Source organism: Dipodomys merriami, unplaced genomic scaffold, assembly GCF_024711535.1.
Source record: "Dipodomys merriami isolate MVZ:Mamm:240054 unplaced genomic scaffold, mDipMer1.0.p SCAF_93, whole genome shotgun sequence".
NCBI classification, from domain to species: Eukaryota; Metazoa; Chordata; class Mammalia; order Rodentia; family Heteromyidae; genus Dipodomys; species Dipodomys merriami.
This window is the reverse complement of record NW_027206546.1, coordinates 2105409-2177497: the sequence shown is the minus strand read 5'-3', so window position 1 is coordinate 2177497 and position 72089 is coordinate 2105409. Positions and strand designations below refer to the sequence as shown.

The 72089-nt window shown below is 39.1% G+C and overlaps 1 protein-coding gene and 2 pseudogenes across 1 annotated transcript; 2 read left to right on the top strand and 1 right to left on the bottom strand.

Moving 5' to 3' along the window:
• Nucleotides 1-21503: 21503 nt before the first annotated feature.
• Nucleotides 21504-23090, top strand: LOC138821695 (golgin subfamily A member 2-like). The gene is made up of 2 exons (XM_070014124.1): nt 21504-22214; nt 22536-23090. The coding sequence occupies exons 1-2, from the start codon at nt 21504-21506 to the stop codon at nt 23088-23090; spliced, it is 1266 nt and encodes a 421-aa protein (XP_069870225.1).
• A 5428-nt stretch (nt 23091-28518) lies between these two features.
• On the bottom strand, nt 28519-59122 carry LOC138821694 (CCA tRNA nucleotidyltransferase 1, mitochondrial-like; annotated as a pseudogene).
• A 1343-nt stretch (nt 59123-60465) lies between these two features.
• On the top strand, nt 60466-61700 carry LOC138821693 (CCA tRNA nucleotidyltransferase 1, mitochondrial pseudogene; annotated as a pseudogene).
• The last annotated feature ends 10389 nt before the right edge of the window (nt 61701-72089 follow it).

Genomic DNA, 72089 nt, shown 5'->3' with positions numbered 1-72089 from the left:
CAGATACAATCTAGTTCAACAGATACATCTATTCACCATCAAACAACTATATGTTAATGGGCTTCGAACCACAGAGAAGAATTTGGAAAAACAGAAATTATTAGGGTTAGGGAGAAATGTGGGTAAAAAATAGGAATAGATTGGTGTGGGGAGGCACAGGGAGAGTTAACTATGCCCTAATCCCAATGCAGGAGATAGGTTGGGTAGGATGCAAGTAGAGAGAGAGAGAAAAAGAAGAAAGGGAAAGTGAAATTAAAAGAGACCAGAAAAAAATAGAAATCTAAAAATTAATATTATTATGGAGATTAAAACACCATCTATTTAGAGAGGGATGTGAGTATATTAAGAGAAGTGAAGGGCCATAGAGCAGAAATGAAAAACTTAAAAAAATGCTTAAAATATTATATAGGTATAAAGAGGTAGTACTGCTATTAAGGAGTTTAATTCCTAGAGGTTTTGAATTGAGTAATAAATTTGTGGATTAAGTGTGTACACAATGGGGGATAGGGTCTACTAGTTAAATACGGGTTTATCTGAGGATATGCAGGACAATAGTTAAGTCACTTAAAGAAGATCTAAAGAGAGGAATAGGTGAAAAGGATAAGAAAGGGAGAAAAAAGATCAGAAGTTCAGTAGAGCTAGACAGAAAACAAAAAGATAGTTAAGAAAGAAAGACAAAGAAAAGGAAGACAAGAAAAGAAAGGAATACGCACATTCACGTATTCCTAAAATAAAAATTATAAGAGGAAAAAAAGTTACTGGAAAACAATTATTTTTTCAAAAAAGTCAAAAATTAAAGATTAATAAAATTTTTAGAAAAGGAAAAAAAAATTTATATATATAAGGTACCAAAAAAAATGAAAAAATAAAAAGAAGAAGAAGAAGAAAAAAAAAGTTCTTTGATTTTTTGGGGGTAGGGGTGGGAAGAATCCTGTATCTCCCTTTTGTCTGTAACCAGCCTCTTGTTGGTGTCTGTGGTCAGCTTGAGGTCCTGTGACTTGACTGGTTTCTTAAGTCAGTTTGTTCGAACAGGCAGAAAAATGCTCTGTTTACCCAAGATTATGAGATCCCCCTCCCAGATTAGTTTAATGGGAGGCAGATCTGCTTTGAGAATCACAAAAGAGGGGGATGCAGTGGTGTGGCTAGGTTCTGGGTAGAGTTGACGACTTTCACCTATAAATAGCTTTTCCCTGGGGCTATCTTGTGAAAAAAAAAAAAAAAAACTCACGGAGCCCAGCCTGGAGCCATTCTCAGGGTTTCTGTTTTTCAATTGATTGTTGAGGCTGCTAGAGGGAGGGGCAGCCTCTGGCTCTGGTTACCTAGTGAGGAAAGCCACTCCAATGGCTGGCACCTGAGCTGGGTGATTTTTCCCTGGATGGAGCTGAGTCTGGCAGGACACTTCGCCGTTAAGTTCTTGTGACCTGCTAAATGACTCCTTTTATTCCAAGGCCTGAGTTGGAGCTGGCAACTCCTCCGAGCTTTGTCGGTATCCAAGATGGAGATCACCGGTGCTGGGGGGGGAGGAGTGGCCTTCCCTCCTCTGCTCCCTGAGAAGGAGTGAGGCCATCGGGCTTCTACTCTTGCTGAGTCTTGGATCCTGGGTCGTCTCTGGTCTGCAAACTGCAGGATGAAGATGTCCTCTCCTTGTCGGCTCTTGTTGGTGTTGAGTAGAATCTGCTTGCCCGCTGCATCTAGCTCCTTCGTCACGGACTCTCTGTGTGGGTGCTCAGGTATGGCCCCAGCTGCAGTCTCCACCAGGACCCTGCTGCCACTGCCGTGGTGGCGGCTGGCTAGCGCTCAGATGTGTCTTCTTGCCTTGGCTTTCCCTCTCTTATCTAACTCTCTGTCCTGTGATGGCACACTCGGTGTGATTCTCTGGCTTAGGACTGTTCACTGGAACTCTAAAACTGCTTTCTATTCGAGAGCTTGTTCAGATTCCAGCTTCTCCTCCGCCATCTTCCCGGAGAGCCCTAGTTTTCTTTCTTTATCAATGCTATAAGGTTCCTTAATTTTTATGTATGATCTTCTTTCTCTTCTTCCCTCATCTTTTCTTTTTACTAACCTTGACTTATTTCATATTTTCAATATTTAAAAATGTGTTGCCTCTTTCCATCTTTCCCAGTGAGATGTTATTTAGTTCAACTTAATGTAGGTTTTAAATTCTCATGCAATGAAAATTGATTTCCTCTGCTCCAAAGTATACCTCAGTAGTTCAAAAGTCCTTCTTTGATCTGGCTGACCCACTACAAAGACCTTACAGGTATGTTTTTTAACTTTTTACATCTCCTGATATGTTGAAATACAATATTCAATATTTCCCTTAAAACTCAACCCATTACTCCTTGACTTCAGAAAATAACTCTGCAGAAGGTCAGTAATGCTTTCTGTCTTAAAGCACTTCGTGCTTAATTTTCAGATATTATTTTAAATCATCTACACTTCACATGACACTGTAGAACAAAAGTAACATACAGCACTATTTTTCTCTCAATTGCTATGAAGGTGTACATTGTTACATCTGTTGTTATTGAACTACCCATTCATTTTGAGCTCCTCTAGTTTGCTAATATTTTCACAATTCTTCTTGGGACTCATTTCCTCACAGGTCTCTGTCATTCTGTTTCCTTTAGTTTGATTAACATCTATCCTTTCCTCCTCCCTTCATTTCTTCCTTCCTTCCTCTTTTCCTTCTCTCTTTTCCCTCTCTTTTTTCTTTATTCCTTCCTTCCCTCTTTTCTTATTCTTTCTTTTTCCTTTTCTTCCTTCATCCCTCCCACCCTCCTTCCCTTTTCCTTCCTTCCTTCCTTCCTACCAATAACGATTTTCCTATTGACTTTTGTAGTTTTCTAATTATTTTGACAGTTATCATCTTATTTTAGTACTAAAAGAAAGTATTAAAAGAAAGTTGTGAGGAAATTTGATATCTGTTGTTGGAGGCTAGATGTGACGAGGAACATTCAAGAGACTCACTTCTCTACCAAGATCTAGGCATAGTGGTGAGCACCTATCATCCAGCTATACCAGGTAGCCTAAACTACATAAATTGTGATCCAAGCAGATGTCTAGACAAGAATCAAGTCCCTCTGTTAAAAAGAGCCAGCACATGGGGCTGGGAAGTTGGCTTAGTGGTAGAGTGCTTGCACCACATAAGTAAAAAGAAAAAACCCAGAAATGGCATTGTGGCTCAAGTGGTAGAGCACTAGCCTTGAGCTGAAGAGCTGAGGGACAGCGCCCAGGCCCAGAGTTCAGGCCCCACGAAAGACCCCCCCCCAAAAAAATAGCCAGCACAGAAAAGGGCTGGAGTCATGGCTTAGCTCTACAGCTATTGCCTAGCATGTGCGAGGCCCTGAGTTCAAATATTAAGATTCCCCTAAGCCCCTCACCCAATAAAATGTTCTTAAGAAATCTCTCTATTAATAAAGCATGAATGTAAGTCCAGGCTGGTTAAGTGGTTTGACTAAAACTTGTTTAAGTAGTAAGTGTCAAAACTAAGACTTGAAATGAAAGTCCATAACGTAATGGAACTGTTATTTTTTTTCAGTCAGCATTTAATTTATTCAACAATTCTTCTCATGAGCCAAGAAATACTTTAAACATTGGAAGTCTATAAAGGAAACCAAACAGATGAGGTCAATGCTGTCATGAAATTTAAATACGAGCTAGGGCGTAAAGACAATCAAAAATGCTTTCAAGTGGAAAACAATTCTACAGAACATTATGATACAATATGACTTGCAGAGAGGAGAGTCATGTTTGGATAAGAGCCTTTGAACTGTGCTGCCATTAATGGAAAAAAAAAGGCCAACTAGAGAAAAATCTGTAAGATTGAAGATGACTTGCTTTCTTACGGGTAAATATTCTTTAAACTACTAGAGTATTTTTCCTTCTCTTTTTCCTAATATGTATAGTGTAATGTGAAGGGAGTGGTTAGAAATTGAGCGGGTATGGGCAAAAGTATGTAACATGCATCTTTGTGATTTTTTTTGTCAGTTGTGGGGCTTGAACTCTGGGCCTAAGTGCTGTCTCTGCACCCTTCAGCTCAAGGCAAGCACTCTACCGCTTGAGCCACGGCGCCACTTCTTGCTTTCTAGTGGTTTATTGGAGAGAAGAGTCACACAGACTTTCTTGCCCGGGCTGCTTTGAACTGTGATCCTCAGATCGAAGCTTCCTGTGCAGCTAGGATTACAGGCATGAGCCACCGGCTCCTGGCTGTAAAATGGATCATAAGGCAAGGCTGAGATTGGATTTCTGACAAAGCTTTGCTATATTTTAGTGCTACCTAAGCAGGGAGAAGCTCCACAACTAAACTAGTCATCTTTGTGTCATGACATCAAAATGCTGGAGACATTTAATTTTATATAGAGGGCAAGTCTATTTAGCTCACACATTTGGAGTTTTAGGTACTATTGCCTCTGCACCAGATCAGTTCTGGAAGGTATTTCATGGCACAAGGTGGAGAAAATGACAGAGGTGGCTGTAGGAGTATGGGTAGTGAAGGTCTACAAAGACTATTCCAAGGACACACCCTCAGTGACCTAGGACCTCCCATGAGGTCCCATTTCTCAGAGGTTCCACCCACTCATTGGTGTCCTTAATCCTTGGGGAAAACTTAAACCACTCCCAAACAATAGTGCCGGATTTTTCCAAAAGTGGCTCATTTCATATGGATATAGATATTGATATAGGTATACATCTATATATACCTATATCTATATCTATATCATATAGATATAGATATATGTATATAGTCAGTGCGGGGCTTAAACTCTAGGCCTGGGCCCTGTCCCTGAGCTCTTCAGCTCAAGGTGAATGCTCTACCAGTTGACCCACAGTACCACTTCCGGTTTTCTGGTGGTTTATTGGAGATAAGTATCTCATGGACTTTCCTTCCCACGCTGGCTTTGACGGTAATCCTCAGCTCACCCTCATAAATAGCTAGGATTACAGGTGTGAGCCATTCAAACTCAGCTCCATTTATAGTATAAAGGTAATCAGTCCGAGCCCGGTGCAGTCAATTCATGCCTTAATCCCAACTACTCAGGAGGCTGATATTTGAAGATCATGGTTCAAAGCTAGCTGGGCAGCAAAATCCTGGTGAGACTCTTATTTTCCAACTCAAAAAACTGGAAGTGGCTCTGTGACTCAAGTGGTAGAGTACTCTCCTTGAACAAGAAAGCCTCAGGGACAGTACCCAGGCCCAGATTTCAAGGCTGATAGCTGACAAAATAATAATAATAATAATATAAATTTGGCTGTGCATAATAGAATGAAGGAGCTAGAATAGATCTGGAAATAACCAGTCTAAAGCCTATAATGTTATTTCTGGAGATTAAAAAGATAGCAGTGGATATATAGGTGGATATATAGGACATATGGGATATATCTATATGCTATATATGGGATATGCTATATATGGGATATATATAGCAGTGCATATATAGGAGATATAGGTCAATTATGGAAACACTTCAGAGGTAGCGTCAGCAGAATTTGATGTGGAATTTAAGAAACAAAATTTACCAGACATGAGCTCCTGACATCAAACTTTAGTAAAATAATGGTGGTATTGGTGCTAATCAGAAGAAAATGTTGATTTCTATACACAAATTTACACATGAATGTACAAAAATCATCAGAGAAGCAGGATGAATGTAAATACGGAATATAGTTTAAAATATTTGTTAAAAGTAACTGGACACTGAAGGCTTACCCCTGTAATCCTAAATAAGCTGTAGGGTGGCATCTGAGGATCCCTTTTTAAAGTCAGTCTGTGAAGACAAAAATCAAGATTCTTATCTCTAATCATCCAACAAAAAGAGGCTAAAATGGAGCTGAGGCTCAAGTGGCAGAGTAACAGCTTGGAGCCACTGCTAAGGGAGAGCTGATGGACTTGAGATCAAAGTCCCAGTCCAGTACCCCAACACATACAAAAATAAAATAAAGTAAAATCAATTGTTCAGATACCTTTTATATTTCAGTACAAATGTTTCTAGCAATACAAGAAAGTGGTACGTAATTTAAAGAAATAGTCACCATTTTATAAAGTAATGGTTAATATACACTATGGAAAGAAGGTTGGAAATTTAAATAGTCAAAACCTTAGTAAATTTGTAAGCAATGTCTGTGCAAGTGATCTCTGAAAGAAATATGAGTGACACAGATTCTGCTTCATCAGTGATCAAAACATTAGAAATTTTTAATGATGAAACTGTCAAAATAAAATTTAAAAAAACCTTTGAGGAAAGCGTGATCAGAAAACCACTTTCCTAACTTTGTACACAGTAAGTTTGAAGAAACTTTTGTAGGGAAAAAGATAGCAAAAGTATTTACAATTCCCTCTACAGACACAGTAATCACCATTCTAGGGAATTATTAATAGATAATTAATCGCAGGCTCAAAAATTAACTTTTTTGCTGCAACATTACCCTGTAAAATTATACTAGCTTGTCCAGTGAAACTATTGTTCACCTATATTGTTAATACAGTTGAGTGAATATCTGTTGGCATTTTAATTTACTTGCAATATGTTTCATGGACATCATTGCTTACAAAATAGTCTCCATATTGTGGTTTTCAATGTACATGAAATAATATGTTGATAAGGAGGCAGATATAATAGATAATACATAGATAATAGATAAGGCAATGAAGCAAATAGAGTAAAATAAGCAACAATACACTTACACATTTCAAAGAAAGGGAACATATTAAAGATTGTATGTAACCAAGTGAAGCAGAAAAGAGAAGACACGGAGAAAAACTGGATCAGGATGAAGACTGGAATAATGTCAGGCAGGGATAGATGGTTTGTTTTCTCCTCTGGGGAGGAGACATTGTTTATAATGGTTTCTGTGGTGGGGTTCTACAAAGCTGCAACCAGAGACACCATTCTGGTGTTCTGGATCCACAGACGATGCTGCTTTGGACAAAGGCCACACCGCAGGTGAACACTATCATCTTGTCTGTGTCGTCCCCTCTCCTGTGTTGTTCTGTTAAAAATATTCTGTCTTCTGTCACCTGAAGGTATCTCCTGTCTCCCTTTTCCTGTTTGTGCTTCTACCTATGTTTCTAACTAGAAGAAGTCAGTAGTAAGCCAAAGAAATATACTGATAGAGCAAATTCCCACCAACGGAAATATGGAATATAGAGAGAAGATAGGTGTGACAAACAAGGTAGGTAAGCAAGGTAAGCGGCAAGCAGGAGAAGCAGGCTGACAGGCTGAAGGTAGATATGAAGTGTGAAGGTGAGAGAGAAGGAAAGAAGGCAAGACATCAGGCAGGCTGAAGGAAGGAAGTTATGAAACAGACTTTACTTTATGAACAAACAGAGATGATAAGAAGTACTAACCAGGATTTCAATAAATTTGTGAGATTATACTGGGAGTGTCTAGAAATCTTTAAGTGATCAAACATATGAATGTAGTATAAAAAGATATATCATAATTATTTTAAACCTAATTTTCATGGAGTAAAAATTAATAACTGACATATTTACGATTTATTAGTGATATTTGGTTTTATGATACACATTCCAACAGCTGTCTGAATTGCACACTTTGTACTTGTAAGTAAATAATATAAAATTGTAAATGTTATAAAGCTAATGCTAAAGGCTTAATATCTGGCAGCTTAAACTTTTCTAAGTACAGAGGGGAGCAGAGAAAGTGCCTCAGAAGAGAAGCAATTTGTGTTTGTTCACAGAGACAAATCAATGGCTGCATTTCTTTGACATATCAGTAACTGGAAATTATGTCTCCATGGAGAAACTGAAAAGGATTGAGAATAATTGAAAAAAAAAGATGTATTTATCCTTCTCACATCACTTATAAAAAATAAATTAGGAATTTTGAAGTTTCATATTCAAACATATTAAAATTATTTTTGCATATGTACTACACTTTACAAAAACATAGCACTTCTCTCAGAGTAATTTTACTTAGCAGATTCGACTTCTGTGGATCTCTATGAATTTCAGTGTTACTGCCTTTAATGCACACAAGATAAAAGGGAACAGAGAGAACATCTTTGCCCACAAAGCCTCAATGTCTCAATGCTATCAACATTGTGTAATTGTAATAGCCCACTGGATTGCTTAGCCCTAGTTTTCTTTTTTCTTTTTGGCTAACACTGGAGTTTGAACTCAAGGCTTCATGCTCTTCCTTGCTTAGCTGGTGCTCTGCTACTTGAACCACACCCCTACTTCTGGATTTTTTGCTGATTAATTGGAGGTAAGGTTACCCCAGGCTTTCCAGCCAGTCTGCTCAGGTTGACTTCAAACTAGGATCCTAAGATCTCACCCTACTGAATAGCTAGAACAATAAGCTTGAGCCACCTGCAGTGTTCTTTATTTTACATCCTAATTGCTGTACTAGAATGTTGTCAGTAATTTCAATGAAGAAAATCATAATTAAATTGCAAACTGTGCAAAACAAAAATGTTCTTTCTACTTTATAAATAAAAAAAATAGATGGAGGGATATTAAGTCTGTTGCCCAATTAAATACTTTTGGGGTTGAGTGCTGTCCCTCAGCTCTTCAGCTCAACACCAGTGCTCTGTGGCTTGAGCCACAGCATGACTTCCGGTTTTCTGGTGGTTTATTGGAGATAAGAGTCTCACGGACTTTTTGCCAGGCCTGGCTTTGAACCCCGACCCTAAGATCTCAGGCTTCTTAGTAGCAAGTATGACAGGCTTGAGCCAAGGGTGCCCAGCTTCAACTGAATTCTTTTGGGAAGTATCAGGGCAGTGTTTGGGAAACAGTTATTCCTTCTAGATTGACATCTCCAATTTCATGAAAACCATAATGATACATATTTATCTTACTTATTTAAGGCTGCTGTTTGGAATTAAACACTTACTAGAAAATCCTTGTGGCTTTGGAATCTTATTAATGACATACAGAACTTAGGGTGCATGGATACAGTTTGTAATATTTGGCATATGAAAATATATACTGGCTTCCCTTGAGCTGTCATTGTTACCGGTATTCAGAAATATATTTGAATTTTGAACTTCTTTTATAGTGAAATTTGGGTTATGACAGTGTGAGTTAAAAAATGAACACAAGGAAGCTGATTCCTGGGGTGTCAGAAGGGATAGGATGTCAAGGGGGGAGGTAGAGGATGGGCAGGTGAACGCAGTCATAATATTCAATGTTTATATGAAATTTGAACTAGCCAATTTGAGAGAATAGGCTGGGTTGGGAGAGATGGGAGAGAATAAAGATGTATTGTACTCATAAACTGACAATGTTGAATTGTAACCTTTTTTTATAACTACCTAAAGATAATAAAATTATAACTGAAAATGAAGAGTGTGAGTTTAATAATGTGGTTTTATTTTATCCTTAAAGCCAAAGAAAATGAAAACAGTAGCAAGCATGATGATTTTTCTGAATTTTTTTTAATAAGCAATTATTTGCTGGTTACCAGTAGCTCACTATTTTAATGCTAGCTACTCAGGAGGCTGAGATCTGAGGATCATGGTTCGTAGCCAGCTGGGGCAGAAAAGTCCTTGTGAAACTCTTATCTGAGTTTAATCACTCAAAAAGTGGAATTGGTGTTATGATTCAAGTGGTACAGCGCTAGCTTTGAACACAAAGAGTACAGTATTCTTTTGCTGAGTTCAAGCCCCACAACCCCAAAAAATTAATAAACAATTGTATGTTCAGTTTACAGAGAGAAAGAGAGAGGAAAAAGGGAGAGAGAGAGAACATGACCTTTGTTTTAGCTATAAAGAATAGTTTTTAAAGTTTTTTAAAGTTTAATCCTGGTACCTTGCAGACAACAGGTATATTAATCATAAATGATGTTTCACACCTGCTCCAAGAGCAGGGATTATAAAAACTTAACAATGAGTAGTTCCTACCTTTTTATAATCCCAGTACTATTAGAGAAGAACATGTAGATAGCTAATTATAAACTTTTTGGTATTTTTTATTACACTCATTATTAATCTCATAGCTAATGCTACTCTTATTTGATAAGTATACATAAAAATGATACATACATACAGAGTATACAAATACATACTAATTTGTGTGTATATTTCCTTGTATAAACTATTTCAAAATAGATGACAACTATGTAAGTTACAGAGTCCTTCCACTTTTATTAGGGAACAGTTTGTAATTAGAAAGAAATTAATAAGCAATATTTACATAATAGAATGTTTGAAGTTATTGTGCCTATGCCTGCTGGACATTATAGGGAATCACATAGAATGATACCCTTGACTACAATGATACATATTTTAATTATAATTCTACTGTAAAAAATAACTCAGTTTAGACTAACAAAATGTATTATTTGTGTGAACTTTAGATAACCATTTGAATTTTCGGTCAAGTATCAGAATGAGGATAACTTAAACCCACACAGATGTTATTAAGCTCACATACATTTCTCAGAAATTCTTACCATAGTACTACCTACTGTCTAGCTCAAATGCTGCCTTCCAAGAGTAGTCGAGCTGTAAAACTTGATTCCTTATTTCAGCTAGCAATTATCATATTAATATTTTAATTTTTAGGTAGGAAAGAATAGAGCAGGATACTTTATTTCCATGCAGATATGTTTCTTTTAAAAATTAAAATAAGAAGCTGTCTTTCTTCCATTCAATTTTTTAGCTCCCTTATCGAAGATTAGATGGCTATAAGTCTGTAGGTTCATTTTTGGGATTTCAATTCTATTCCATTGGTCCTGAGGTCTACTTTTGTGCCAGTACCAAGCTGTTTTGATTACTATGGCTTTGTAGTAGAGTTTGAAATTTGGTATTGATATTCCTCCAGCACTGTTCTTTCCATTGAGGAGCGTTTTTGCCATTGGGGTCTTTTATTGTCCCATATGAGTTTTTGGACTGCCTCTTCTATTTCCTTGAAGAATGAGGTTGGAATTTTGATAGGTATCACATTGAATTTGTAGAGATCAGATAAGGTGATGTTAGGGAAATGAACCCTAAGATATGCATTCAAAAGATTTTTTTCTTTCATGTGATTGTTTCTAATGCATTATAAGATTATTTCTTTGTTGCTTTGTATGTCGCTCCACCACAGTATAACCCGTGCTTTCACTGTATTTGATGTCTGTATAATTTGTGGAGGGGATGGGGAAAAACAAGTCATTTAAATAGGGATGCAGGTGGACCCATTGCAACAATGAGAAGTACAAGTCCTTAGGTCGAAAACGAACTTTACAACTTTGGGGGGGGGCGGAACGGATTGGGGGTGGGGAGGATTGGGTGAGAGGGGCGGGGAGGATGGGAAGGAATGGGAAGGGGAAACAAAGGAGGAGGCTATAATGCTTGATAAGAAATGTAATCGTTACCTTGCCCATGTAAGTGTAACCCCTCTGTACGGCATTTTCACAATAAAATAAAGACTTTTCCTGCCTGGGCTGGGTTTGAACCGTGATCCTCAGATCTCAATCTCCTGAGGAGCTAGGATTATAGGCACCGGGGTAGAGTGAATCTTGATATCACCTCTCAAACCACCCTTTCCCTTATTTTTCTTAATTGTGGAGGATAGGTATTGATTTTTTTCATCATTTAACAAAATAGTTTAAGTATATAATGCATCTTGTTGTTTTCATTCTGCTCCAACTATCACTTCTCTTATTTTTCTTGAATTTAATTTTAATTTTAATTTTTTGTGAACATACTGTACAGAGGGGTTACAATTAAATGGGCAAGATAATGAGTACATTTCTTATCAAGCATTGCAGCCTCCTCCTTTGTTTACCCTTCACATCCCTTCCCAACCTCCCCCCTGCCCTCCTACCCAATTTCCAAACCCCCCTCCCCCTGCCCCCGGCACCAAAGTTGTAAAGTTTTTTTCGACATGACAATTTGTACTTCTCATAGTTGCAACGGGTCCACCTGTATCCTTAAACGACTTGTTTTTCCCCATCTAACTTCTCTTTTTATTTTTCTTAACTTTGTGTTACACACAACCAATTTTGACTGCATTCTCCTCCTTTCACTATTTCATTTTTCTACCCCTCTACCCTTGGCCAAAGCTGTCCTGTTACTGAGGTATTAAGCCAAGCACAGCACAGAGATGCAACATTATAGCTCATGGTCTGAAATTCATCAGAATAAAATCCTCATATAAAAGCTCATGTAATGCTATTATATTTAAAATAGTTTTGTCCAATTGGTTGTTATAAGAACACTAAGTATAAATTTTGTTATACCTTAATATAGTACAATTCTGACAAATCAAAATGAAAACAACATTGAAAATGATTGCTACATAATTTGAATATTAAAAGGGAATTTTATATTATAATGTAGAAAAATTAGAAAGAGAACATGAGTTGTTATATAAATAAAATGTATAAATGAAATATTAGCAATATTATTTACATTTTTGAATGATATAAACTTCAAGCAAGAACAAAAATATGAACGTAAATTTAAAATTAAGATGTACCTGCAGTTTGTAGGTAAACATCTTGTGAAAAAAAACCTCATAATTAATAATATTAATAGAACTTCATGTGACTTCATAAATGATAGAACATTATTGTAATTTAAATCTCAGTGAATTGCTTCTTTATGCACAGAAATAATGATCATAAAACAGTATAAAACATTCTAATATTATAAGTTAAGATTTTATTATTATCCTATATAGTCAATGTGTATTAGAGAATGGACACACTAGGTATTGTTTTAAATATTTATCCAATTAGTATATATACATATATATGTGCATACATATATTTGCATATATACATGTATATTTACATATATAGTATAAGGATCAATAATCTTAATAGTTATATATTTATGTATATATGACACACACACACACACATATATATATATATAATGAGATGATTAATAATCTTAAATTCACAAGAGGAATGGCATTTGATGGTAATGAGTTTACTCTGATGTTTAAATGATTTGTTTATCTTTGGGAAAGAAGTAATTAAAAATACAGTTTCACAAAACCACAAATATTGTAATAAATAACACTTATTCATAGAATCTTATTCTTAGACTCTTGTTCATAGACTGCTTTGTTGAATGGCAGCTCTTTTGTACAACTATTTAAAGATATTATAAATGGTAATATTTTTTAGAAAAGAATATTTATATTTCTTTAGTCATTGATTAATTTCAATAATGTGTAGCATCACTGATAATCATCCAAATCCAAACTTTTTAAAGTAGAAAATTAACAAATATGACCCCAAAAGCATAATAAATTCATAATTACTTGGCAAACAAAATCTTCTCAGTAAAATATGACGGAGCTCTTCTCTCAGTCCAGATTTTTGTTGGCTGTTTGTAATTACTGGTATATTGAATTTTATTTTGCTTTTCATATTTTTCTTTCTTTGTCTTTCTTTCTTTCTATTTTCGCCCTTCCTTCTTTCTCTCCTCCCTCTCCAATCCTTTTTTTATTATTTCTCTATAGTATGTTTGCATGTTAGTATTGGACAAGTTATTACTATGTGAAATGCATATGAAATCATTGCAAAAATATTTATATGACAAGTTTTAATTTCCTTAATATCCCATCCCATCAAAATCTCTTCTCTAGATGTTTTTTATAATATTAACCGTTGTTAACTGTGTAGCATATACCACGCAGTGTGCTAAAACTCACTATCTTATTTCATTTTGTAATTTTTTCAAAGCATAGATTACTATATGTAGGCTATGCTGAGGGTATTTACAATGAATATATTATGTATCTCAGAGGCAGCAAATATACTTTTAGGCATTTGAATGTGAATGCCAACTCCTTTTGTACAAGTATTTAAAGATAATAAAAATATTTTTTAAAAGTAAAGAGATGATTTACCCAAAGACAGTTTTATAATTTTCTCATGATATGAGGAAATATTTTTGAAAGCCAACCACTTCTATTTTTGTCAAGTGTTTTATTTTGTCTTTGGTATGCTTTGCTAGTAGAAGCAGTTTGTTAAATTCCTTCGTTATTCTGAAAAACAGGATTATTTTTTAATTATGCTTTCATTCTCTTCATCATCAAGGATCTAATTAGGAAAATTGTTATGATAAAAATGTTAGTTTGTACTAGAAAGTCAGCAGTAAATTAAGAATGCCTTTTTCTATTCAAGGAATTTTGAGAAACAATCTGAAAATTACACTATTACAATGATTCTAGTTTAAAGTCTGTTTTCATCACAATACCATATATTCTTGGGGTAGATATGTAAGAGACTTACTGAATATGACTAAATGAATATCATAAAGGGTGCTTAACTTGAAATAATATGGAATCTGTGTCATAATAGAACATAAGTCACTAGGCAGAGAAGACATGGAAATCATGACTGAAAATGGTACAGGTTGTTTTCAGTTGGTAAGAAAACAAACAAACAAACAAACAAAACTATTCATTTGAAGAATGGCAGGAAATTCATCAGTAATTCAGGTACTGTTAGAAGCAAACTCTCAATCAGCATAAAATATACTAAATCATCAAAGACTAATCTATCAATTTGCATATGCTGTTTAGTTTAATAATTGTCGAAGTGCTGTGTAAGAGGCACTGTTTTCCTCATTTCATAGAAAAAATGGAGTCTTAATAGTGATCCAAAACATGTGTTGATTTTAGCCTGACACTTTCTAGGAAGTGGCAACTGTTCTGTTTGACTCAATGTGAACATTGCCTTTATTTTACTTACCATCATGCTGCCTCTACATTAAAATATTTTGGGGTTTTTGTTCACTTATTAAATGTATATTGATCATATAAATACTAAGGGCTGGCTCCTTACTTTGAAGGTATTCAGAGTCTTATCAGGAGAAAGAAATATACACATTCAATAGCACAACTTATGTGATGTTCTAACAAGAAACATATTTTTATTTATTAAAAATTCACTTTAATATCTATTTGATAAATTTCACTTATTAAGGAAATATTCATTTATTTAACATGACATCTGTACAATCCATCATTTTAGTGATCATTGTTGGCGGTAAAATGACTATTCTACTTAATAGGTTTCAAGGGAATGATTTAGCATTGATGAAAACTCCTCATATCCCATAAGAAAGAGTGAGCCAACACAGATGGAAAGACATAAAATGTGTGATAGAACTATGGTAACTTAATTGCTTTTATTCTACTCTTTAGGAGAAAGGAGATGACATCTTAGTTCCTACCATTGGTATGACAGATAACATTTGAAATATAAAGTATTAATGCTTATTTGACTTTTAGGCAAATTTTCTATTTTCTTTCCTTCTGGAAACTTAAATATTAATGTTAGCACATTATTCAATTATGTTATATCATTTACTTGAGTAAAGAAGAAAAGAATATCTTTTTTCAGAGGAAAACCAATGTACCTAACCTAATTTTTCTAATTTGAAATAATGATATATACTACACAATGTGATATCATTCAGTATATCAGATTCATCATATTGATCCCTATAAATACTTTCAGATGTGACATGTTTGAATCATTTTTTGAGGGGGTACGGTCATGGGGCATGGGCACGGTCCCTCAGCTCTTCAGCTCAAGGCTAGCTTCTACCACTTGAGACACAGCGCCACTTCTGGCTTTTTTCTTTTTTCTTATGTGGTGCTGAGGAATTGAACCCAGGGCCTCAGGCATGCAAGGCAAGCGCTCTACCACTGAGCCACCTTCCCAGCCCGCTTGAATCATTTTTTAATCTGACAATATTCCAAGAAATTGAAGAACAAGATATGTATGTAATTGACCACTTGGGAAATTCAAGCCTCTTAAATAGAGATAAGTTTAATATATTCAAATGTAGAAACTGAAGTAGAAAATAAAAATAAGAATCTATGTAGAATATAATAGAAAATTTGGAAATTTGAATTCCTCTATCAATTATACATATCTTATGATTGTTGCTACACAAATAAGCAAAAGTAATATATACAAGTATAAATTGCATTTAAATATTCTGTCCTCAAATGGTCATAGTTAAAACTCAGAAGAAAATTAGTAAGATAGAGAATTGTAAAGATATTTTCATATCAGAAAGGCATATTTTCTAATTTTAAAGGACATATGAATGGAACAACCAAAATATTTCTCTGGAAAGCATTTATATTTAAAACTCATCTAGCTTGATATATAAAAAAGTGTTAATAAGTAGCTGCTTTTATGACAATGTAAGAAACCCAATTATTTTAGCCACACTAGCAATCCTGGTATATTTTACAACATTAACATTCAGAAAGGTACACTACCTGGGCTCTGTTAGCCTAGACCACTTGCAAATAAATTTTTGTCACTCTCAGGAGATCAACACCACAGCACACTCAGTATATGATGTCTCTGGGCCAGCTACTTTCTTTTCTTTATAATAATAACTTTTTAAAAATAATTTTATTCTGTAGGTCGTGGGGCTTGAACTCTGGGCTTGGGCACTGTCCCTCAGCTCTTCAGCTCAAGGCTCCTGCTCCATCGTTTGAGCCACAGTTCTACTTCTGGTTTTCTGGTGGTTTATTGCAAGTAAGAGTCTCATGGAAAGCCTGGCTCAGGTGGTTCATGCCAGTAATCCTAGCTACTCAGGAGGCTGAGATCTGAGGATCATGGTTCAAATCCAGCCCGGGCAGGAAAGTCTGTGAGACTCTGATCTCCAGTAAACCACTAGAAAACCGGAAGTGGCGCTGTGGATCAAGTGGTAGAATGCTCGCCTTGAGCTGAAGAGCTTAGGGACAGTGCCCTGGCCCAGAGTTCAAGCCCCGCGACTGAAAAAGAATAAAAATAAACAAAGTATCTCAAGACTTTCTGGCCAGGACTGTCTTTGAACCGTGATCCTCAGATCTCAGCCTCGTGTGTGGCTAGGATTACAGGTATGAGCCACCAGTGTCCAGCTTGCCATTTGCATTTTCTTAGTTTTTTTCTGAAATTAAAAAATACAATAATTACATACAATTTTTTCAATTAATGACCATTTTTGAAAAATTGCAGAAGCATAGAAACCATCTAGGAATCTTTTAATCATCCAAGAAGAACACAGGATATATCACACACACATACGAATATTTCACATGCATAAGTATATATTTTTGACTGCCTCTCACAACTTGTGATGTTTTTACCTTGTGTCATTGTTTTACATGTTGTTTAAAGTCTTATAAAAGAGGAATTATTTTCTTAATTTCATAAATTAAAAATGGAGGCTTAGATACACTAAAAATTTGTTGGGTGTGTGGTAGCCTACACATATAATCCCGGCAACATAGAAAACCATATATAGAGGGATCATACTCTGAATCTAGCCTGGAGGACAAAGATGATAAATAAATAGTACAACACAGACACATGCACATACAAGGTTGTTAGTGTGGCTCAAGTGATAGAGTATTTGTCAGCAAGGACATGGCCATGAATGAGTTCTAATTCCTAGACTTTGTTTACCTTCACACTTGATATTTCGCTTTTTATCTTCCCATTAGGTCCCTCATTTCCAAATTCCCAGTACTACTTGTTTCACACCTATACTCTTGTTTGTTTCATTGTTTGCAAGTTCAGGATAGACAAAATATGTGGTACTGCCCTTTGTGTGTCAGTCTGGTTTATTGCTATTAACATGACTATCTCCAGTTCCATCTATGTTTCCTGCAGTTGATGTAAATTTGCATTTCTTCATGATAGAATAAATCTCCTTTATGTGCTAATACCTCATTTTCTAATCTGTTCATCTCCTGATGATGCCTAAACTGGTTCCACTGCTCACTATTGTGAGCAGTGTGTCAGTGATGTGCAATAACTCTACTGTGGACCAATTTGATCTGTTTGTGAATATACAAAAAAGTGAGATATCTGCTACATTTTAGTTCTATTTTTACCTTTTCTTTGGAAAGTCTCTACTGGTTTGCATAATGGCTACCCAATTGTACATTCCCACTAGCAAATATATGAGTTTTATTAGTTACCGGCATCCATGCCAGTATTTGTTGTAATTTTCTTGATGATTACCATCCCATCAAATGAACACTGATTTATGAGGGTGTGGTAATATAAGTACTTAAAATTTTCCTAAGTTAATTTTTAATATATTTTATTGTAAAAATACTGTACAGAGGTGTCTAAGGCAATTATTATTTTCTCATTGGGTTGGGTTTAAACTCAGGACCTTGCACTTAGTAGACAGCCAGCCCTTTTTTGCCCTTTTTAAGATAAGGTCTTACTTCTTGCATGAATTCTGTGCTTAAAACATGATCTTCCTATTTTAGGCATTCACTTTAGTGAGATAACAGCATCTTAGCTTCCACAACTACCCTTCACCTGTTGAAATGGTCTCTCACGGATTTTTTTTCCTATCTGAGATTGCCCCAAACCACAGTCCTTCCCATATCAGTCTCACAATAGGAGGAAACCATCTCCAGTGATTGCATAAGACAGGGACATACATGTATATCCAGGTTATTCTTGAACCACAATCTTCCAAACTCAGCTTCCCAAGTAGCAAGGAAGATCTGCATGAGCCATCACAAGGAACACAATCAGGGACATCGGAAGGATGACTACAAACATCCCCCTTATATTGGATGAGTACTGGCTAGTACTTCACTGTACTTCCTCAGTAACCAGTACTCCCAAAACACTGAAATATTTGCACTATTTTTAGGTCAGGTAAGAATATCTTGGAAACAAAGGCAGTAAATAAGTTAAGGGAGAAAAATGTCCCCTGTTTTGGTTCAGATTGAAGAGTTCCATTGAGAAATCCCAGGAACAGAGATCTAAATAGAGTATGTCCATAGCAATTAGTATTTGTCTGCCTGTCTCACCTAAGATCTATCAAGCTACCACCCTGGGTTCCACGTGGCCATATTGAGAACCAAGAGAAGATACATTGCTTCAGGTTATTAGAGCAAGGATGGGCTGAACTTAAGGAGGCTGATGCTCCAGAGATACAGAATATAATCTCACATGAAAATATAAACTACACCAATCAGGTTACCTCTAGTGAGAGTCTGGATTCAAATAGATATGGAGAACTCAAGTTGATTACCAGTAGCTTACAGTTGATCAAAGAATAAAAACTGGAGAAGAAGAGAGAAGAAGAAAGGTGGGTGAGGCCATGGGGAGCCATGAGTAAAGAGGGGATGCTGGTCAGTGAGCTGAAGAGAGTGGACGGATGAGAGTGGACAGATTCACAGTCACAAATGGAAACTTCCAGGAATGCTGAGAAATGAGAAAAATGAAAAGCCTGCTTAACTGCACAAGGTAAAAGCAGATTAGAAATGTTCTGCACTTAAGTAATTGTAACCTCATTGCACATGGTTAGGTGAGTCTTCATCATTCAAACACACAAAAACAATGAAAGGAAACCAGGGTTAAGTGAGCTCTTTGTATGCAATGTACTTGCTGAGTGTTTATTGTATTTTCTCCTTAACTCAAAATTACATTAATATATGCAGTTAATACCAGAAAATTCTGGTCCATCATTTTCACACTAGAAATCTAATGGAATATCTAGACCTACAAAATAGAATAGCTATCATCACATGTTGTTAACAAGTATTTAAAATGTAGGCAGTATAGAGGTATCCTGGGGGAAGCCCTTAAAGGGATCTGGGAGGGCTGGGGTTGTGGGGGAGAGAACAATACAGACATCCTCACTGGGTATCAGAAAGCCATGATGATTTCAGCTCAGTTCTGCTTCACTCCAGAGACAAACCCCAGGGAAAAGCTAGAGTATAACATGGCAGCAGGAGAGAAGAGGAAGAGCAGCAGCTGGGAAGCAGAAGACCAGGAATGGATCATGCTGACAGCCTAACAGGATAAGAAACATTGGGAATAACATGAAAAGGATTGTGAAAATGGAACTGGCTGGAAGAAAAGATGGGGTTCTCTGGAGGGATTTCTAAACTGTGAAAGAATGGAAAACAGAGCTGTGAAGGAAGAAAAGGGAAGGCATGCAGTTCTGCTGTTGCAGATTGCTCATCTATTGGACCTAGAACCAGGGTTGATTGTTTATGGTAATGTGAGACGCAGAGAAGTCTAGAACCCACTTAAATCCTCTAAGGAATCACAGTTAGTGTGAGGGAGGCCAGGAGAGTTGACTTATAAAAACTGTGCACCTATCCAGCAAGAGCTGGATCCAGTAGGATGGGGGAGGATCTGCTGTCATGGTGACTCCACCCACTCTACCTGAATCACAGGATTCTGGCCACACCCCTGACTTCATGTTTTTCTGACCAATGGGATACAAGAATTGAGACCACGCCCACATTCCATGCTGCCTAGTAGCACTGGGATCCCCTCTATTGGCTCACAACACTAAAGTAGTTGAAAGAGGTAGAGGTGGTGAGTGAGTGTTGAGGAGGTGATTTTGAAGAAATAGTTGAAGGTAGACAGGGTTACTAGTGATACAACAGAGTTGATTTTAAACAGCCAGGGAATGTGCCCCCCCCCCCACCTTTGCAGTTCCAGTGCTGGTATGTCTGAGAAAAAAAAAAGAGAAAAAGTAGCTGAAGGAAGGAAACTACTGCAAGAACATCAGCAGAGGAATGGTCCTGCTAGACCTGGAGAAAACAAGAAGAAAAAAATGAAAGAGGGAGTTAACCCCAAGAAAAACACCGCTGGGGACTGTCCTTTACTCAAGGGTGCGGCCCAAGACCACGCCTAGCCTGAGCCTCTCCAACCCCTGGGCACTGTCACAGCTGCCAGGGTCCAGAGTGTCACAGGTCCCAATAACACTAAGGACCTGTAGAGACACACCTGGTGCTTGCCCTGGACTCTAGCACAATACAAAAGCGGCAGCTCTGCATTGAGATCGAACAACTGAAGCAGGAAATGAAAGAGCTGCAGGATCAACAGGGAAAAGACAAGGAGAAGATGGCCTGTGTGCATGAAGACCTAAAAGCAGAACTGGAGCAGCACAAGCTATCGATACAGATGCTGATTAGCGAAAAATCAGACTTACAATCTGCCCTGGCACACAAGCAGCAAGAGGCCAATGAAAGAGCACTGGAGCAGGAGGGTCTTACCAGCTGTCTGCAGGCTGCATAGCAGCGCTTAACAGAACTAGAAACAACATTTTCTGCAGTCAACACCACTCAGAATGAAACTGAGAACAACAACATAGAGCTCATGAAAGCCCTGAATTGTGTGAAGCTGCAGCTCCAGGAAAAGACCAGAAGTATTGAAGACCTGGAGGATCAGAACACGGAGCTGCAGGAGAGGCTGGAAGTGCTCCTGACACAGAAGGCCGACATGAAAATGCAAATCCACAAGTTCCAAGAGGAACTAGTGGAGCGGGCAGAGTTGGAAAGCCAACTCAACAACATGAAGGAGTTGGTGGCAAGATTAAAAGAGGAGAGACACACTTTTGTGGAGGACCTGAGGCTGGAGAGCTTCAAAGGGAAGGAGAAAGTACATTAGCTGCTAGATCAGGTGAGCCAGCTGAGAGAGGACAAAGAGCAAGGGGTGAGGCAGGTGTTGGAGTTGGAGAGCAAGCTGGTGGAGCTGAGAGAGCAGCTGTCAGAGCTGTGGCACCCACAGCCACCTGCAGGGCTACAGGACCACACCATGCAGTTGCAGAAGGACCTCAAGTTCCTGGAGGAGCAACTTCACCTACAGGTGGAGGAGAATCAGAGCCTCAGTCTCCAGAGCCTGGAGCAGCAGCAGCGGCTGTGGATACTGGAAAAGAAAGCTGAGGATTGGGCACAGCATGCCGAGGACCTGCGCAAGATCCTGGAGACGATGGAGAAGGAACAGGAGACCTTGAAACACACACTGGTGCACAACTGCCAGCTGAAAGAAGAGCGGGCCCTGCTTCAGGATGCCTGGCAGAGGATGAGCGCTGAGAAGGGGGAGCTCGCCAGCATCCTGCACACAGAGCAGCAGGAGAAGACAACCCTGCAGGCAAAGCTGGATGAGCTGGAGGAGGAATTCAAACAAGGAAAAGACATGGCTGAGTTCAAGCACCAAGCAGCTGAGGATCTGCAGGAGCTGCATGACATGTACCTGGCCCAGGTGCAGGAGCTGAGCGCCTCCTGCAAACAGCACAGGGCCACTAACCAGCTGCTGATGTCAGAGAAGGAGGCCCTGCAGCAGCACCTGCTGAAGCAGGGCCATCTGATGGACCAGCTGAAGCAGGAGCAGGTGCAGAACAAGTTGCTGGCACAGGTGGAAAGGGAGAAGTTACAGGACACTCTGAAGTGCCTGGAAGCAACAAGACAGGAGAATGCGCAGCTGCGGGCCCAGCTGAGTGCTCTGGCTTTCCCAGGGAAGATAAAGGCTTGAGCCAAGAAGATGACAAGGGTGAGGAGGCGACTCAACATGATGTGATTTTCCCAGAGGATGTAGACAACCCACAGAGCATGTGGGATTTTCACATGGACACACTGTCCATCGCAGAAGGCAGGAAGGCGAGGATGAGCTGGCAGCTGCAGGAGCAGCAGGCCCGCTGAAGGTGCCTGAGTCAGCTGGCAGCCCAGTGCCAGAGAAAGCTGGAGAGCCAGGCTACCTTCCCCCAGCGCTGCATCCACAGGCTCTTCGGCAAGAAGAAGCAGGACACACAGGCTCCCAAGAATCAGCTGCACATCTGCTTCCCTGAAGACTTGGCTGGAAGGGGCACACACAGAATCATGTGGACGACCTCCAACATCGCTGCAGCCAGCGGACCCAACACCTGACCACCATGGAAGAGACCATCGTGCTGTACAAAGAACAGCTAGAAGTCCTGGAGAAGCTGTGTCAAGAGAAAGACCAGTGTGTGAGCCAGCTGTCCCAGGAGAAGAGGAGGAAGAGGAAGGAGCTGAAGGAGCTGTTGCTGCACCTTACAGGGGAGAGCACAGAGTGCCAGGACATGATGCTGGCAGGCGCCCAGGCTGTGCTGCTGATGCCCACTCAGACCTCTCAGTCCCCCTGAAGACGGAGGTCAGGGAGGAGCAGCAAGTCTGTGAAGATGTGCATCTTCAAGAAAACTTGAAGCCTGTCCCTGGAGAGGCTGGAGCGCCTGGGCCCCTGAAGAGCCCCACTGCAGAGCCTCCTGTACCGCTGCTGCCTGCCATCCAGCCCCAGCAAGAGCCTACAGATGGGGGCGAAGAGTCCTGCCTCCCTGTCTTCTATAAGCCAAAAGCAGATGATGCATTTGATATCATCACCATCTAAAGACCTGGCAGCCACTGCCTAGACAAGTCGACTCCTGTCCTCTTGCAGGACATGGCAGTTGGGTGGCATTTTCTCGATTCTTGTAACTCTGGGGGAGGAGAAGGGTAACAGTAACAGAGCAGCCAATCCTGAGAGATGGCCAATCTTAAGGAAAGTATATTGGTTGCTAGTGAAGTGTCCCAGGTGATGTTTTTTACAATGACTAAATTCGTTCCATGAATGAAAAAGATGGGAAGTGATGGCATAGTTTTCACTTAGCATATTGTCTTAGTGATACGTTATAAGTCACATCTCTATTAACGTTCTGGTGTTTGTGATACATTCTTATGCTGATTTATGGCATACGTTTCATAATTCTTTAATATTTTTGAGGAGAAAATTTGTGTTTTTTCCCCTCAACTGAGTTATTTCATCATTTAACCTTGTATGTTGGTGCATTCATGCATTTTAAATATTGTGCACCGGTAACAAATTCTTTTTTTAAATTTTAATCCGACATAATGCTAGTACAGTGAGCTGAAAAAAAATAGTACAAACTGTTAAAAGGAAAATGTTGATATACCTGACAACTTGGAAAAAAATATTGATATCAGGATAAATGGAGGATTCCTGTAGTAGAAAAAATACAAGAATGTGCTGAAGTATAATGCAGAATAATAACAGACAATTGTAGAATGTGTATAATTAGAATGCCAAATATCTCAATTTTTCACTTATGAATTGTTCAAGTCGCATATTCAGTGAATCAAATACAGTATTAAAATTAATTTACTCTCTTTCTGTGTCTGTGCCTGTGTGCTGGTCTGTGGGCTCAATCTTGTGTGCTGTTCCTAGTCGAATTTTGCATCCCTTGTGGCTTTTTAGTAGATAGAGGTAAGCGTGTCACTGACTTTCCTATCAGGTCTGGCTTCTATTGCAGTCTTCAGATCTTAGCCTCCTGAGTAGCTATGCCTACTATTGAGAGCCCGTGGTACCTATCTCTGGCTGTCTGTCTGTATTTCTGTGTATGTGTCTAAGTCTGTGTCTCTGTCTCTGTCTGTCTGTGTCTGTCTCTATCTCTCTCTCTCTCTGGTGTATGTTCTCGGGCTACAAATCATGGCCTGGGTGCTTTCCTAAAGGCTAACTCTCTTCCACTTGACCACTGCCACACTTCAGTACTTAATTGACAAGAAAAGTCTTGAGGACTTATCTAGGCTGACTTTGAGCTGCAATTTTCAGATCTTATCTCTTGAGTAGCTAAGATTAGCCTTGTGAGCCCACAGTGCCCAATGTGCTATTTTTTAAATTACCACTCAAACCTAGTAGAAGATTAAAAATTAAAATGTATCCTCTTGTTTGGGACACTGCTGGCAGTAACTTCTGGGGTAATGTCACAGCATCAATGATATGTTAAAGATGAGTACACCCTTCCCACGTTGAAACCAGTGTCATCTCGGGTCCTCACAAGAAATAGAGATGTGACACATATTGCCTGAGTGCATTGTAGTTGTCTATGTCATTGCCATAATTATTCTTTCATGCATAAGTCTTTTTCTCTTTCCACAAGGAAGTGGAGTACATTCTCTCTTTGAGTTAATTTTGAGACTTCTCATGACCAGAAGAAACTGATGAAAGTGTTGCTGCTCAGTTTTGACTGCAGCTTAAAATGAGTATTATCTTCCTGTTGGCTCTTGCCTATTAATGAACAGGGTATAAAGGAACTGACTAGAGATTACTGGAAGGAAGAAGATGATGTGGAGGTGCTTTTAAATGCCCTACATTCGATGAGCTTTGTAGGATCTTGCAGCCTAACTGAACAACCTAACAATGTTCCCAGCAAATCATTGACTGAATTGCAGACCCAATAAGAAGTTGTGAAGTTATGGTTGTTGCAGGACACTAAGTTTTGCAGTGACTGGTCACAAAACAATAGATCAAATATGCATTTTATATGCAAGACAACTTGTTTTAGGCCCTGGAGTGGCACTATAAACAAGAATGATCCCTGACCTCCATGAGCTGAGTGTGTCAAGGGAGTGAACACACAGGATTACTCAATAACATCAGCATTCGAACTGGAGAACAGGGACAGGTGATTTTTCTTAATGTTGGTACTGAATTTGAACTGAGAACATCATCCTTTATAGGGAAGAATTCTCCTGGTGATCCCTGCTTCTAGCACTTTATGACACTGATCATGTTTTTCAATCATTTATTTATTTATTTATTTTGGTGCCTGTCCTGGGGTTTGAACTCAGGGTTTAGACGCTATCCCTAAGCTTTTTTTGTTCAAGGCCAGCACTCTACCACTTCAGCCATAGCTTCACTTTTGGTTTTTTGGAGCTAATAGTCTCATAGGCTTTCTTGCCTGGCCTAGCTTCACTTGGTGATCTTCAGATCTCTGACACTTGATTAGCTGTGATTACAAGCCTGAGCCATTGGCACAGATCTGAGCCACTGGCTGACACTGATCATCTTGACTCTTGCTACCTGAGTAGGCTGACATCAGAACTATGTTCCTCCTCCTCTATGATATCTGTTCTCCCTGGGATGACAAGTGGGCATCACTGTGCCTGGTTTCTTCAGTCTAGATAGAGTCTCCTGCCCTTTTCCACCTGGGTTGACCTGTACTCATTGTGCTCCCATTGCATAGCTTTGTATAGCTGAAATAGCAAGTGATTCCCACAGCATAAGCTGCTGTTGTTGTAAGCCTTCACTTAGGTTGTTTATGAACCATCATGTTAAAACGATATGTGAAGCAGGTTTGGACCTCCCTTGGGTGGGCTTCACTATTCTGTGGTTGTTGATGCGCCTCAGCTAGGATTGCCTACTGCTCAGACTAGGATCTCAGGCTCAGGCCTGCTGGGGAAACACTGGCTGTGCCTTCAAACTTGTTTTCTCAGTGACTGCTTCTATACATGACTGCTGTCAGCCCTCTGCTGATGATGAGAGCAAGAAGCAGCCAGTCCAACAGGAATCCTCCTGGCTCTCCTTAAAGACATCTACACAGTGCTAACTGTGCTTTTTAATTTGACCATGAAGAGAAGAAAGATATTGCAGTATGGAGAATTTACCTAGGCAGTGGTACCTTAGAAAACGTTTTTGTCTCCCAGGGTAGACTTACTGACTTCTCCTCAAAGTAGGATATATAGATCTATGGGAGCTTTAGCCTCCACGTGTTTTTCCTAGGATAGAACTTACTGTGAGTCATTCTGTGTGCATCAGGGTTTCCTTGGGTATTTTTCTTTCCTGTGGTTCCAGTGTCCAGCCTAAGGTCGCATCCTGGCGCAAAATCAATTTCCCTTTAGTTGGTCATTTGCACTGTGTGGCCTTTTTGCCTGGATACTGTCTCTGAACTAGGCCCCTCCTTTACCTTTCCCTGAATAGTGAATGGTTGATAGGCTATAGAGTCTCACGTGCTAAATTATGAGTATTGCAGCTAGAAAGCCAGCCATTGAAAGTTTGGAATTGTACAATTTGTGGAGCTCTAAAAACATTGTCTTTGGCGCTGTGGGCACCATTGAATATAAAAGACTTGAGCCAATGACACTAGCATTGATTTATGTTGACTTTTTGCCACTTCTCCTTCCCAGTGTTCCCAAACCAAGGAGGCCTGTTGCACAATATGTGGATCTCTGAAGTGGAAAATTTTGCCGTATACAATAGAGTTTGTTTATAAGGCCACCACTGGAGGCAAGGGAAATGAAGTGTTGGGGGCCTTTGCATTCATCGTCCAACTTTCTGGCTCCCCATTAGAGCAAGTTCCGTAAGTGGCAAGATTAGGATCCTCTCAGAGTCCAGTTTTTAACTTCCCATTTCCAAGGTTCCCTCCTCAGGCCCAAGTGCAGGGATGGTAGCTGCAATAGATTTGAGCTACTTCCAGATTCCCGAGGAGAAAACACAAAACTGCAAGACAACCATACATCAGAAGCAGTGTCTGCTGAAGTGTAATTGGGTGTAAATTGTTCAATTCTGTTTTCTGAAACTGATAAAAAAAAAAGGAATAACTGAAAGATAGTAAAGCAAAGCAGCTTTTTTTCTGCCTTTCCATTACTAGGGTGTCATCAGTAACTCAGCAACTCATTAAAATCAAACTAAAAAGAATACAGTAACTTTAGAATATAAATAGAGTTAGTACTTAAGACAAAATCACATACGGGCAAAATTGTACTTCAGCTTCCTCTAGTGCCTATAAATTCAGTCGCATACCACTTAGCAAGGCTTGGTTTGGTCATCAGTGGACTACATACATGAATGCGAGCAGAAAAGACGATTTGGTAGCTGAAGAATTGTGGGACAATGACATCAAATGCAGCATAATGTATGTGGTGATGCTTATTGAACATCCTATTTTTTGACTGCCTGTTTATTATTTTTTATTGTGAAGGTGATGTACAGGAGGTTACAGTTACATAAGTAAGGAAATGAGTACAATTCATGTCGAACATAATTCGTTTTCTCTGTCATTTTCTCTTGCTATCCCTTATAATCCCATTTCTCCCACTCTAGAGTTGTAAAGTTCACTTCCAACACAGTATCTTGTGAGTATCACTATTGCATTGGTTCACTCTTTGGACGTCTTATTTCTTTGTGTGTGTGTGTGTATAAGTTGTATTATTTTAATTAGTGAAAATAAATTATGCTTCCTTAAAAAAGCAGTATTATCACTATCTCATTAAAATCTAATATAAACCCACTCACCTTCCAAAACCAAAGCTAATATTTTACTAAAATAATACACCAAAGTCTTTACAAGTTAACTTCTCCAGGCTTCACACACATAAGAAATCCTTATGACAGACAAATTACAGCTCCATACCAAAACATAGATAGCTAGAACAAAGCCACTATGAATAAATGACACCCTGGAAATAACTGATAGGTGTTTTACATAGATTCGTCAACAATTATAGGTACAAGTTAATTTTGGAATTCAGGTAAAGAATGAAATTTATCAGTGTACAAAGTAACCTGTTTATTTCAATGCACATAATATTAAGCATCTTTTTTTTTTTTTTGCTGTTTTACTTGAATCACACTCCAGCCTTTTGTTTATATTTTGCTTTTTAGACAGGGTTTCACTAACTGCCAACTAGCCTCAAACTAAGTTCCTTATTTCTCCACCTCATAAGTAGCTAGGATTACAGGAATATACCACCCAGAAAAATAGTTACATTTAAGATCAATCCTAGTTGTTCCCTATGTAAAACCATTTTTATTTGAAAAGTGTAGACAGTTAAGTCAGAACTTACTCCAAAAATATTCTAGGATTCTTTGATAAAATCAGATTGAAAGGTGGTAGATTCCATTTCAGTCAGTGCCTGAAATAGTTTCACAAAGCAAGAAGATTTTTCTTAATGGATTCTCTCTTAACTCTGCTGTAGCTTCTTAAATCTCATAGACAGGGAAAGATGACCAGTCTTACCCTTTTGAGAACCAGGTCTTCATTTTAGGTCTTCTTTATGTAACTTAGGAATTCCTCTTTTTCCATTTGGCAGCCACTTTTTTTCCCACTGTACTTGCAGTTGCTGTAACTCAGCACCAATTTCCTTCCTGGAAGAAATGCCAACTTTTCTAATGTCAGGTCCGCTCAAAGGGAAGGGGGCAGGGACCACTTCTGCATCTGCGTGAGGAGACTGCGTTCACCCTGGTACTTCAGCAGCTCACATACTCTGGCATTTCCATCTGGCTCTCTGGAATCTACAATGAAGTTTTGATAGGGTTTCAATGGTTTTGAACGATCTGATGCTTTAACTAAGTCTTTCCTATTTTTAACTCTAAATAAGCCAATGTTTTTCCTCTTCTTGTGAAATCTTCAACTTCAAATCCCATTTTGTGACATCATCTTGTACTTTCCGCAGTGAGGCCAAGATGGTCCTTCGCTTTGCTGAGCAAGTATCAACATTTTCACTGACTTCACTATATTCTTATAAACTTGCAATTGTGGGTAAACCTTTATGAGGAGCCATATCAAGATCATAGATCAGGTGAAATAAGTCGTTTACACATTTACCAAAAAGAATTTTTTTCAGTTCTACCCAAATGCACTCTCCTGATAGTCCAGCCAAGCCTTTTGCATTTTCTGCGATTGCTTCCAAAGTCTCAGCATCATGTTTACCAGGTTTGTACACAATTCTGCCATCAAACCTGAAGTAGCTTAAAATCCGAAGTTAATCTTCTTGTATTCTTTGATGTGTTTGTCATACAAACCGTAACTTTCTTATTTTTTTAAAAACTTCATAGCCATTAAAGTAAACGAGTCAATAACCATCAAGGCCTAGAAACATGGAGTTTATAGTGAGGTCTCTGTGTTCGGCATCCTTCTGCTGGACAGTTGTGAATTCTACCTAGGCATGTCTTCTGTCAGTTGTGACATCTATCCAGTGTGGTAATTTCAAAATTGCCTTCACGAAGCATAGCCATGATGGTTCCCTGCTTCTCTCCTTTGTTGGTCATCTGAATGCCACCTGACAGAAATATCTCCTTTATTTTGGTTGGGGTGGCCAAATCGACATCTTGAAGTTTCACCCCATTTGGCAGATCCCTCACCGCTCCTCTTGCTGTTCTCAGCTCTTGATTCTCTTCCCCTAATAATTCTGTCAGACTCTTCAATCCTCCCATTAAATGGGACTGGAATCCTGGAGATTGCCGCTTCAAGACAGAGCCTTCTCTAGCCTTCGTCCTGTCCTGCCTGCCCAGGACCTAGCAGCCTCTGCATCCGGAGAAGTGGCCACACACATCTGCCAGTTGGGCACGTGGGCACATCGACCACACTTCCCTGCGTGCCCACCACACTTCCATGCGCACCCTCCACACCTCCCTGCGCGCCTACCACACTTCCCTGCGTGCCCACCACCCTTCCCTGTGTGCCTACCACACTTCCCTGCGCACCCACCACACTTCCCTGCAGGTGGGGATGAGATGTGATTTTATTCATCAACTGCCAGATGCTCACTTCCTTGTCTAGAGGTGGCTCAACCCCAGCCAAGCAAGAGGGCCAGGCCTTGAGTTCAAGCCCCACTCGCATCAAACATCAAGTAAAAAGAAAAAAAGTACATTTTCCTATCACTCTCGAAGTGCAGACTTTGGGGTGCCTTGGGGGGAGGAGGAGGGGAGCAGGACTCCAGAGAATAAACTAGATCTCCAAATCATTGCAGTCACCCCGCCTGGACCCAGAAGTCCTGCCCCCCCCAAAGAGACCTCACCGCACACAGGGGGCCCTGAGACAACCCTGGATCTGAGGATGCCACCCACCCATCTCAATGGGGGCAGGTGCTGGGGGAGTGGGAAGGCCCCCTCCCACCACGTGGATCAGGCAGATCTGACTCCCAATTGCTCAGAAACCCATCCTGGGCCCAACCCTCATGGTGCCCAGTGGACCCCTGCTCCCCCCCTTTCCTCTGTGAGAAAAACCCTCGGGCCATGTGCCAGGGGGCCTGCCAGGACCAGTCTCTTGCCCCGACCTTCCGGATCCCCCCCCCAAAGAGGCCGTGCATGGGGCACCAGGATGGGGGCCCACCGGCAAAGGCTTACCCCTGGACATCCTTGTCATTAGTCACTAGTCACTAGTCACAGAAGAGTAGAGCTGGTACAGTCATATCCAGAACACTGCATCTGATAATAATTGTTACTCGCTTATGTTCCTAGGATAGTATATTCACTTACATTGGTGCTTAATAATTAATTATTATTGAGTAAGAAGAAAGTTTCACTCTTGCCTGTCTTTTGGATTAACATTTTTATTTAGTTTTAAATTGTGTACATCAGAGAAAATAGGCAATAATTACCTTTCTGAATCTGGCTTGTTTTGTTTAATAGAATCTTCAGTTCTACCCAGATATCTGCAAATGACATAATTCCTTTCTTTGTGAGCTAGTAATTTTGCATCGTGAATACGTGCCACACTTTCTATTTTTATTAGCATCAATTGGTTGCACACAGTGTTCTCATTTTGAGTTGCCAAGTACACATAGACGGTGCCTTGATTAGACTCATCCTTCCATCATCCTTCCTCATCTTCCTATACTCTTCCCAACATAGCCTCCACAAGCTTCATTTTCACCCAGCTGCAAAAAAAATATTTTGACTATATTCACCCTCCTTCATCCTCATTAACCCTCTTCATTCCCAAATAGTTCTCACACCCCAGACAGTATATGCTTCACTTTTCTAACATTCATTTTTGTTAAAGTACATATTAATTATTCAAAGGTGATTACCATTGCATTTCACAGTGTACATACTGTACTTTATGTGATTAATCCCTTTACTTACTCTTGTTTTTTTCCAGTGTTCTACCCTCTATTTATTCATAGCTTTCAGTGAGTTTGGTTTTATTATCTCACTAACAGGTGCAATTGTATTTTGGCACTGTTCACTTTCTAGCATTCTCTTTTCTCCTTCTCACTTTTAACATTTTCACAATTGCAACAGGATAATTTATACATGCACACACATACACACATATGTGTTAAGAAGTTAGTGTTTTTGTGGGATATTTTTTTGTCTTGGTACTGGGGCTTCAACTCAGAGCCTGGGTGCTGTGCCTGAGTTTTTTGCTCAGGAATAGTACTCTACCACCTTAACCACAACTTACTTCTAGCCTTTAGGTTGTTGATTATTGATAAGAGTCTTCTGGACTTTGTTGCTTAGGCTGGCTTTGAACCATGAGCCTCATATCTCAGTCACCTGAGTAACAGTAATTACAGGAGTGAGCTACTAGTGCCTTGCAAAAGACAAGATTTTTAAAAATTAAGCTTCTGAAAGAAATAGAAGGGAAGTTTATCTATTTAAACTCACTTTAGGATATTTTCACCTATTTTTCTCTGGATGATTTTTGTTCAATTAGGAACAGTGTTTGATTTATATCAATTCAGAAGGCCAATGATATGTTCTGATAGCTTATATATAAAGTAAGAATAGTAAAGGTAGTCTAATACATCTGAACATTTTGTGGATGATCAGTGTTCATTATAATGGGACTGAACTTTGCTTCGAACCACCTGATATAAACCAGGCCTTCCAAATGCTGCATTATCCCTTTTAATTTTTTTCAGTTGTTTACCTTTCTGTTTCCTTTTCTGGAATTGTCTATTGCAGTGGGCTGCCTCACTTTGCCAAGTCTAAACTCCATAGGGTTAGAAGAGATTATATCTGCCTTCTGTCCTTAAAGCACACAGGAAACAAAGTCCTTCTGAAAAGTGCCTTCCAAAATTGTTTATATTTTTGGTGAATTTTTTTCTTTCCCTTACTAGATAGGTTGAATGCCCCAGGTAACCCTCTGACTGGATTTCTAATATTTACCACTTGTGGGACTTCTTTGGAGATGCATTTCCAAAACCAGTATCAAGGGATGTGTGGTACCCCAAATCTCCTGTGAAGTGATACTGTAAGAGGATCTTCAGGCTTTCTGGTTGTTGAAAGTCATTACTATTGATTGGCATGACTTCTATTTTCAGGTGGTATTGAGTTTTATGAATATGAATTTAACAACTTTTATACAACTTCAAGGGACCAGCCATTTTCCTTTGTAAAGTAGTCCAGAGCTTTCAGACAGTGATAAATCATCCAAAGGGATTAGCAGGTTTGAAAAGCAACATTTATTAGCTAACATGACTATTTGTTTTTCCACCCAGATTTCCTCTCCAAGAAAATTTATAGCCATGCCTCTCTGACTGAAATATCTCCCATAACAAAACTGGATCGAATATGCAGCCAATCCATTGCTTTTGCCTTCTTAATAACTAAATTGGATTGACTAGGTTGTTGATCTCATTGATTGTGTAGAAATCATTTAAGTTGGCTGGAAAGAGAAAAATAAAAAGCAATTAGGTTAGCAATTGTCTGAGTTTGTGATCACAGGAAAACATGAGTTGTGTTCTTTGCAGACTAACTTTGCCTTTATTGATGGACCTAATTGGGAAAGCTATTTCTTCTTTTGTTTTCCCTGAGAAAGGGGAATTGCATTACTGACAGCAAAATACTTTTTTCTCTGAAAGGTTTTGTACTCTTTTGGATCTAGATTCTGAATCACAATAAATCATCAGTTTTAAACTTTCCTTTCAGAGAATAGATGCATTCTTGTCTAGGAAAATAAAAATTATTTTGGTCTCTAGCATACGAATAGAATAAAATCATCCTTAGGATTTAAAATCACTGAATTTCACTTTGTTGGAGTGTGAAGATATCATTATAACTAGTATTGTCTGTATATGCAGAGTTTAAATCCCTCCTTATTTAGGAAAATTTCTGGGGAATTCAGAAAATCAAATGATAGATATCTTAGACATTTCTGTTTCAAGATAAAGAATGGAGGAAAATTTATTATTGAGTAAACCAAGAAAAGATTTTAAAACCAGCTTAGTGTCCTTTCAATTAGGAATATTTCCCTTTGGTACTTGAGACTCAATCCAGGGCCTGGTACACGCCTCCAAACAAGCCCTCTTGCACTGAGTTATGTCCTTAGCTTTTAAAGCAGATTTAACAGTGAAGTTTTCTTCTCATTTTAAATATCTTTATTGTATTATCTAAAGGAGCTTTAGCTTTAAGATCTGTGCTATACCTTCTCTTTTTGTATTTTTTTAAAAAATATTGTAAAGATGATGTACAGAGGGGTTACAGTTACATGTGTAAGGTAATGAATACATTTCCTATCGAGCATTGTTACCCCCTCTTTTTCTCCTACTATCCCTTCCCTCCCTGACCTCTCAAGTTCTAAAGTTCATTTCCAACATAGTGTCTTGTACATCTCATTGTTAAAATGTGTCAGCCTGTATCCTTGTTTCAGTAGTTTATTATTTCCCTTCCCTTCCCCAACTTAGAAAAATGTATATACAAGATGCAGGGCACTGGAGTCTAATGAAGTGAAAACAGGGGTTATACCATGGGGGAAGAATATACAAAAGAAACAAAAAATCATATAGTACATTAAAAACATCAATGACAAAGATAAAACCTCTTGTGCCCTATCTTGTGGTTCACTTCACTTAACATCATCTTATATGGTCATATGTACGTAGTTTTTAAGCTTTTCTCTTTATCTGATAAGATTATCCTAGATATATACTAGTTATCACAAATAAGGGAAACCATGGTAACTATATTACTTTGGGCCTGGCTTACTTCACTTAATATGATTTTTTCCAAGTCTTTCCATTTCCTAACAAATGGGGAGGTGTCATTCTTTCTGATGGAAGCATAGATTTCATATAGTTATATAGATAGATAGATATAGATTGATATAGATAGATATATCTATATATATCACATTGTCTTGATCCATTCATCTGCTGAGAGGCATCTGGGTTGGTTCCATATCTTATCTATGGTGAATAATGCTGTGATAAACATAGTTGTGCTGGTATCTTTAGTATGGCCTTGTTTGTGATCATTTGGGTAAATGCCTAGATGGGGGAATGCTGAATCATAGGGGAGCTTTATGTATTGGCTTTTGAGGAACCTCTCTTCTGTTTTCCACAATGGTTGAACAAGTTTACACTCCCCCCAACAGTGCAGTAGGGTTCCCTTTTGGCCACATCCCCTCCAGCATCTGTTGTTATTAGATTTCTTGATGATATCCATTCTAACCGGGGTGAATCAGTTTTGCATAGGAAATGGGTCCCATTGTTGAAGGGCAGACACAAAATGATTAATCATATAAGATGGTGTAGATTACCACCCCTTGGGCCACTACCTTTCCTGGGTCTTCTCTTGCTTTTGGTTTGGTAGCTGTGTTTGCTGCCTTCTGATTAGTATGTGCCTTGAGTCAGCCAACTTTATGCTACATTTGCTAATGGCTACAAAGCCTCTGTTATAAATTTTACTAATAAAAGTTGGAATTTTTGACAGTTGGCATTTAGAGACAGGAATACAAAGCTATCACCTTTCTTAAATTGGCCTTGGGCTATGAATAGTGGGTTCCATAAGTCTTAGAATGCATCATGTTTGAATTTCAGCACAAGCAGTAAGTGATGCTTCATGACTTTTGCCAAATGATTGTTTGTTGTGTGTCTCATGGAGTCATTGGCCTTTATTTAACCACTGCTCAGGAGAAAACCACATACTCTGCAATATAGGGGTTCATCTGGTGATCACCCTTGTAGAGAAGATGTCCTGGCATGCAACACTGAGCTCTACGTTCCAAAAGCTGATGGTTGACTAGGGTTGTGATTACTTCCACTACTGCTGCCTGTGCCTCTATCAGAAGGAACAATCATGGTGTCCAGGGCTTTGGGAGAATACTGCTATATACTGGATCTTGTGAAAAGCAGCCCCATGAGCTTTACTCCATGACTATAAAAGTATCTGGAGAGACTGTTGCCCTGTTGAGTATCTATAAAATGGGCTGCAAGAGACTGGATTCAGTTGAATGTTTCAACTTAAAATATGATGAATTAATTCAAGCAATGAATGCTTAGGGTCTCTGAGTTCATTTTTTGTAACTGAAGAGTATAGGAAGGATCACTTTATATGATCCTTTGTCATATAGTTTCAGAAGTTTCTGTCCATAGTCAGCTGTGGCCTTGAGATAAGGCAAATCATCAGGTATATGGAGCACCTGGTAGAAAGTTTGTAAAACTCCAGCTCAACAGAAAGAACCTGAGTGTGCTGGGTTCTCCTGTCATTCCAGCTACAACAGAGAAGCCTAAAACAGATGGATCACAGTCCAGGAATGTTGCCTGGATAGGAAGCCAGACTTTATGTAAAAAATATCAGTACAAGAAAAGAACTGGAGTCATCAGTTAGCAGTAGAGCACTTGCCTAGTAAGCTCCAGGTCAAGCTCAACCCCAGAACTGCCAGAAAAAAAACAACTAACAAACAGGAAAACAACAAATAATACTGTTAATGGGAAAGTAATATGAACAGATGAAGCACAAATGGCCAATTAATATATGAAAAAATACTACATTTGTACTCATCAGAGAAATGCAAATCTCACTACATTGAGATTCTATCACATTCCAGTGAGAAAGGCAAAAAATACTGATGACATTGTGGGGGATTGGGGTGAGAGGAGGCAGTAAAAGGGAAACTTCTTACACAATGAGTGGGGATGTAAATTAGTGTAGCCACCATAGAAGTGTAAATTGAGGTTCCTCAAAAACAGAATCAACATATGACTCAACTATACCACTGTTGGGCATATACCTAAAAGAATGTAAGTCTGCAAACAATAGAGATACCTGTGTTATATTAAAAAAAAACCAAGCTGTAGAATCCGCCTAGGTAACAATAAACCAAGGAATAGATAAAGGAACTGTAATATATATTCAAATATAATTGTATTCAGTCATAAAGAAAAATGAAATCTGTTTTTGCAGGAAAATGGTTGGAATTGGAGATGATTATATTAAGTAAAATAAGCCATGCTCAGAAAGATGAATATCACATTTTCTATTATATGTGGAATCCAGATTTAAAAGACAAAATGAAAACTCAGGTGGATTATTAGGAAAGAGGAAGTGGTACAGCTTAAAAGGATGAGGAAGACAAGGCAGGGGAATAGGGCAGGTAAACAGTATAAAATGTATTTGCATATAGAAATATATAAACAGACACATGTATATACACATGTTTACATACATATATCCTAAAAGATAATAAAAAGCATTTTATTTTTATAAAACGTACACCAAGAATTTTTTAAAGGGATATAAGTGTTAGCTTTTGTGTTAAAACTTTGGTACTGCCCCAAATCTTTTTTTTTTCTTAAGAGCTAAATGTGCTGATGTCAGGGTGTCACATTTAGGGAAGGAAATGTAAAGTGGAAGCCAGAAAGTCAGAGAGATTTGCAGGTCTTAAAAATTGAAGTTGGAATGAGGGATGATAAGCCAAGGAAGGCTAGCAGCTTCTAGAAGCAGGAAACTATAAGGAAAGAGGTTTTCCATAAAAATCTCCCAGAAGAACAAACACTTTGAATATCTTGATTTTTAGTTCAGTGAAACTGATTTTGGACTTAGAACTACATGTTAACAGATTTGTGGAGGTTTCTAGCCACCAAGTGTGTGGTAATTTGTTATAGCAGCAATAGGAAATGAATACCAAAAAGCAGTCTGATCACATCTGAAAAGCCACACGACTAGACTACTACTGGCTTCCTGCTGCAGACTTGATCAAGCACCCCAATAACTTACACAACCAGATCTAATTCAACGAAAGGAGAAATGTCACATTTCCATTGTCCCCCAATCAACAATTGGAACTGTAATGAAGTATCTCACTATCACTGCACTTTTTTCTCCCTTGTCTGAAGTGTGGCAAAGGCAACAAAAACACCCCTGAACCAGTCAGCTTTCTGGACTTTAGGTAGAAATTTTCCCCCTTGCTCTACTTTGAAGCACAATAAAAACTCAAACTATGCACCTTTCCCTTGCTAAACTGCCCTGTTCATGACCAGCTGCCCTCTTCTCCCAAAAGGTCTCAGCATGTCTGATCAGCTTTTCATGTCCAAGGGTAAGTTGTGGAGTTATCCATTCCATCATCCTAACCCATCCAAAGGGGGCCAGAGAACACAAGAGCATCTCAGCTGACCAAGTAAAATCCTGTGGCACATTGTTAGAAGCATTTTGTCAAATGATTTCTTTAAGAGGCTGGAAATTTACATTAAACTAAGCCAGGACTTTTAAGGTGTTTCAGTGTATCCTCTCAGGCTCCTTCCAAAGGGTTTTACCTTTGTCATGAAGAATTGAAGACTGGGAAGTACTATGCCAAGATAACTTGGTTTCAAACCCAGGATTGTATGATAATCAAGGAAGATCAGGATATCACACAGATGATGTCAAGGAGCCTGCTTCAGAAAAATTGGCCTAGATTTGTGGGGCACAAGGGCCATCTTGGATGATACTCAAAAATGATCCAACATAAACTTTACATGTCAAGTAGACAAACTTGGGGCTCAAAGTATTTTTAAGTTTAACATCCTAAAAGAAAATTAAAAATTTCCCCTTTTCCTGCCACATTTTCTGTAGCATCAAAATGAATAAAAGTAGAAAAATTTCAAGTATGTGAGGAAATCTGTGTATGTTTGTGGGACTGTGATGGTGATGTGTGTGGATGTGTGTGTGTGTGTGTGTGTTTGTGAGAGAGAGAGAGCATGAGAGAGAGAGAGAGAACAGCAGGCTGTTAAAAGAGGAGAGAGAAAATTGTGCTTAAATAAAAATAAAAATGGTGGAATTTTATTGTAGGACATAAAGGTTCTGAACATACCAGCTAGGATGCCTTTTCCAAACTAAAAGTAAACATTTTCATAATACATTTTATATTCTTAAAGTCATTTGGTGGTATTTGCCTTTTTTGGAAGCTTGGTTGAAAGCGCAATTCATGTTAGAAATATAGATAGTAGAAAACCTGGAGGGAAATTTGGGCTCTACTGCAGGACGCTGTCCCTGTCAAAGCCTGCATCTTCTTTAAACCTGGGGAACATGTCTGCAGGTGGTGCATGACAGACCCTTCCTACTTGTGTCGACTAAAAGAATCTAGACAAAGGGAATATATGTGTTCTCCCTGATCCCTAAGAAACTTATCATTGCTTTAAAACATTCCTTCTGTCATGACTTCATGACAGTCCTAACTGGAATGCAGATAAAGGAGAAATGAAGGCTGGATAGAAAATCCTTTCAAATTGCTCATCACTTGTGTTTGAGAAAACTTCTACTGACTTCTAGTGATCTTGACTCCTAAAGAGTCAAGTCTACTCACATGCACAGTTAATTCAATTTAAAATATACTTATTGAATGCCAGGTACCATGCTATGTTTGGACAATGTCCAGATCACTAAGAAATGTTCACAATGTCAATGCTGTCATAAAGTAATGAAACAGAGGTGCAAATAGATGACCTTACACAATAGCATAAATTCTAGCATAGACTGAACTATGCAGAGATTTACGAATAAAAAACTCTGAAACAAGTTAGTATCCATCAATACAACTGACACCATAGGAAGTCTCAACCACACTAATTGCTTGGAAGAGAAAAGATTTTGTTATTACCCCAGTTTTTAATTGCTGTATATAGATTCAATCTGACTCAACTTCTGGGTAGGTTAAAATTCCATAAGCAAAAATATTTTTCAAATGCTCCACTTTTTCTGTTGGAACTTAGCGTGCTTCATTTATTTCTCAGTAATTTCAGTTAATTGCTTATGGAATGTCTTGAAAAATAAAAACAACAGAGCTGAAGATCAAGCAAGTTGTCACCCCCTCCCCGTTTTTTCTAATTCCAGTGGAGAATGTGTACAATTTCCCAGAAAATCCATGCTAATAAGGAAGGACATTTTTTAGAATGTTTTCTTTGGCTTAGTCTATTGGACATAACATTTAGTTGGACTGTTTTTGGGATTTCCTTTACATACAACTCTGGTAATTGAGATATGTTAGTCCTCCAAAGATCAGCTTCACTGTGGGTATGTTAACATAAGGCCTCGCCAATTGGAAAGTCTATGTATTGATTGTATTGGCTTGTACATAGACTAATACCATTTGCATTGGGAATGAAATGAATGTAGTTTAACCAGAACAAAGAGTACACAGGTACATCTCTGTTTTGTGACCAGTGATGAGTTTTTCATATATCCAGTCACTTGCTGCCAGTATTGTTTTTTATTGTGGAAACAATACTTATATTTCTTTCTTTGCTTTTGTTATGTTTATTAAACCTGATATTCCTATAACTAGGGATATTGATGCGGAAAAACTATTGGTTTGTTTGTTGAGAGAACATAAATTTCCAAAAAGAAAGCCTATGCATTTTTTTTTATTAAAAATAGTGCTTTTACAACAGCAGCATAATCTGCAGATGGTGCAGCTGATATGGCTATCTGGTTGGTTGTTAAAGAGTTTATTCTACATTAAATTGACTCCTGAGGGCTGCATCTTTCAGTGCCTTTATGACCACCAACCTTTCTTATTGAGAAGGTCAATAGGCCTGATATTAAGTCCTGTAAATCATCAAGTCCTCACTCTTTCTGCAATATCTAATATATCTCAGACCCTATGCCTTAAAAATTATAAACCACAGCACATACTGTATATCAACCAAATAAATCAGCTGCTATAAATATAGGTTTTCTTTTGGTTCTGGACAGATTCATCCCAGTGCATTTTACAAGCTTTAAATGCTTTTAGCTTGATAGGCAAGACCTCCTTTTCTATTTGAGTATCAGAGAGTTGAATACAGTCTATTTTCAATACTTCATATGCACAATTGACCCCACAGCACTCAAAATGGCTCCTGGAAATTGTAAAGAACAGAAATACAAGACAATAAATGTACTACTAACCACCATTTTGATGTGGATGATGACAAATGCTGAACATTTTTGGATTGTAGGAGAGGGGAAGATGAGAACTGTAAGAAATGGTATCCTGGCATTGAGTTTCTTTTTCACCTGGATGTTTATATATGGTGTAAAGAATCCATACTCTCTTTTCTCTGGGTAGTGCCTGGACTATTCTGTCCTCATTTGCTAGAGAAACTGGTTATTCGTTGAAATCTTTTAACACAGTATCAGAATAAAATAGATGCTTGGAAAAAAAATATAGATGATGGGAATAGGAATGTAGATCAGTGGTAAAATAAAAAACCTGGGATTCCATCCCCTGCACTAAAATGTTTGTGTGTGTGTGTGTGTGTGTGTGTGTGTGTGTGTGTGTGTGTGTGTGTATGTGTGTGTGTGAATAAATTAATTATCAGCATTAACTCGTTCTTAGTTCTTTGCGATTTCTTTGTTCTCTTATTGATTGAATAGTTAAAAGAAATTCTATATCATTCTTATGGCATTGTAATTCCTATCCAAACTTTTTCCAAGATAGTGTGCTCTGAGTGACCTTCCTTTGTTTGTTTGAGTATTATAAATTCACTTTTAAAGCTAGAAACGTAGTAACTCTGCTTACTGGATGCAAATAAAGAAACTAGGAAACATCAGAATTGCATAGAATAGCTATAGATCTTCAGAAGGCAAGGACTGTGATCCTAATTCTACTATAGACTAAGTATACGCCTTTTCTTTGGATTAAATATGTCTCGCTCTGTCTCTTTATATATATATATATATATATATATATATATATATATAGAGAGAGAGAGAGAGAGAGAGAGAGAGAGAGAAAGAGATACAGAGATAGATATAGATAGATATCTATATTTATACAGATAGATATAGATATAGATAAAGATCTATCTGTATTTATCTATCTATATCTATCTATTTATCTATATAACTATCTATCAATCTATCTATCTATCTATCTATCTATCTATCTATCTATCTATCTATATATATATATATATATATAGAGAGAGAGAGAGAGAGAGAGAGAGAGTGCAAGGTATTTCACTTCTTTACAGCGACAATCAGAGCCTTACACTCTCACTTAGCTTTTTCCCCTAAGACTAGTACTCTACCACTTGAGCCATGTCTTCACTTCCAGCTTTTTGGTATTAATGGGACATAAGGGTCTTCTGGACTTTCTTGATGGAGCTGGTTAAGATCCTCAGATCTTAACCTCCTGAGTAGCTAGGATTAAAGATAGGAGCCACAAGCATCCAGGTACATTAAATTTCTTAAACTTAGCTAAACCTACTTATTTTCAGATTCTATGTTTGTGAAGTTGCCCCTTTCTCAAATTTCTGTGTAACCTCTAAATTAATATCTATGGTGCTCTCATGGCTATTTGTGGACATAGGAGAGAGAAAACTATGATCTACCAGAAACATACATTTCTAGATGAGATTGAGCATGACGACACTCAGCCTTTTTGCTTGAGCTTTTATTCCACAAGCACCAGTTTTCTCAATGCCATAATTTTTGAATATTTCTTCTCTTTACCAGTGATTCCATGATTAAAATAGCCCCCCCCAAGTGTAGTGCTGAAGTATTGTTTTGTGTCTCTAAAGATGTTACATGCCCCCTGAAAAAATGTGAGATTAGTTTAAGATGCACACGAGTTTTACTTGGTGGCAGATTAGTTTAATCTGCACAGTAGTTAATTAATCAACAATATTCATAAAGTAAGGTATTTCTAAACAGAAACACATACAACAAAGATGTATAGTATTGATTGACAAAAACATGAGCAGAGGCTCTCAGGAATGTAATCCTGAATTTTTCCTAGGAGTGATTTTTTTCATGGAGACTTTATAGAACTGATCTACTGCCAACAAATTGGACTCTGTCATTGTGTTTTATTTTTACAGTACTTTATTAGCTCATCTCACAACTGTGAAGCATCACAACTAAATGAAGAAAACATATGCATTCCGTGCATTTAAGTACAAAAACTTTGATAAACTAAAAGTCTTATACATGTTCAGAAAGGTGTAAGAACAAAAGTCAAGGAAGTGTTCAGCAGGGTTAGTCTGAAGCCTCAAGAAGCCAGATCTTTAAAGCTTCCCTACATGCGTAAAGAAGCCCCCATCTCTCCATAGCCCAGTGGCTACTTGCTTCCACCTTTTGAATCCCCTGTTTCTTCTTACCTATATAGAACCAACCTGGAACTGTACAAGGAAGAGATTCTGAAATATCAGTTCTCATCTTCTCCCATTAGAAGTTAAAAAAGGAGGTGGTGAATATCTCTATACAAAGATTAATCTAGAAAAGGCATTAGTAGTAGTAATGAGTAAAAAGAAAATTATTGTTTTGCCACAGCAATAACAGAATATGGTGTGGCAGAAGGCAAGGTTCTGTTTTTTTTTTTTTTTTAATGCTAGCTACCATCACAAATTCAGTGCTTCTTTATGGAGATTCTTCTCTAAACACAAGAATAGATCCTTCAGGGCACAGGTCAGGATTTGCAAGAGCCAAGCTAGTTCTCCTTCTACACTTTTCTGGTGGTGTTTCATTTTCCATGGTCTCCAAACACAAGAAGGTGCCACAGAAGCTTCTTTGCTCAGACAGTAGAGTGAATTGACCCTTTGCTCCCTTCTTAGTGACAATTGGGCCCCATTTCTGTCCTGAGCGTGATGCCTGTGGAGAGAATCAGCAAGGACCATTTGCTCTCCTGAGAGTAGTCAGGATATACCAAAGTATCTGCCTTGATCAATACTTTATTCCACATACTTATTTGAATTTAAAATGGAAGACATGTTAGGGTTAGTGATGATGGAGACACTAGAGAGGGAGGGTTATTGTGAGTGGATAAAGCTTTGGACTGAGAATGATCAGGGCTGTGTTCTAGTTTCAGCTTTGAAAACTAATGTTAAAAAACCCACATGTTTTAAAAACAGAAATTGAAGTCCTGAAAGATGTTCTCTGGGGGATTTTGAATATTGCTTCTGAAAGATCACTTAATCCCATGGTTTGAATGTAGTTTATAATTCTACACTTTTCTTAAAAAAATAAGAAAGCTTTAAGGAAAACTTCCTCGGAGAAAGTAAGCAGGGATGGGATTTCCCCCGCACACACCCACATAGCCTTTTGGTATTTGTAGTAAGCTGTTAGATTCTGGCATAAATGAAACTTTGTTCAAATTTTAATTTTAAAAATTTTTAATTATTTCCAAAATTGGTGAGTGACTAGAAATGGTTTCCCCTGAGATTTCCTCCCTTAATTTAAAACTGTTTCAGAATTTAGAAGGAGAGCTCTACATCACTTGTGTGTTAAAAGTTCAATATGTGTTCACACCAGGTGTGCAGCCATGAGAAGTGTTGAGTTGGGCCTCATTCTTCCCATCATTCAGATGAAGGGCCACTGATCCCAGTACTTTCTCTTACAGGTTCCTAACTGGCTTCCTCTCATGGCTGATTATGTTTTTTTTAAATAGTTATCATCTATATATACTTATGTAAAGCTCTGTTTTAGAAAGGCTTCAGCATAGCTGATGAAAAGCAGTCAATCTGATTTCCATACTCTTATAAGGAATGGTAAAAGCAGCCTAGGAAGTGTTGACTATTTATGGAAAACAAAAGCTCTAAATTCTTTGACTTTCCAGACTTATCCTTTAATAGAAACTAATGCTGGAAATAGAAGTCAGCCCGTTAGCTAGAAACAATTCAAGGATTGAATTCAATAAAAACTCTCCTGGGTTTCTACATGAACACTATTGAATTTGGCTGCAAATGAGCAAAAAGCACCTTCAGATATGTTTTCTTTATCCTTGCCCATTGTAGAGTCCTTGATTTAGTTTATTAGACAATAATGGATCTCCACTGACTTACCCAACTGGTATGTTTAAATACCTATTTCATTTAAAGATAGGTATTCAAATGCCTATTTCATTAAAAATATGTACAAAAAAGAATATAACAGCTTGTTCAACCATCCTTCTTAATAGCTCCTTTGGAGTCTCTCTGTGCTCTCAGCTAAATCCAAACTTGCAGAATTTCATTACGAGAGAGTATTGAGTCAATTCAATTACCTTGGAATTTGTGGTGGTCTCTCATGTTATAGTTTCACCCAAGGGAACTACAAAATGCATTCATTTAAATTTTGCTAAATCCACACAAGACTTATCTTGATTAAGGAAATTTTGGAAGTGGGATCTGATCTGTTCTTTACTTTCTTAAATTGAGGCATAACATATGCATGTAATAAGAGAGTACACTCATGTTAAGTATATAGTTCAGTGATGTTCTACGTATGCAAACAACCATAACAATCACTCTGATGAAGATAGAGAGCCTTTCTAGCACCCCACAAGGTTTCCTGTGCTTTTAATCCAGTCAATACTCCCACCCCAGAGGTAAGGAATATAGGTAGAAGAATGACTTCTATCATGTTTGATTAGGTTCCGTTTGCCTGATCTTCAGCTTCATATAAATAGATCCTCTGCTATAGGCCCTGTGGCTTTCTCCCTCTCTCAGTATAAAATCTGTGAGATTCATCCACAATATTTCATATAGCAGCTTCTTTCCTTTTATTTCTGTTTAGTATCCTAGTATATGAATATATGAGAGCCCGTCTACCCAGGCCCTCGTTATAGGAGTTTTAGATAGTTTCCAGGAGGAGTTATTGTGAATTAAGGTTGCTATATGCACACTCTTCCCTTGAATGAAGGCTTGAGTGTAGAAAGCTAAGGCAGGCACAGTGTTAGATTTCCAAATAGTGCCAGCTTTCTAGTGTAATGTTCTAGTAAACTGACTGTAAGAGAGTTCAAATTGTTCCTCACTCTCACCAACATTTGGTATTGCCAATCCCTTTTGGTAAGTATAGCGAGCATGGTGAGGAATTGTGGTTTAACTCTGAATTTCTTTCAGGAAATATTTCCCTGGTAAGAATGTACTTTAGTTTATCTCCATATCCATTGGCCATTTTAGCATCGTGTGTGTGTGTGTGTGTGTGTGTGTGTGTGTGTGTGTGTGTGTGTGTGTGTGTGTGTTGTTGTTGTTGTTGTTGTTGCTGTTTTGTCAGTTGTGGGGCTTTGAACACTGTCTCAGGGCCTGAACTTTTTTGCACTAGACTAGTGCTCCATTTCCAGTTTTTGAGTGGTTATTGAAGGTACGTTCTCATGGGGACTTTTCTGCCTGCGCTGGCTTTGTACCACAATCCTCAGATCTCAGTCTCATGAATAGTTAGGATTATAGATGTGAGCCACCATCACCTGGCTTTTTAGAATCTTAAATATTTTTATTGTTTTTATGGTGATGTACAGAGGAGTTAACAGTTACCTAAGTCAGGTAGAGTACAACTCTATTTGGACAGTGTCTTACCCCTTAGCGTGTGTGTGTGTGTGTGTGTGTGTGTGTGTGTGTGTGTGTGTGTGTGTGTGTGTGTGTGTGTGTGTGTGTCTGTGTTTTATCGGTCCTGGGGCTTGAACTTTGGGCCTGCCTGCTTGTTCCTTAGCTCTTCAGCTCAAGGCAAGTGCTTTACCACTTGAGCCACAGTGCCACTTCTGGTTTTCTGGTGTTTTTATTGAAGATAAAAGTCTCATGGACTTTCCTGCCTAGGCTAGCTTTGAACCATGATCCTGAGATCTCAGTCTCCTAAGTAGCTGGGATTATAGGCCTGAGCCACCAGTGCCCAGCCAGAATTTTTTTTTAAGTCTTTAAAGAAAACCAAAGTCTTTTCCTCATCAGACAAAGGAATACCAAACATTAAAAGTTTTCAGAGCAGGTAGGAGAAATATATTTGACTTAAAAAAATTTACTAAGCCAGGCACCAGTCGCTCACATCTGTAATCCTAGCTACTTAGGAGGCTGAGATCTGAGGATAGTGGTTCAGAGCCAGCCCAGGCAGGAAAGTCTGTGAGACTCTTATCTCCAATTAACCACCAAAAAGCTAGATGGGGTGCTATCGCTTAAGTGGTAGACTGTTAACCTTCAGCAAAATAGCTCAGGGACAGGACTCAGACCCTGAGTTCAAACTCCAAGAGTGGCACCAGAAAAATATATCTTACGTATGTATGTATTACAAATAAATTTTTATAGTCCATATGGCCTATCTTTTTTATAGTTTTAATGATACCTTTTGACAATGTTAAGTTCTTTAATGAAATGAAATGTATAATTTTCTTTTCATGCTAGTGCTTTTGGCACTATGGTAATGTACACACAGGACCTCACACTCAGCCTGCTCTGCTGGTGATCTATCACTTCTGCCACACCCGCAGTCAAGCTTGTGTTGCTTATTATGGACATACTCTTACATGCTTTTCTTCCCAGGCTGACCTTGAACTAGGATCCTCTGAAGATTAGCCTCCTGAATAGGGTCATAAACATAAGCCAGCTGTGCTCTGTTTAGGGATGTTTTTTTGTGGCCTATTTTCAGAATTCCTTGCTTATTATAAAATGGATTTATTTTTGGTTTGGCTCCATGGATATTTTGCAAATTTCATTCATGACAATAGCAACCAAGTGGCTAATTCATAAAGCCCTATTGGAGGAATCAATTCCTTGATTTATTTAAGAGGCAGGAGATTATTTTTGTATTCTCTTTTTAAAATTTTATTTTTTTTGTTGCTGTTGGTTATGGGGCTTGAACTCAGGACCTGGGTGCTGTCCCTGAGCTCTTTTTCTCAAGGTTAGTGTTCTACCACTTTGAACCACAGCTCCATTTCTGGTTTTCTGGTGATTAATTGGAGATGAGTGTCTTTGTGATCCTCAGTCTTAGCCTCTAGAATAGGTAGAATTACAGGCATGAGCCTCCAGCACCCAACATAATTTTTACTTTTTAAGTAATTTTACAAAGGGATTTCAACTCTATATGTCAATTTATGAGTACAGCACATCTGATCACTGTCACCACTGAGGAAGGGTATTTTTATAAGGACAATGACAGTTGCTGTAAATTGTTCATTTCCACAAGGGGTATAGTGATTACATTCATTGCTGACCATACACATTTATACACTATGAACTAATATATTTAGTTTTTGACCTTCAAACCTAAGTGGACTTTTTTTGTTACCCTGATATGACCACTAAAAATATTTCAGAATGTATGGATTGAGAGAGGAAGGAAAAATACATCCATTGTTAGTTGTAAGAAAGATGGTTAAGAAAGTTTTAAAACCAAAGAGGATTTCAGAGTGCTCCAATGAACTTCTTGTTGAGAATATAAATTAAAGGTATACACTTACCTAATTCCCCTCAATATGTGACCAATTGAATAGACTTGGATCATACATTAGAAGGCTATCTCCAAGGTTCAGAGGATAGGAAAAAGTGGAGGTCATAAACAACAGTCCTTTCCTTTCTGAAAATAGGAATATCTGAGGACCAGTTAGGGCTTGGCTTAGATGTGGCCAACAATGGGGCTTTGACAACAATACTTCTGGATCTTGACTTCATGAATTCTGGGCCACTTGTCTCCAAGTCATTATTAAATAACAAACAATGGAGTTAAGCTGGCTCTACTTATCATCTGTACTTTGCAGTTTCCATTTGCCTTTGCAGATGGATTCTCCATCCTTCCTTCTCATTGTTTCTTGCCATGTGCATCCTGGCTTTCTCCTGCCCTTTTTCTTCGGTTTGGCCAATGGGCAACACTATGAGGAAATCTGAGGGAAGAAAGATGATGAAAATAAAGGTAAATATTCTTTTCTTCAGATCGCTGAAGTTGGCTGTATCTGTGTGTTAAGTTCACAGCCCCTCAGGCGATCCTTTCCACATAGCATGACTCTGGGTTTTGCAAAGTCCTCTTTCTCCATAAAGCACAGGATGCCTACAGTCTCCTCTAGCCATGTGTCTTGCAGCACTAAATTATCCCTGACCCTTCATACTGTCTTTATAAGTCCTTATTCATAGTTCTGTTATTAAACATTTGCATTGACGGCTAATTTATGAGAGAAGAAATTAAAGCAGTAAATTATTTTACTGAGTTGGTTAAGGTTACACAGGTTACACTTTACACTGTTCTTCCAAGAAAACCCATGGTGTGAATCACAGGAACTCTGCCAGAGCGTTAGGAGGAGGATGGATGAACAGCCAGAGCAAAGAGGATTTAGAGCAGTGGAAATATTATGCATAATACTCTCATAGCAGATGCATGCCATCATATCCTTGTCCAAAAACTGTATAATATACAATATCAGGAATGAACCTTTCTCTGGAGGATAGTTTTGTGGTAGATTATTACCTTCCCAGGTAGGCGAGTCCCCGGGCTTGATCCCAATCACAGAAAAATAGATTGCTTTTTAAGAACAGAGTAAAATGTGGATATTAGATGATAATAATGTGTCAGTATAGATTCATCAGTTGTTCAATCCCCAGGATGAGTACAAAAAATATATTCCAACCTTGCCTAAAAAATGTTAAATACCACTGATTCTTCGCAATAAGTAGTTTGAATAATGAAAGTTAAACAGTTGATAAAACATGCACACCTCCCCACCTTGCATTTTGTTCTATTTGCCACTGTAGTAAGATTATCTCTAGATTTGCTATCTTTATAAGTGCTCTATAAACATATGTTGAGTGAGTGATACTGATCCATTCAGTAAAAGAATGGCACTGCAATGAATTGCAAGTTACTGTATCATATATCATTAAAAATAAAAGTCCCATATATATGACACCTAAAAAATATGTTAAAAATTACTTCAATTAGGAAAGAAAGGGGGGTTGGGGGAAGGGTATGTGAGAGAAAAATGAAGGAGGGGGTAACAAGTTCAACAAGATATGTACTCACTATCTTATTTATGTAACTGTAACCTTTCTGTACATCACCTTGACAATAAAATTAAAAATTAAAAAATAGGAAAGAAAAATGTGAATCACCCAAATGATCAAATCTTTTATTTTTTCTATCTTTTCTAGACTTTGTCTTTTTTTGTACAGTCTTTTAAAACTTGCAGTTAAAGGTGTATGAGAGTTTTCTTTCTCTTAAGCTTGAAAATAGTGTATAAGATCCATTACCATTGTTAAATAGCCTAGTTACAGTTTTTTAATAAACGCATAAAATTTTATAAAATCTTTAATAACCCACATAATGGAAAATGATTGCTCTTTGCCCTAATGTCTGGTATTTAGTTTTTTTTTCTGTGTTTTACTATTAGGACTATAACCTAAATGAATTGTTTCATGACATTCCTGTGTAAAAAAGGTCACATTTCTTTATTTTCCTAAATCAAATTAAATCTAGCTAGGGCTCCCACCTGTGAAGGTTAATGAGAAATCCAATTCCAGGTGTGTTTGAAACAGCTTCTACCTCTTCTATAAGTTTTATGAGAAACCCGGGGTTTATATTATTCAAAATTTGGGGAAGGACTCCTTATCCTCAGTTAGTGTTTGTGCTTTGACTTTTACCTTAACAAAGCAAAGCATCCTTGTTGTCTTGTACTTATAGTTGTTCCACTTGGTAGCAGGGATATCTGTTTGCAGAAGCCCTACCTATTTGTGGAAGCGGTTTCTTTTTTTGGTTGGCCTGGGGCTTGAACTCAGGGCCTCCCATTTGTTGCGTGGCTTTTCTAATCTAGGCTGGTGCTGTTACTCCACCCACATCTTTACTTCTAGCTTTTTGCGGGGTATTTGGAGAAAAGAGTCTCTCAGACTTTTCTGCCCCATTTGGCTTTGAATCCTGATCCCCAGCTCTCAGCCCCAGAGTAGCTAGGATTACAGGCCACCAGCACCCAGCCTGCTGGAACTGCCACCACCTCCCTTCTGCTTCCCTCAAAGGTGGTATCTGAATCTAAGGGACTATTTTCAACCTCATGCATTGTTTACTCACTTGGAGCTTCAACTCAGTCATGTACAGTTTTGTTCTGACTTCTTCTCAGAGTGTTCTGGGATCAAGTCCTTCCAGCAACTCATTTTCTCTCAGACAATTAAAATTTCTTTTTCTGCAATTCAGATCTTTCAACCCAAGGCTTCAGTGGAGGTTTGTTTTCCTTAGAGAAATGAAGAGTTCAACCCCTAGAACTTCATCCTATGCAGAGCCTAGAACTTACAATACAGAGACATGCCCTTTATGTAAAGCTCAGGATAGAAATTCAGGAATTCTACATCCTGCAAATATTCATACTTTAATTCATTGTCTCATGCTTAGAACTCAGTTCATTGTTCTGCCATGTAATGATGCTGCAATAACACGAAACATGCCACTTTTCCCTCAAGCAGTTTGATCATTGATTCAATTTTCATAAGTGCGTTAGTAGTCAATCCGAAAGTTAAAAGGTAACAAAAGGATCCAAAGAGATGAACCACAGATAAGGGACTTGTCACTTCAGTTAATGGCACAAGGAAAAAAAATTAGGAAATTCTACTGGAGAGAAGAACAAAACATGACACTTATATTATTCAAGATAATTGGGAAAGGACTCACCCTCAGCTCTGACTATCCATTAAGTTACAAAGACACATTGTGTTTTATGATCCACCAAAGAGCAACAGTCACATTATCATGAAGACATCAGAGAACTGCCAAGAGAGCAAGTTAAATCAGGATAGACTCAAGAAAGAATTGAGACCTGAGTAGTGAGTTCCAAGTTTGGACTGCTTTCCCTTAACAGTGAGAGGTTGCTTTTTGTATAGAAGAGAAACATATCTTAAGCCAAATGCTAGTGGCTCGTGCCTGGAATCCTAGTTACTCAGGAGGCTCAGATTTGAGGACTGTAATTCAAAATCAGCCACAAAAAATGCTGAAGTGGAGCTTTGGTTCAAGTGGTAGAGCATTAGCTTTAAATAAACAATAACTTAGGAACAATGATCATGCTCAGACCCTTAGTACACACACACACACACACACACACACACACACACACACAAACAGAAACTGAGATATGAGGATCATGGTTCCAAGCCAGCCCAGGCAGTAAAGTCTATGCACTCTTACCTCTTAGTTAACCACCAAAAAGCTGGAGGTCTGGCTCAAGTGATAGAGTACCAGTCTTGAATGAATTCTCTGAAAGACAGTACTCAGGTCCTGAGTTCAAGCCATAGTATTGGCAAGAAACACGAGTCTTAGAGCCTGACTATTGCTCTGGATAGCCAGAAAAGTAATAGAAATTTAAATTCAGATGTGGGAAGATGCCTGGAAATCCCTGGCTTTGAGCTCACAGCTCATAAAACTACAATTTAAATCAGAAGCAGACAGTCTTTGAAAGACTGAATTACTGCAAATAGTTTTTGTTTCGGGGTAAAAGAATGTCAAGTTCTTCAAAACAATTGGTAGAAGTCGCATGCATTCTCTGTAGAGAAAGATAATGGGATGTTCTCTTCCTCCTCCCCAACCTCCTCCTCCTCTTCTTATTTTGTGTTGGTACTGGGGCTTGAACTCAGAGCCTAGATGCTATCCCTTCACTTGTTTTGCTCATGGATGGTGCTCCACCACTTCAGTTGCAGCTTGACCTTTGGCTTTCTTAGTGATTAATTGGAAGTAAGAATTTCATAGACTTTGCTGCTTGTGCTGGTTTTGAATTGTGATCTTCATATTTCAGTCTCCTGTGTAGGATTACAGATGTGAGCCATTTGCACTGAGTTGTAATCTTTAAAACAGATTAAAAAAAAAATCTGGTTGATAGTAGGAAAAATCAGCCTGCCAGGTAACAGTACAGCATGAAAGAAGGGAAATAACAAAATGTTGAAATAAGGATTCAGGATGACCCATTGTAACAAAAAGATGTACAAAAAACTATGTTGAAAATGAACTTTACAACTTTTCAGCTGGGGAGGCAGGAGTTGGGGAAGTGGGGAGGAAAGGGATGGTAGGGGAAAAACAAAGGAGCACGTAAAAATGCTCAGTAGGAAATAGACTTACTACCTTGCTCATGTAACTGTAACCGCTCTGTACAGTATCTTTACAATAAATATATGTATTTTAAAATTTAATAATCAACAAAGCTAGTTAAATAGGGCCTTTCAGTATTGAAGGAAAGTTTTTAAATATTTAAAAATATATACTTAAAATTAGTGACAAAATATTAATTTTTTCTTCCAGAGAATTGGAAATTTAAGTAAAGGACAAAGAACAAAACTCATGGAGAATAATTGGGGAACATATCATTATGCTTATTGAAGAGGAACATATTTCTTTAACAATATAATATTTGGGCACAAAAATATTCCAGCAATAAAGATTGATAAGCCAACAAAATTCAAATTAAGAATTAAAAAAATACAACTAAGCATGTAAAGTCACACACACACACACACACACACACACACACACACACACACACACACACACTTGAGTGAGAGAAGATATTTCCCAAACATAAAATTAACAGAGGAGTCCCACATATAAAATATACAAATAATTACATATTAATGAAGACAAATCCTGAACAGAAAATGGGGAAATAGAGTCATATTACTCTCCTTTGACTGTGATGTCATGCGAAGGTCCATGGCTTGGTCTTCAGCCGCTGATATTGAGAAGTGATAGAAATCTTTAAGATATGGACTACAGGTGGGAGGTTTAGGTCCTTGAAGTTGTGGACTCAAATGGGAGAATGGAAATCTTAACTCCTGTCTATCTCTCTCTTTGTTTCCTGGCAGCCCAAGTTGAGTAATGTGACCTATGCCATCATGCTCTGCTTTGCCACAGGCCCCAAAACAATGGAACCAGCTGGCCATGGATTGACACCTGGAATTGTGAGCCAGTATGAGCTTTTGCTTTTATCTTCTATCTTTATCTATCTCATATATTTATTTAACAAGAACGCTAGCATACATCATTCAAGTAAATATTTAAATGACAATATGATTCTGGGTGTGATGGTTCCTGACTGTAATCCCAGCACTTGGGAGTTGCAGAGTGGGCTATAAGGAAACCCTAGTTAACAACAACAGAAAACAAAAACTCCAAGCGGCAGCAACAAACCTGAACACCATTGTGAGACATATGAAAAGGTGTTCAACCTCACTAATCACCATACAAAAATGCAAATCAAATGACAAAATAATATCAATTAAGACCCCACAGGATGACGATAATGGCAAAGACTGACACTACTGAGGGTTGGTAAGGATATAGAATTTGGGGGAACACTCATATTTTTGGTGAAGTGTAATTTTATCTTATCCATAATGGACAAACACTTAAAAATGATCTAGTGAGGTGAAAGCTCTTGGTGTATTATGTGCTGTGTGGGGAGCTGAGGCAGCGGTGTGTGAGGTCAACTTCCAGCAGCTCAGGTAAACCTGATTCTTCAAGGAACTGTGTCAAATCAAAGCACTATTAGCCAGTTTCAAAAGGCATGAGAGCAGCAGAATTAACTCATGGAATAAGCTTGGAACACATACTCCAGCTTTTTCCTAGGCTGCTTTTGGAAGGACCATTACTGATTGATTTGGAAAAAAAAAAGAATTCTGGGAGCCAGTTACTAAATTGTTGATAGCCAGTTTTTATTTTTATTTTATTTATATTTTTTGTAGTAAAAATGTTGGCAGGAAAGTTTATTAGGGAAATAATACACTTTCCATAGAACTGAATCGTGAGAACAATTTCTAATAAAGTAAAAGTATTACAACAATATAGAGACATTCTTATTTTATGCCAATCCTGGGGCTTGAACTCAGGACCTGGGCACTGTCTATGAGTTTACTCTGACTTCTACTCAAAACAAACTTAGCAGATATACCCAGTGTCCTAAAACTGCTATTTATATCAACCATCTGAGATACTTCCCCCAAAGACTATTTTATTTCATCAATACAATCCTCTACCAGCAAAATCCTCCTAATAATCCACCAACCTTTAAATCTAAGATTGTTTAGGGCAGCTAAGTACACAGAATTGTATTCCCCTTGTGAATAAATACACCTGGTCCAATAACAACTTGTTAATATTAGATCTTCCTTCATACCCATGGAAAACACATTTGTGCTCTCCTGATTTAAACACTCTTAATTGTGGTACTTTTGGAGAAAGGTCTTTCTTTTTTTTTTTTCCTCAAGCTATCCTATTTCATTCTTTTACAGTAGATATTTTCCAGTCTCAACAATATTGATATTGTGTGCCTTTGTTGTGTGTATAGTGGGAGCTTGGGGATGAGGTCTCTTACATTATGAGGACATTTAGCAGTATCTGTAGCTTCTAAGTACCAGATGTCAGAGGCACCCTCTGAGTTGTGACAACCAAAAATGTCTCTAGGTGGTGCCTAGAGAACAAAAAGTCATCCTACTGAGAACTACTACTCTATAAGCAGTTTATACTTCTTTTTTGTGGGGGAGGGTTCTAGTCGTAGGGCCTGAACTCTGGGCCTGGGTGCTGTCCCTCAGCTCTTCAGCTCAAGGCTAGCACTCTACCATTTGAGCCACAGTGCCACTTCCAGCTTTTTTCTTTTTGCTTATGTGGTACTGAGGAATTGAACCTAGGGCCTCATGCATGCAAGGCAAGTGCTCTACCACTGAGCCACCTTTCCAGGCCCAGTTTATACCTCTTTGCTACCTGTTTTTTTTTTCTTCCTTTACCAGTAGAGAAAAATAATAAATTATTTACCTCTTCACAATATATAAAAGGAAAGGTTTCTTTTGAGATCTTAAATACTTTTAAATATTAACAATTAGGCTGAGGCTGAGATCTGAAGATATTGGCTCAAAGTCAGACCAGAAAGAAAAGTCCAGAAGACCCTATCTCCAAATATTTAGAAAAATGTTAAACTGGAGGTATACATGAAGTGGCAGAGTGTCATGAATGAAAAAAACTAAACAAGAGCCCAAGGCCCTGAGTTTAAGCCAAGGCTCTCGCTAAATAAATAAATGTATAAATAAATAAAAAATGGGTGAAGAAGAATTAATGAATAATTCTTGAATTGTTGAGCCATTTAAAAAAGATAGGTCACTAAATAAACTGTATTTTGACTGAGAAATAAAATGTTTTAAATTAAAACATAAAATCTGGCTAAGAATACCATTTTACCAGTAAGGCACATTAGTAACTTAGTAAACTATTTGAGGTGATTAAAAATATATCAAAAGTGAAAAGACAGAAACACTACATTAGACATTAAACATCCATATTGTGTAATAACAAAATAAAAAAATACTTTAAAAATATGGCTTGATACAGAGATATATAAAGTAGAATAAGTGTATATGTCTACAGTATAGTATATCCTAGAAGCTCTCCTATATGAAGTTATCATAATGGAAGTTAGTGAGTTAATAAAAAAGTTAACTCAAAATATTTGAAATTTTTCCACTTTACCTTAAAGTAGTTGGATAGTTATGTGGCAGTCTTTCAATATAGAAACACCTCCTTTATCCTGAGTATTAATTAGTCTCCATACATGCTTTCTTAAGAAATAATGTCCATCATGAATCTTCAACTATGTTTGTGTATGTATGCATGTGTGTGTTTATGTGTGTGCATGTGTTTGAACTCTCGTCTTCAGGCTTGCTTGACAAGGGCTTTCACCACTGAGCCACACCTCCAGCCCTAACTGTTGCTTGTTGCTTTTGAGATAGAATCTCAAAAACATGGCCAAGACATGCATCAGAATGTTCACATGTTAGTCTTGGTAGCTAACAGATAGATGTGTGCCATCACATCCAGCTCTTCATTGAGAAGGGATCTCACAAACTTTCTGCCAGCCTGGCCTTGAACCACAATCCCGTCAATCTCAGCTCTCCATGTAGTTAGGTACCTAACCTGGCTGTGGCTATTATCTTCTTTTTGGGGGAGGGCGGGTCCAATATTGAGGCTTGAACTCAGGGCGTCACAATCCTCCTTGGCTTTTTGTTCAAAGCTGGTGCTCTACCACTTGAGCCATACCTCATTCCCTCAGGGTATATTTTAATAAGTAAAAATCTTGATTGACTCTGAGAGCAGAATTCTCCAATGTTTATGGTGTCTTTCAATATGCTATAATTATCTAGCCAACTCAGTTCAACCGCATCTTTCACTTAGTAAATCATTTTTATTCTACTTCCAGAGCCTTCAGGTCACTTTATTAAAACAGAAATATCTCTCTGCACACTCAAGTTCCACTGTTTTAAGGCTATTTTAAGGAATGTGAAGTTGAACAATTTTATGTAAAACAAAACAAAACAACAACAAAAACTAGCTGGGTATCAGTGGCTCACACCTGCAATTCTAGCTACTGAGGAGGCTGAGATATGAGGATTGCAGTTCAAAGCCAGCCCAGACAGGAAAGTCTCTGAGACTCTTATCTCCAATTAACCACTAGAAAACCGGAAGTGGCACTGTGGCTCAAGTAGCAGAGTAGTAGCCTTGAAGGGAAAAGTTCAGGGACAGTGCCCAGGCCCAGATTTCAAGCCCCATGACTGGCAAAACAAAAACAATTTCAGCCAGGCGCCAGTGGCACCGGCATGAAATCCTAGCTCTACAGGAGGCTGAGATCTGAGGATCATAGTTCAAAGCCAGCCCAGACAGAAAAGTCCATGAGACTCTTACCTCCAACTAGCTATCAAAAAGCTGGAAGCAGCATTGTGGCTTAAAGTGGTAGAGATTAGCCTCCAGCATAAAAGCCCAAGGGACAGACCCTGCGTTCAAGACCCAGGATCATCACAAAATAAAACAAGAAAATAAACAATTAAAAAAGAGCAATTTCAAACAAAACAAACAAATATAGGCCAAGCATGACTAAGTCCTGATGAATATAACAAACACATTTCTTATAAAAGTGTACAATTAAACCTTTTTTCTATAAATACCATGGTTTTAGTGTCATCTTTGTCAAATCTAGTCACAAATCTTTTCTCTTATGTTATGTTCTATATATCTTTTATGTAGATCTACTATACATTTTTAGTTCTTTTTTTCTTTATTTCCAGCTTTATGGTGGTTCATTGAAGTTAAGAATCTCATAGAATTTTTGGCCAAGGCTGGCTTTGAACCTCAGTCCTCATATCTCAGCTTCAAGTGTATCTAGGATTACAATCATAAACCATTGGAGCCCAGCTAGTTGGTTTTTTTTAGTTCATTTTTTTTGTTTTTTTTGTGTGTTTTTTTTGGGGGGGTCCAGTCCTGGGGCCTGAATTCTGGGCCTGGGTACTGTCCCTCTGCTCTTCAGTTCAAGGCTAGCGCTCTACCACTTTAGCCACAGTGCCACTTCTGGATTTTTTCTTTTTGCTTATGAGGTGCTGAGGAACCCAGGGCCTCAGGCATGCAAAGTAAGCACTCTACCACTGAGCCACCTTCCCAGCCCATCGTTCATTTTTTTTTAATATTGTACAAGTAACAAATGGAATTTCTGCTACCCAAAGTATATTGTTAGCAACATGAAAAGACAAACTATGGACATGGAAACATTTGTACAAATAGATACAAATAAATATAATATGGCATACCATGAGATAAACATGTCTGTGGTAAAGATGGTAGCATCCTTTAAATTCTATTCTTTCTTCCATTAGAATTCTCCTACCCTGGGAACAGTCAAAAACCACATTTCTCAGCCCCCTTTCAAAGAGAGGAAACTAGTTATAAGTTCTCATAGAAGTCTCTTCTGGAATCATGTTCCAACTTCTCCACTTGCACTAACAACACCATATATGTGCTCTTGCTCCAAGGCACTTGGAACACAGGTAGTCCATAATGCAGACTGAACCATGAGACTAGAACAGAAGACGAAAGAAAACAAAGGGAGAAATAACTAAAATGCCTGATGGCTGAGAGCAGGAATGCACAGGAAATGTTATAACCTAAGGAAATTACTGTAGAATAAAAAGCATCACTAAATTCATAGAGTGTGCAAATGATAAAGGGGTGACATTAATCAAAACTCATTGTATTCTTAAACTGCTTTATTGAATGGCAACTCCTTTGTACAAGTAATTAAATAAAAATATTTTAAAATGAAAACTGTAGAAAAATATGTAGCTGATTAATATACCATCAAGTGGATACACATCCAAACAAACACACCCATACTTAGTCCAGAAAGACCTTCCAGAATACCTCCACATGCTCCATAGCAAAAGCATTGTACCCTGCCAACATCTCCTAACAAAATTTGTCACTACTCTATTGACTGAGCTGTGTCCACTGTCATGACTGCCTTTGAAGTTTTACTGTCTAGGCAAGTGCCAATGGCTTACACTTATAAGCCTACCTTCTTGGGAGGCTAGGAATAGGAAGAACATAGTTCAAGGCAATCCCAGGAAGAAATCCCTTTCACAACCTATAGCTGAGCAGTGGTATGTACCTGCCATCTTACACAACACAGGAAAGTGAGTTTGGAAAATATCAGTTCCAGGCCAGCCAGGGCAGAAAAGTTCTTCAGACTCCATCTCTATACAGGTTAGTCAGACATGATAGTATGTATCTGTGATGCCAGCAATGATGGGAAACTTAAGTAGATGGATAGTCACTCAGCTGTATGCCTAAGCTGGAAGAGAGCCAGAACTTAAAAGAAAGAACCCTGTGTTTAGCTCATATTTCAGAGGCCTCAGTCCATCCTGACAGGGAGAACACATCAGAGCAAAGCAACTTGCAGCCAGAAAGCAAAGAAAGAAAGGGACTAGGACAAGAGATAGCCTCAAGGACGTACTCCCAGTGACTTATTTCTCCAGCCTAGACCCACCTCCATTTCCTCCCCAGAGAGTGCGACCAGCTGAGGACCAAGCCTTCAATACATCAGCCTAGTAATGGGGTCATTTCATATTCAGACTGTGATATCTCACCCTTTGCTTCCAAAAGTTCATGTCCATCTCATAATGCAAACTGCATTTGTCCATCTCCACAGGTTCCCCAAGTTTTAATAGTTCCAACATTATTCAAAAGCCAATTTCAAAGTCTCCTCTAAGACTCAAGAAAAACGCTGTTCCCTGAACCCCTAGGAAATCAACAAACTACATACTGCCAACATACAATGGCACAAAGTAAATATATTTCCAAAAAGGAGGAATGAGGGGGTTAGAGGTGTGGCTCCAATGGTAGAGCACCAGCCTGTGATCACAAAGGGCCAGGTCCTGAGTTCAAGTCTAGTACCAGGAAGAATAAAGTACCCAAAAGGAAAGAATTGGTCTCCAGAAAGAAGGTATGGACCAAAACAAGACTTAAATCCAGGAAGATAAGCATTAAATGCTGTAGCTGATGTCACCATCTAGGGGATACAGTGGCATCAGAAGTTTTCTTGGGAAACCCTGTCCTGGTGGACTTGTCATTTGCTGCCTACCTAGCCTCACTCTTGTTCTGACTGTGCTCATGTTCCTTGGCATCTACAACTTCCTATCCACTGACTTGCCACTGTTTCACACATCATCTTCTGAAGGGCTAATGCAGAGACTCAGAACCTATTACACACTGCTTAGCTTCCCAGGCCTTGCCTTGAAGACTGGGTAGAAGCATCCATGAGACCATAATTTCAGCTTTTTGCATGCCTGCAAAACCAGTGCAAAAAGGTTCAAACTTTTCAGTTCTGCATTTTACTCCCCGATTCTGTGAACTAGGCTAAAAGCAGGCAGTTACGCCATATGACAGTCTGAATGCTAAGATGCCTTGAAATAGTCTTTATCAGAATAATTAGTCCTGTTCCTCTAAGTTCAACCTCCACAAAGTCTCAGAGCAATGACAAAATACAGACCAGTTGTGTTGGTTATTGCTGTGATTATCTGGAGGTCTAGTTTGTTCTCTGGAGTCCTGCTCCACTCCTCCTTCCCCTAAAGTACCCCAAAGTCTGCCCTTCGGGAGGGATAGGAAAATGTACTTTTTTTTACATGATGTTTGATGTGGGTGGGGCTTGAACTCAAGGCCTGGCCCTCTTGCTTGGCTGGGGTTGAGCCACCTCTAGACAAGGAGGTGAGCCTCTGGCACTTGATGAATAAAATCGCATCTCACCGCCACCTGCAGAGAAGTGTGGTGGGCATGCAGGGGAGTGTGCTGGGTGTGCAGGGAAGAGTGGTAGGTGCACAGAGATGTGTGGTGGAAGCGCAGGGAAGTGTGGTGGGTGCGCAGGGAAGTGTGCTGGGTGTGCAGAGAAGTGTGGTGTGCTTGTAGGGAAGTGTGGTGGGTGAGCAGGGAAGTGTGGTCGGTGTGCCCACGTGCCCACCTGGCAGATATGTGTGGCCACTTCTCCAGATGCAGAGGCTGCTGTTTCCTGGGCAGGCAGGACAGGATGCAGGCTGGAGAAAGCTCTGTCTTGAAATGGCAGTCTCCAGGATTCCAGTCCCTTTTCACGGGAGGATTGAAGAGTCTGATAGAATTACTTGTGAAAGAGAATCAAGAGCTGAGAACAGCAAGAGGAGCGGTGAGGGATCTGCCGAATGGGGTGAAACTTCAAGATGTCCATTTTGCCACCAAAACCCAAATGAGGGAGATGTTTCTGTCAGGTGGCATTCGGATGACCAACAAAGGAGAGAAGCAGGGAACCATCATGGCTATGCTTCGTGAAGGCAATTTTGAAATTACCACACTGAGGATAGATGTCACAAGTGACGGAAGACATGCCTAGGTAGAATTCACAGCTGCCCGGCAGAAGGATGCCTAACACAGAGACCTCACTATAAACTCCATGTTTCTAGGCCTTGATGGTTATTGACTCGATTATTTTAGTGGCTATGAAGATTTTAAAAAAATAAGAAAGTTACGGTTTGTAGGACACACACATCAAAGAATACAAGAAGATTAACTTCGGATTTTAAGCTACTTCAGGTTTGATGGTAGAATTGTGGAAAAACTTGGTAAACATGATGCTGAGACTTTGGAAGCAATCGCAGAAAATGCAAAAGGCTTGGCTGGACTATCAGGAGAGTGCATTTGGGTAGAACTGAAAAAAAATTCTTTTTGGTAAATGTGTAAACGACTTATTTCACCTGAACTATGATCTTGATATGGCTCCTCATAAAGGTTTACCCACAATTGCAAGTTTATAAGAATATAGTGAAGTCAGTGAAAATGTTGATACTTGCTAAGCAAAGCGAAGGCCCATCTTGGCCTCACTGCGGAAAGTACAAGATGATGTCACAAAATGGGATTTGAGGTTGAAGATTTCACAAGAAGAGGAAAAACATTGGCTTATTTAGAGTTAAAAATAGGAAAGACTTAGTTACAGCATCAGATCATTCAAAACCATTGAAACCCTATCAAAACTTCATTGTAGATTCCAGAGAGCCAGATGGAAATGCCAGAGTATGTGAGCTGCTGAAGTACCAGGGTGAACGCAGTCTCCTCATGGAGATGTAGTAGTGGTCCCTGCACACTTCCCTATGAGCGGACCTGACATTAGAAAAGTTGGCATTTCTTCCAGGAAGGAAATTGGTGCTGTGTTACAGCAACTGCAAGTACAGTGGGAAAAAAAGTGGCTGCCAAATGGAAAAAGAGGAATTCCTAAGTTACATAAAGAAGACCTAGAATGAAGAGCTGGTTCTCAAAACGATAAGACTGGTCAACTTTGCCTGTCTATGAGATTTAAGAAGCTACAGCAGAGTTAAGAGAGAATCCATTAAGAAAAATCTTCTTGCTTTGTGAAACTATTTCAGGCACTGACTGAAATGGAGTCTACCACCTTATAATCTGATTTTATCAAAGAATCCTAGAATGTTTTTGGTGTAGGTTCTGACTTAACTGTCTATTCTTTTCAAATAAAAAATGGTTTTACATAGGGAACAACTAGGATTGACCTTAAATGTAACTATTTTTCTGGGTGGTGTATTCCTGTAATCCTAGCTACTTGGGAGGTGGAGACATAAGGAACTTAGTTTGAGGCTAGTTAGCAGTTAGTGAAACCCTGTCTCAAAAGCAAAATATAAACAAAAGGCTGGGGTGTGATTCACGTAAAACAGCAAAAATAAAAAAAAGAAAAAAAAAGATGCTTAATACTATGTGCATTGAAATAAATGGGTTACTTTGTACACTGATACATTTCATTCTTTACCTGAATTCCAAAATTAACTTGTACCTATAATTGTTGGTAAATCTATGTAAAACATCTATCAGTTATTTCCAGGGTGTCATTTATTCATAGTGGCTTTGTTCTAGCTATCTATGTTTTGGTATGGAGCTGTAATTTGTCTGTCATAAGGATTTCATATGTGTGTGTAACCTGGAGAAGTTAACTTGTAAAGACTTTGGTCTATTATTTTAGTAAAATATTACCTTTGGTTTTGGAAGGTGAGTGGGTTTATATCAGATTTTAATGAGATAGTGATAATACTGCTTTTTTAAGGAAGCATAATTTATTTTCACTAATTAAAATAATACAACTTACACACACACACACTCACATAAACACACACACACAGAAATAGGACGTCCAAAGAGTGAACCAATGCAATAATTATACTCACAAGATACTATGTTGGAAGTGAATTTTACAACATGGAGGGGCAGAGAAATAGGGGTATAAGGGGTAGCAAGAGAAAATGAGAGAGAAGGCTAACTATGTTCAACATGAATTGTACTCATTTCCATTCTGATGTAACTGTAACCCTCCTGTACATCACCATCACAATAAAAAATAATAAACATAGGCAGTCAAAAAATAGGATGTTCAATAAGCATCACCACATACATTATGCTGCATTTGATGTCATTGTCCCACAATTCTTCAGCTACAAAATCCTCTGTTGTGCTCGCTTTCATGTGTGTACTCCACTGATGACCAAAGCAAGCCTTGCTAAGTGGTATGTGACTGAATTTATAGGCACTAGAGGAAGCTGAAGTACAATTTTGACCATATGTGATTTTGTCTTAAGCACTAACTCTATTTAGATTCTAAAGTTAATCTATTTTATTAGTTTGATTTTAATGAGTTGCTGAGTTACGGATAACACCCTAGAAATGGCAAGGCAGAAAAACAACCTGCTTTGCTTCACTAGCTTTCAGTTATTCCTTTTTTTCATCAGTTTCAGAGAACAGATTTGAGCAACTTACACCCAATTACTCTACAGCAGACACCCCTTCTGATGTAGGGTTGCCTTGCAGTTGAGTGTTTGCTCGTCAGGAATCTGGAAGTAGCTCAAATCTATTGCAGCTACCATCCCTGCACTTGGGCCTGAGGAGGGAACCATGGAAATGGGAAGTTAAAAACTGTACTCTGAGAGTATCCTAATCCTGCCACTTGCTGAACTTGCACCAATGGGGAGCCAGAAAGTTGGACGATGAATGCAAAGGCCCCCAACACTTCATTTCCCTTGCCTCCAGTGGTGGCATTATAAACAAACTCTCTTGTATATGGCAAAACTTTCCACCTCAGAGATCCACATATTGTGCAGTAGGCCTCCTTCATATATGAAGACTGGGAAGGAGAAGTGGCAAAAAGTCAACATAAATCAATGATAGTGTCCTTTGCTCAAGTCTTTTATATTCAATGGTGCCCAAAGCGCCAAGGACAATGTTTTTAGAGCTCCACAAATTGTACTATTCCAAAACTTCAATGTCTGGCTTTCTAGCTTCAATACTCATAATTTAGCACGTGAGACTCTATAGCCTATCAACCATTCACTATTCAGGGAAAGGTAAAGGAGGGGCCTAGTTCAGAGACAGTATCCAGGCAAAAAGGCCACACAGTGCAAATGAACAACTAAAGGGAAACTGATGTTGGGCCAGGATGTCACCTTAGGCTGGACACTGGAACCACAGGAAAGAAAAATACCCAAGGAAACCCTGATGCACACAGAATGACTCACAGTAAGTTCTATCCTAGGACAAACACGCGGAGGCTAAAGCTCCCATAGATTTATGTATCCTACTTTGAGGAGAAGTCAGTAAGTCTACCCTGGGAGACTAAAACGTTTTCTAAGGTACCAGTGCCTAGGTAAATTCACCATACTGCAATTTATTTCTTCTCTTCATGGTCAAATTAAAAGGCACAGTTAGCCCTGTGTAGCTATCTTTAAGGAGAGCCAGGAGGATTCCTGTTGGACTGGCTGCTTCTTGCTCTCATCATCAGCAGAGGGCTGAAAGCAACCATATATAGAAGCAGTCACTGAGAAAACAAGTTTGAAGGCACAGCCAGTGTTTCCCCAGCAGGCCTGAGCCTGAGATCCTAGTCTGAGCAGTAGGCAATCCTAGCTGAGGTGCATCAATGACCATAGAATTGTAAAGCCCACCCAAGGGAGGTCCAAACCTGCTTCACATATCGTTTTAGCATGATGGTTCATAAAAACCTAGGCGAAGGCTTACAACAACAGCAGCTTATGCTGTGGGAATCACTTGCTATTTCAGCTATACAAAGCTATGCAATGGGAGCACAATGAGTACAGGTCAACCCAGGTGGAAAAGGGCAGGAGACTCTATCTAGACTGAAGAAACCAGGCACAGTGATGCCCACTTGTCATCCCAGGGAGAACAGATATCATAGCGGAGCAGGAACATAGTTCTGAAGTCAGCCTAGTGAGGTAGCAAGAGTCAAGATGATCAGTGTCAGCCAGTGGCTCAGATCTGTGCCAATGGCTCAGGCTTGTAATCACAGCTAATCAAGTGTCAGAGATCTGAAGATCACCAAGTGAAGCTAGGCCAGGCAAGAAAGCCTATGAGACTATTAGCTCCAAAAAAGCCAAAAATGAAACAATGGCTGAAGTGGTAGAGTGCTGGCCTTGAACACAAAAAGTCTTAGGGATAGCTTCTAAGTGCTGAGTTCAAACCCCAGGACAGGCACAAAAATAAATAAATAAATAAATGACTGAAAAATATGATCAGTGTCATAAAGTGCTAGAAGCAGGGATCACCAGGAGAATTCTTCCCTATAAAGGATGATGTTCTCAGTTCAAATTCAGTACTGCCATTAAGAACAAAATCACCTGTCCCTGTTCTCCAGTTCGAATGCTGATGTTATTGAGTAATTTTGTGTGATCACTCCCTTGACACACTCAGCTCATGGAGGGCAGGGATCATTCTTGTTTATAGTGCCACTCCAGGGTCTAAAACCAGTTGTTTCATATAAAAAGCATATTTGATCTATTTATTTTGTGACCAGTCACTACAAAACTTAGTGTCCTGAAACAACCATAACTTCACAACTTCTTATTGGGTCTGCAATTCAGTCAATGATTTGCTGGGAACATTGTTAGGTTGTTCAGTTAGGCTGCAAGATCCTACAAAACTCATCGAATGTAGGGCATTTAAAAGCACCTCCACATCATCTACTTCCCTCCAGTAATCTCTAACCAGTTCCTTTATACCCTGTTCATTAGTAGGCAAGAGTCAACAGGAAGATAATACTCATTTTAAGCTGCAGTCAAAACTGAGCAGCATAGCTTTCATCAGTTTCTTCTGGTCATGAGAAATCTCAAAATTAACTGAGATTCAAAGAAAGAATGAACTCCACTTCCTTGTGAAAAGAGAAACAGACTTATGCATGAAAGAATAATTATGACAATGACATAGACAACTACAACGCACTCCGGCAATTTTTCACATCTCTATTTCTTGTGAGGACCCGAGATGACACTGGTTGCATCGTGGGAAGTGTGTACTCATCTTTAACATATTATTGATGCTGTGTCCTGGGAAGCATGTACTCATCTTTAACATATAATTGATGCTATGTCATTAACCCAGAAGTAACTGCCAGCAGTGTCCCAAACAAGAGGATACATTTTAATTTTTAATCTTCTACTAAGTTTGAGTAGTAAATTAAAAAAGAGCACATTGGGCACTGTGGGCTCACAAGGCTAATCTTAGCTACTCAATAGGCTAAGATCTGAAAATTGCAGCTCAAAGTCAGCGTAGATAAGTCCTCAAGACTCTTCTTGTCAATTAAGTACTGAAGTGTGGCAGTGGTCAAGTGGCAGAGAGTTAGCCTTTAGGAAAGCACCCAGGCCATGATTTGTAGCCCGAGAACATACACCAGAAAGAGAGAGAGATAGAGACAGACACAGACAGACAGAGACAGAGACACAGACTCAGACACAGACACAGAGACACAGACAGACAGCCAGAGATAGGTACCACAGGCTCTCAATAGTAGGCATAGCTACTCAGGAGGCTAAGATCTGAAGACTGCAATAGAAGCCAGACCTGATAGGAAAGTCAGTGACACTCTTACCTCTATCCACTAAAAAGCCACAAGGGATGCAATATAAGCCCAGGAACAGCACACAAGGTCAAGCCTACAGACCAGCACACATGCACACACACACACAAAGAGAGTAAATTAATTTTAATACTGTATTTGATTCACTGAATATGCGACTTGAACAATCCATAAGTGAAAAATTGAGATATTTGGCATTCTCATTATACACATTCTACAATTGTGTGTTATTATTCTGCAATATATTTCAGAAGATTCTTGTATTTTTTCTACTACAGGAATCCTCCATTTATCTTGGTATCACTATTTCTTTTTTCCAAGTTGTCAGGTTTATCAACATTTTCCTTTTAACAGTTTGTACTATTTTTTTCAGCTCACTGTACTAGCATTATGTCGGATTAAAATTTAAGAAAAGAATTTGTTACTGGTGCACAATATTTAAAATGCGTGAATGCACCAACATACAAGGTTAAATGATGAAATAACTTAGTTGAGGGGGAAAAACACAAATTTTCTCCTCAATAATATTAAAAAATTATGAAAAATATGCCATAAATCAGCATAAGAATGTATCACAAACAGCAGAACGTTAATAGAGATGTGACTTATAAAGTATCACTAAGACAATATGCTAAGTGAAAACTATGCCATCACTTCCCATCTTTTTCATTCATGGAAAGAATTTAGTCATTGTAAAAAACATCACCTGGGACACTTCACTAGCAACCAATATACTTTCCTAAAGATTGGCCACCTCTCAGGATTGGCTGCTCTGTTACTGTTACCCTTCCCATCTGCCATAGTAACAAGAACCGAGAAAATGCCACCCAACTGCCATGTCCTGCAAAAGGACAGGAGTCGACTTTTCTAGGCAGTGGCTGCCAAGTCTTTAGATGGTGATGATATCAAATGCATCATCTGCCTGTGGCTTATAGAAGACAGGGAGGCAGGACTCTTCACCCCTGTCTGTGGGCTCTTGCTGGGGCTGGATGGCAGGCAGCAGCAGTACAGGAAGCTCTGCAGTGGGGCTCTCCAGGGGCCCAGGCGCCCCAGCCTCTCCAGGGACAGGCTTCAAGTTTTCTTGAAGATGCACATCTTCACAGACTTGCTGATCCTACCTGACCTCCGTCTTCAGGGGGACTGAGAGGTGTGAGGGGGCGTCAGCATCAGGGGCCTGGCCACCTGCCAGCATCATGTCCTGGCACTTTGTGCTCTCCCCTGTAAGGTGCAGCAACAGCTCCTTCAGCTCCTTCCTCTTCCTCCTCTTCTCCTGGGACAGCTGGCTCACACACTTGTCTTTCTCCTGACACAGCTTCTCCAGGACTTGTAGCTGTTCTTTGTACAGCACCATGGTCTCTTCCATGGTGGTCAGGTGTTGGGTCCGCTGGCTGCAGCGATGGTGGAGGTCGTCCACATGATTCTGGGGGTGCCCTTTGCCAGCCAAGTCTTCAGGGAAGCAGATGTGCAGCTGCTTCTTGGGAGCCTGTGTGTCCTACTTCCTCTTGCCGAAAAGCCTGTGGATGCAACGCTGGGGGAAGGTGTCCTGGCTCTCCAGCTTTCTCTGGCACTGGGCTGCCAGCTTACTCAGGCACCTGCAGCAGGCCTGCTGCTCCTGCAGCTGCCGCCTCATCCTCACCTTCCTGCCTTCTGCGATGGACAGTGCGTCCATGTAAAAATCCTACATGCTGTGTGGGTTGTCTATATCCTCTGGGACAGTCACATCATCGTGAGTCGCCTCCTCACCCTTGTCGTCTTATTGGCTCAGGCCTTCATTTTCCCTGGGGAAAGCCAGGGCGCTCAGCTGGGCCCGCAGCTGCGCATTCTCCTGTCTTGTTGCTTCCAAGCACTTCAGAGTGTCCTGTAACTTCTCCCTTTCCACCTGGGCCAGCAACTTGTTCTGCACCTGCTCCTGCTTCAGCTGGTCCATCAGATGGTCCATCAGGTGCTGCTGCAGAGCCTCCTTCTCTGACATCAGCTGCTGGTTAGTGGCCCTGTGCTGTTTGCAGGAGGCGCTCAGCTCCTGCACCTGGGCCAGGTACTTGTCATGCATCTCCTGCAGATCCTCAGCTGCTTGGCAATTGAACGCAGCCACGTCTTTTCCGTCTTTGAATTCCTCCTCCAGGTCATCCAGGTTCGCCTGCAGGATTGTCTTCTGCTGCTCTGTGTGCAGGATGCTGGCAAGCTCCCCCTTCTCATCTCTCAGCCTCTGCAAGGCATCCTGGAGCTGGGCCAGCTCTTCTTCAGGTGGCAGTTGTGCACCAGCGTGCGTTTCAAGGTCTCCTGTTCCTTCTCCATCATCTCCAGGATCTTGTGCCGGTCCTTGGCATGCTGTGCACATTCCTCAGCCTTCTTTTCCAGTATCCACAGCCGCTGCTGCTGCTCCAGGTTCTGGAGACTGAGGCTCAGGTTCTCCTCTACCTGGAGGTGAAGTTGCTCTTCCAGGGTCTTGAGCTCCTTCTGCAACTGCAGGGTGTACGCCTGCAGGTGCTGCTCAGCCTGAGCTGGCCCTGCAGGTGGCTGTGGGGGCCACAGCTCTGACAGCTGCTCTCTCAGCTCCACCAGCTTGCTCTCCAACTCCAACACCTGCCTCACCCCTTGCTCTTTCCCCTCTCTCAGCTGGCTCACCTGCTCTAGCAGCTGCTGGACTTTCTCCTTCTCCATGGAGCTCTACAGCCTCAGGTCCTCCTCAAAGATGTCTCTTTCCTCCTTTAATCTTGCCACCCACTCCTTCATGTTGTTGAGTTGGCTTTCCAACTCTGCCATCTCCACTAGTTCCTCTTGGAACTTGTGGATTTGCATTTTCATGTCGGCCTTCTCTTTCTGGAGCATTTCCAGCCTCTCCTGCAGCTCAGCGTTCTCATCCTCCACGTCTTCAATACTGATGGTCTTTTTCTGGAGCTGCAGCTTCACGCAATTCAGGGCTTTCATGAGCTCTATGTTGTTGTTCTCAGTTTCATTCTGCGTGGTATTGACTGCAGACAATGTTGTTTCTAGTTCTGTTACACGCTGCTGTGCAGTCTGCAGACAGCTGGTAAGACCCTCCTGCTCCAGTGCTCTTTCATAGGCTTCTTGCTGCTTGTGGGCCAGGGCAGATTGTAAGCCTGATTTTTCACTAATCAGCATCTGTATCGATTGCTTGTGCTTCTCCAGCTCTGCTTTCAGGGCGACATGCCCACAGGCCATCTTCTCCTTGTCTTTTCCCTGTTGATCCTGCAGCTCTTTCATTTCCTTTTTTAGTTGTTGGATCTCAATGCAGAGCTGCTGCTTTTGTATTGTGCTGGAGTCCAGGGCAAGCATCAGATATTGGTTGTGTCTCTCCAGGTCCTTGGTGTTATTGGGAACTGTGACACTCTGGACCCTGGCAGCTGTGATAGTGCCCAGTGGAGAGGGGGCTCTGGGTCTGCGTGGTCTTGGGCCATACCCTTGAGTAAAGGACAGTCCCCAGCGGTCTTTGTCTTGGGGTTACCTCCCTCTTTCATTTTTATATTCTTGGATTCTCAAGGTCTAGCAGGACCATTCCTCTGCTGGTATTCTTGCAGTAGTTTCCTTCCTGCAGCTACTTCTTTTTCTCTTTTTTTTCTCAGACATACCAGCACTGGAACGGCGAAGGTGGGGGGGGGGGGCACATTCCCAGGCTGTCTAAAATCAACTCTGTTTTATCACTAGTAGCTCTTTCTACCTCCAACTATTTCTTCAAAATCACCTCCTCACCACTCATTCATGGCCATGTCCTTGCTGGCAAATACTCTATCACTTGAGCCACACTCACAACCTTGTATATGCATGTGTCTGGGTTGTACTATTTACATATCATGTTGGTGCTCCAGGCTAGATTCAGAGTATGATCCTTCTATCTATGGCTTTCTATGTTGCTGGGATTATATGCTACCACACACCCAACAAATTTTTAGTGTATCTAAGCCTCCATTTTTAATCTATGAAATTAAGAAAATAATTCCTCTCTTATAGGACTTTAAACAACATGTAAAACAATGACACAAGGTAAGAGCATCGCAAGTTGTGAGAGGCAGTCAAAAAAGCATACATATGCATGCGATATATTTGTATGTGTGTGTGATGTATCGTGTTATCTTCTTGGATGATTAAAAGATTCCTAGATGGTTTCTATGCTTCTGCAATTTTTCAAACAAGGTCATTAATTGAAAAAATTATATTGAATTATTGTGTATTTTAATGTCAGAAAAAACATAAGAAAATGCAAATGGCAAGCTGGACACTGGTGGCTCATGCCTGTAATCCTAGCAACTTTTGTCTGTCGCCGGGCTTGAACTTTGGGCCTGGGCACTGTCCCTCAGTTCTTCAGCTCAAGGCGAGCATTCTACCACTTCAGCCACAGTGCCACTTCCGGTTTTCTAGTGGTTTATTGGAGATCAGAGTCTCAAAAACTTTCCTGCCCGTGCTGGCTTTGAACCATGATCCAGCCTCCTGAGAAGCTACTATTACTGCTGTGAACCACCTGAGTCAGGCTTTCCATGAGACTCTTACTTCCAATAAACCACCAGAAAACCAGAACTGGAGCTGTGGCTCACACGATGGAGCAGTAGCCTTGAGCTGAAGAGCTGAGGGACAGTGCCCAAGCCCAGAGTTCAAGCCCCACCACCTACAGAATAAAATTATGAAAAAAGGCATTATTAGAAAGAAAAGAAAGCAGCTGGCCCAGAGACATCATATACTGAGTGTCCTGTGGTGTTGATCTCCTGAGAGTAACAAAAATTTATTTGCAAGTGGTCTAGGCTAACAGAGCCCAGGTAGTGTACCTTTCTGAATGTTAATGTTGTAAAATATACCAGGATTGCTAGTGTGGCTAAAATAATTGGGTTTCTTACATTGTCATAAAAGCAGCTACTTATTAACACTTTTTTATATATCAAGCTAGATGAGTTTTAAATATAAATGCTTTCCAGAGAAATATTTTGGTTGTTCCATTCATATGTCCTTTAAAATTAGAAAATATGCCTTTCTGATATGAAAATATCTTTATAATTCTCTATCTTACTAATTTTCTTCTGAGTTGTAACTATGACCATTTAAGGACAGAATATTTAAATGCAATATATACTTGTATATATTACTTGTGCTTATTTGTGTAGCAACAATCATAAGATATGTATAATTGATAGAGGAATTCAAATTTCCAAATTTTCTATTTTATTCTAAATAGATTCTTATATTTAATTTCTAATTTGCATTTTCGACTTCACTTTCTATATTTGAATATATTAAAATTATCTCTATTTAAGTGGCTTGAATTTCCCGAGGGGTCAACTACCTACATATCTTGTTCTTCAATTTCTTGGAATATTGTCAGATTAAAAAATGATTCAAGCATGTCACATCTGAAAGTATAGGGATCAATATGATGAATCTGATATACTGAATGATATCACATTGTGTAGTATAATTATTTCAAATTAGAAAAATTACTTTAGGTACATTGGTTTTCATCTGAACAAAGATTTTCTTTTCTTCTTTACTCAAGTAAATAATACATCATAATTGAATAATGTGCTAACATTAATATTTAAGTTTCTAGAAGGAAAGAGAATATAAAATTTGCCTAAAAGTAAAATAAGCATTAATACTTTAAATTTCAAATGTTATCTGTCATACCAATTGTAGGAACTAAGATGTCATCTCCTTTCCCCTAAAGAGTAGAATAAAAGCAATTAAGTTACCATAGATCTGTCACACATTTTATGTCTTTCCATCTGTGTTGGCTCCCTCTTTCTTATGGTCCATGAGGA

Excerpts from the sequence above, each read along its gene's own strand:
- LOC138821695 (XM_070014124.1), top strand. The coding sequence starts at position 21,504 with ATGCAGTTGCAGAAGGACCTCAAGTTCCTGGAGGAGCAACTTCACCTA. Across the intron at positions 22,215-22,535 it reads CTTTCCCAGGGAAGATAAAG|ACTTGGCTGGAAGGGGCACA; the intron begins GCTTGAGCCAAG and ends GCTTCCCTGAAG.